Here is a 71833-nt window from a genome sequence, read left to right on the forward strand (position 1 = left end):
GTTCCAGTTTTTCTCTGGAGAGGAGAGATCTTCATCTGAACAGGCTTATTTAAACACTTGCTAGATTACATAGCAGGATTTCCCTTCCCCTCCTCATGAATGAAGACCTGTGCTTCTGCAGGTTCACTCAAGGAGCGCTCCTCCTCGGAGCACTACAGAACTTAAGATCTGGATTGGTTTCAGATCCCCATCATTTCCCTGTGTGTAGAAGAGTACTCTTGTGTTCCGTGTTTGTTTAGTTTCTCATGAATGAAATTTAAATTCTTAAAGATTCCCTAGCAGTTCTCAGAGAGGTGTGGGTGAGTGGAGGTTCTGCTCTCTAGTGCACGTGTAATTTGTACTGGGAGCAAAGTAGTTCATTTTGAAGGACTGCAAATCAGGTAATTTAGATTTCTGCTAATGGTTTTACCTTCTCTGGGAGACCTTGCCACTCTGTGCTTCAGCTTCTTTCTTCCACGGATGAAGAAACAACGCCTGCCTGCCTCCTGTCAGATGCTTTGAAGTCTGTAGATGAAAGATACCATATGAATGCAAAGTACTTGCCAGTTAATGTCAGCAAGTCATTTTGCTTGTACCTTGATGGAAAAAGCTTTATTGTCAGCTTACAATGAATGGATCTGCATATGCACCAGTAGTTCTTTCCTTTTTACTTAAGTCTTTTGGAGAATTATACTGACTACCCCTCAGAGATACAGGCAAGTTAAATAACAAGTGATAAAAGATTATCAGAGGAAATTTCTTGTCATGCAACACCCACCTTATAGATAATACTTTAATATTTTGAAAAGAAAGAAAATAACTACTATGCACCCAGTCACAAGGAGTTCCTGCTAAATACTATCTCATCCTCTGTCTTTCAGGGATTATTTTCTGATGCAGAGCTAAGCCTAGTTCCATCAATGCATAGAGAAATTCTATTATTATGCACTGATTTGATAAGATAACATAATTAGTGTATTGGTCCATTGATGCAGACCTCTACTGTCCAAAACTAACATTAGGTTATTAAATCAATTCTCATATTTGTTACAGTAATAAGTTAAATAGCATTATTTAGATATCGCTTGTCTAAACTGAGATAAGTCATTCAACTGTATCTGTGTTTGCTTATCCACATTCTTCTTCTGCTTTTAAAAAAACAGCGCAAATTCGCTAGGTAGGTGTAGGCTTTGGATTTCCTGGCTTTTATTGTTTGGTGTGGCTACATCTTCCCTGTCAGTTATTTGTGTCTTGTCTGTGGGACTCTGCCTCCCCTGCAGCAGATGGGCAGTAAGGAAATGAGGGCTCCGCTGGATAAACGCAGCAGCAGCAGCAGCAGCAGCTGCTTTCAAGAAGGGTATCTATGAAGTGGGTCACAAGTGAGATAGTGTCTGGGCAGCTAATCTGGGCAGATATCTACAAGCAATTTCTGCTGACACACAGATTGGGAGACCTGGAATTGAAGGCTAAACTGGCACAGAGCCAACGTCAACAGAGAGAAGAATTTTTAGGTAGAAAGGCAGGTCTAAGTTTCCCTAGATTACAGTTTTCTTGGGGAGCTTGGGAGCCTTCTGGCTCCAGAGAAGGAAGAAAGAGGCTGCCAAATGCACATTTCAAGTAGGAATGCTATCCCAAGCCCCTGGTTCACAGGCTGATACAGGTGTTTACTATTCTGCTGCAAGTGGGTTGACTTACTCAAAGGTTGCAGGGAATTGGTTTTGTAGGTAAACTTTGTTATGTTTTGTCTTTTTTAGCTCTAGCGGCACAGATCCTATAGGACAATGGATGATTTAGCTTGATGCTGAGGGACCTCTGTGTCTTGTGAGAGCTGTTTTGATTGATTGATTGATTGATTGATTGATTAATGCTGCATTTTGTATGAACCTGGGCTGCTCTGTGCCCCAGTTTTGTAACATGCTTGCATGGGAACATCACGCTTCTTGCATATGAGGACTTCCAGGGTCAGAGCTAAGCCCTGCTTTGCTTTGTTCCCAAATTCTGCATTGTAACCCAGAACTCTTTGAGAATGCGAAGGGCCAAACTGTGCTGCTCTGTGCTCCTGGCGTGCTGCTGGCATGACTGTGCAGGGCCAGATGGAGAGAGAAGGCTATTTAATGGGGCCGTGTGTTATTGGAACTTGCCATCTAACATTCCTTGCTTTCCCCAGTGTGTTCTCCCCCTTCCAGGGAGGAATGCAGTAATTGCCATACCAGAAAGAAGCCATGATCTGTCTTTCTAGTCTGGCATCCTTTCTCCAAGAGAGGCAAACACCAGATGCTTGAGGGAAAGGTACAAGAACTCCTAAAACAAACAACTATGGAGTAACTTGCCCATAGAGGAAGTTAGTGGTTGGCTTATGCCCTAAGCTGAGAGTTTCTGGCCTTCACATGAGTGTTCTGTGTAGCTGAATATTCTCAATCATATACAACATACTTGAACTTAAACTGTTCTTGCTGACTCTTTGCCTCCTGAACTGGGGACCAAGGAACTCCACCACTGTGCACTGTATTGCAGTGGTCCCCAGTCTTGATCTTTTGGAGGGACAGGGATAACAAGGTGTGATACTGCTCCATAGCGTATCACTGATATCTTTGCCTGTAGACCATCAATCACTCTGGGCAGCTGTCATTCACATCTCTTGCTTATTTTATTTGCTAGTTTTGACTGCCTGCTGGCTTTTCTCGGTTGCCTGTTGTCAGAGCAGCCCCCGTGTCTTGTGTTAAAGGCATAAACTGTGTTTGCCTATGTGCTTTTTCTGTAGGGCTGCATTTTGCATACCTCTGTCCTCTGCTGTTAGTCCCTTCTATCTCTACCTGTACAGAAGTCTGTGCTGTACATGGCTTCATGCTGTATCTCATGTCCTCCCTGTGTTTTAGGCCTGATCAATATACAAGATGTTCCTGGTCTTTCAGTAGCTCTGCCTGGAGAAGATCCTGACAGACTGTGTTCCAGGTAGTATTACCAAATCACCGGATCTGTTACTCTGTTCAGTAAAGTGTGATGTGAGCTCTTCGCTATTCCTCCCTTCTGCACACAAGAGCAGGCGGGCTGGCTCCATTGGTGCTCAATCAAGGTCACCAGTAAGGGACCACTGAACATCTATTACAAGGCAAGATAACAACTACTATCTAGTTCCCTCCCTCCTGGTGTTCTCCAGCGGCTAAATCTTTCATCACAAGCTGCACATATGAACAGCATGTCCTGCTGCATAGGAACATTGATGGTAACTGGTGTGAAATAGCCTCCAGCAACTGAAAGCAAGAGGGAGAGAGGCCTGGCTATAAGTGAGAAAGACCTCAAGCGATATTGTCTCATTCTCTGGTGCTGATGTAGAAGTCAGTATTATGCAGGACCTGTGTTCACCTCAGGGAAAAGGAAGGGGAGAGTGCTTTTTTTTTTTAATTATGTATTGCTAATTCTTTCCCAACCAGCCAGCCTGGGATTTCCTTACATTCTGAGGCAATGCTTTCATCTGTCTCCTGTTTGACAATCTTGACTTGCTTGTGAAGTTGGTTTTCCTTCTTGTGGAAGATTGCATTGGAGACAGAGTGTTGTTTACTTAATATCTATGATAAAAATTCTGTAGTCTTTTTTCCTTCCTCTCCTACTCAGAAGGGGGTGGCATGGAGAGTAGCATGTATTCTGGGGGGTGCGTGTGTGATCTTTTGGGTTCAGCCTGTTAAGTAACTACAGCTACCAGAGCCCTCTCACTTCAAGCAGTTGTCAGTCTCGCTTGTGCTAGCTGGACGTGGGTGGTCTGTGGTTCTGATTTGCCACAGGTTCTCCCAGCAATCCTAGGTAAACTGAAGCAGAGAGGTTAAGTCTTTTTTCCTAAACAGCAGCTAGAAATGTCCCATTACTTGCCATTTCTCCTCTGTGAAATAATTTTTGCTGAGCCCTTTTGATGAAAAAATGTTGTGTCCGTGCAACTAGATGAGTTGTGGTGTTGTATGGCCCTTGATGAAGCTGTAAGAGGTCTGTACTGCATAGGTAAGCTGGAAACATAACTAGTCACTTACAAACAGCTCTACAATCTCGCTTCTAAACCTTGAGATCTATCCTCTCTGTTGAGTGGTCAGAGTAGTAGCTCATGGAAATGGTGGAGGCCAGATTTAGATCCAGGTCCATAAGCAGACTGTTGCACAGATGTGGCTGGGGTCTAGTGTCTGTCTTTTCTGTAGGTGAAGTAATGCCATGAATGTTTCTTAGGTGCTGTTGTCTTTTCCCGTTTTTTATGATATCCATGTCCTTTTTCCTTCTGATTTTTAAACAACACATATGTTCTGGTAGATTGAAACAAAAGGCAAATGCAGACCCAGAGGTAGATTTTTTAATGCAGCTTGAGATTTGTAGGCATGGATAATTAGAAAAAAAAATTGAATTTATAATTTTATTTATCTTATTTTTAAGGGGGGGGTGGGGTGTGGGGGTGGAGAATGAATGTTCTTTATCATAGAAGTGGGGAGACTTCCTATACCACATTCGACTCCAGCCCGGCATGTAACTTCATCCTTTGTTCAACCCACTAATCCCTGCATGGGCATTCTTAGAATTAAAATGCTCTTAATTCAGTAAAAGATAAACCAAATTAAAGTTCCTTTGAATACTGAATGAATGTGTCTGCACAGAGATATAATGTGGTTTAGCTAAATTACTTTAAATTCACAACTTTAGCTAATCTGAATTAAGTTTCCCAAGTCCTGCGTGTAAAGACCTCTTTATTTAGAAAGAGCTGCTGTTGTGGAAGGAGCAGTGGACTCAGCCCTGTCCTGAGGCATTCTGGCATGCAGCTAGCTTTTTCAGAGAGAGTTTCTGGCCATTAGCAAATTGTCTACCACATCCTTTTCTTCTCCTCTCAGAACGCCTCTGTGCCACCTCCTAATATTGAGGTTTCTGAGCCATTAGTCTGAGTAACTTGCTCTGTTTTTATTTGCTGTGCAGCTGAGGAAACAATATTTCAGCAACTTGAGTCATTTCAGAGCAGGGAATGTTAAACCCATCCTAAAACCAGCCATGAACATACCCTTTCATTTGAAAGGCCTGTCCAGTGGATGTTTACTGCCCAGGCCAGGTATAGACCAGGAAGCAGAAAGGGGGATCTGCAAAGGTTTGTGCGGTAAACCCTGACTTGTATGCATATAGATGGGAAAGTCAAACCAACTTTTAGGGTTGGAACTTCATCTCAGAGGTTCACTCCTGGAAATATGTGCTTTTCTGCTTGGAAATGATCTTGTGGTCATGTTATACTTTTCTTATGAAAGCAGAAACTGGTCAAGTATACGCATTTAGGACAAACACGGCATAATGAAACTTGCTGCTTGCCAGATGCAGGGAGTGCTGGACCATGTGAATTTTGACTCTAGTTTCACCCAGTTCAGTTCATTGGACTGTTTTCCAACTCTTGCCCTAGTGGGAAATTGTTCATAGGATCATTGCATTGTCTCATGGGCTGCTGGTTTTGCTACAAGATAGCTGGGGGGATCAGTTGGCTTCCTCCAAAATTTTTCAGTTGGAATTTCCAGTAGGTTGATCATGGATATTATGAATAATAGGTAGAAGATAACAGAGCAAAAATTAGCTTATTTCACTCCAACTTTGAGTTTGGAATACAGAGGGTAGGTGTTTTTCTGTGGGTCAGCTGCTGAATTAATGTTCCTTTCACCTGGCAAAGTCATGCCTGACACGCTGAAGTCTCCAGAAGCCCTGAAAGCATCATGCGCTGTGCGTGTGTATTATAAATAAACTTTGAAAAACATAATTTAAAATCACCTCTGGCAAAGCACATGCTTAACTGAAACTTGCCTGGTGAAGGTTGACTCAGGGGTGTAGGAAGGAGATGGGGAAAGAGCAAGTGGGAGGAAATAAATGGAACCTGCTGTCAGAGAAAAGCTATTTGTTTGTAATTTTCAGGCTGTCCAAGCCCTTGGCATGTCAGCTTTGGGAGATCCCTAGTGACTTTCTGGATATTTGCCCTTGGCATACATGTTTGTGTGTGAACTGAGAATTCAAGTATTAACAAAGCTGCATGAACAGGTTTAGTTAAGCTGCTAGAAAAGGATCATATGTGTTGGAATGATGGTTGATCCTCCAGTTCTAGGTATCCAAATAGCTCCTACTGACAGTCTCCAATCAATCAGACAGAATAATTTCAACAAGTCCGCTTAATGAATTTTCATATGTTCAACCCACGATTTAGATTGCTGCATGCCTTTATTTCAAATAATACTTTTGAGCAGCACAGAACCAGAGGCTGTGTGGGGAGATGGAACTCTCTTAGGGTAAATTCCCGTGACAGTGTCTGTGTAGGTATATAATCTGCGCTGCTGCTGTCTCAAAGCAGGGCTGGCTTACTTGCTTGTTTTTCAAAGGTATATGAAAACACGATGCATCTTTGAGCAGGAAAAGGAAGTCTTCTACACCAAGGCCTATTTAGATTGGCCACTAAGGAGTTAAATGCATTGCCCAGTTCTGAGGAAGCCTGTTCCAAGGAAGGCATGGACTGGAATAAGGTTTTGCTGCACACACATGCTGATGTGCTTGCAGCAAAGATTGCAGGCTTATCAGTAAAGATAAACATGCAAAGGCTTCCAAAACTGTGTGTCCCTGCCACTTGTTTGGGATCCTTTTCCAGAGATCAAGAGAAAATACAAGATCTTCTCCAAGATAGATGCTACTTCCAGGGGGGCTGCCAGCAGACTTTGTAGAAACAGAGACCATGTATTGCTGCGTGGTTTGGTACAGGTACAGGAGGTATTAGTTTACTTAATTCACAATAGTACTTGAGACCTTGCAGTATCATGGGAGGTTGGCTCTCTCCACTCAATCATCAGTCTTCTGCTGTGTGTCCAAATGCTGGACAATGCTGGGTTTTGTTGCCCTCGCTTAGTTACTTGCCACAGCTAATTTCTGCCTGTGGCTTTCTGCTGCCAAGCAATCTCCAGGCTTTACTATCCATTTGTTTGCCATTTCCCACAAATATTTTGAATGTTATTTTATTTTAATGCTGGTGCTGAGAGGAGGAGAATGGAGATAATTTTTCTTTAAATGAATGGAATAAAAATGTACCAGATCAGCTACAGAATTTCTAGGCACAGAACAGACCTCTTGAGTTGCCTGCAAAAACAATCACAATGGTAACATTAGGTATAATTATGGTGTAGCCTTGTAAATAATACATTTTTCTTTATTTCCCTCTCTTCCTGTTTCTGTCACCAAACACTGCAAAGCAGGAGATGCAGAAATCAAGCACCTGGCTTCTTGAGGTCAAATTCCAAAAGCCTGCATTGAAAAATACAGAAATCATTCCAGATGGGTGAAGACTGGCACTTTCTTTCTGTCCAGGAAAGTCTGTGCCATTCTAAAATCTCAGCCTGGGTCCCTCTGTTTTGCCACCGAGCCTGATTGACACCTACATGTGTGTGGCCCTTTTACGCAGGGGGCCACAGGGGTGGACTTAAGTTTGAAAATCCGGACATTTCTGGACTGTGACAACAGTTGGTATGGTGTTTCAATCTGTATTCTAGGTTTTTTTTAATTATATATATTATTTTAAATGGCAGTGTGGCAACAAGAATCAGAGAGGAGAACAGTTTATAAAAACAGTTTAAAAGTTTCTCTCAGTGGAGTGAGTTTTTGAATGTGAAAAGAGGGACTTGTACCATTTCAAAAATTCTCTTAAACTTGCAGAGTGATAGATAAAGCTAGTTCTGAGAATGTGAAAATGTGGGCTCCATGTGCTAAAGCTATTTGAAAAGAGGTGTGAGTGAAGGGGCTGAGGTTGGTGTGAACGTCAGACTTCCTGCCTTCTGCACTTTCTGTGTCGCAGCTGTAGCACGTTCGTAGTGTGGCACTTCTTTTAAAAGGGACTCTGAACTAACCCAGCCTTTCAGGAAAAGACTAGCTGCAGCCAGAAATTCTGGCCCATTGCAGGATGACAAGAGGAAGAGCTTTGTTACTAGCTTGTGTTTGATCTTAGCTGCTTTTTTTTTCTGCTCTCAGTAGCATGCTAATGATACCTGTGGGAAGTGAAAAATGGGTGAATTCCTGCTAGGGTGCGGACAAGTTCGCAGTTTAGTTCTTGTCCTCTTCTTCCCCTCTGGTAAAAATTTTGGGGGCTGTCCCAGATACATAAAAAGGAACTTTTTCATAGAATAATTTTCTGTCTTACATCTGCTGAGGACTCTGAATCAGAAAGGCAGTAAGCAGTTGACTCAGTTTGTTTTGTCTCCTCTCCCCCTTTCTTTATTTAAAATTATGAGTATTTATGAGAAATGACTGGCTTGAAAGTCTAGGACAAGTCTGAGCTGCCCATAAGCCATTCCTTCACTACAGTTCAGTTTTGCCTCATTTATTTTGAAGTTTAAAGCTGAAATGCCAAGTGCATCCTGAATTCCCATTCTGTTTCAAATGCCAGAGTTGCCGGTTTCACATTGCTTACATGTGATTCTCTACATATCACCGCACTCTTGCTATCAAAGAATCCAGCTGGGTGGGTAAGCTGCACTCTGGGTCAGAAGCACAGGGTGATGTTGAAACAGAAAGGTGCCAAATGTCGAGGCAAATATGCCCCAGTTTCTGCTGCTGCCCACGGAGAGGGTCTGCAGGTCTGTGATAAGGAATAGAAAGAGACCAAAAGGGATGGGTGGGCCCCCAAAGGCGGCGATCTGGATGCCAAAATATCTTGCTCCAGCCTTGCAAGGAGCAGCATGCACGTGCTTCAGAGGGAGGGCTAGCTGTGGTTTGTGGTTTAGGGAGTTGACACAAATAGGCTCAGGACCCTTTTCTATGGTCCTGGAAAGCAGTATTCTGTCTGGGGAACCAGGGCCTGGCCTCCTTGGTGTAAACCCTTCTTTCTCAGCAGGTGTGAGGCAGTGTTCAGCGCAAGCAGTTATGACTGTCTGTCAGAAAGGCTCCTAGGTTAAGAAGCAGGGTTTAGCATCCTACATAGCTTGTGCTGTGTTAAGAGTTAGATGAGGATGGACATATCTGTAATTAAATACTTGGGTTTGGTTTCTGTTTTGAAACTACTGTTTTATGTAAGTACTGTGGCAAGCAACCTGTGAGAATGATTCTGTGCCCAAGAACTTCATGGGCTTGGCTATTTTTTCCTTCTTTCAGTAAATGAACTGTGTAACTTTTTTGTGGACAAAAAATACAGACCAGCATGTTGACCTTCATTGCTGATCAAACTTCAGTTGCACCAAGATATAACTGATAGCAGGTCTTACCTGGATTTACTTTCTCCCAGCGCACGCAGCTGGTCACATGGAGGGGAAGTGAAATACTTCAGTATATATAGCACAAATGCCTGGATGGAACAAGACGAAACAAAGTGTGTCAGAGGGGAAAATGCACTGCAAATCTTTCAAATTCAATAAGATAACATTTCCATAGGTTAAACATTTCATTCTGCATGACAGGCTGATGCTGAACCTGATGAAAGTCACCCAGATGGAGAGAGATTGCTAGCTAATACTAAAACACCAGCATGCCTATTGACCTGTACTGTGCTCCTGGTACCTGCCAAAGCACTGGTTACGCTAATCTCCTGGTCTGCTTCTCTTCCAATTGAGAGTTCTTCTACAGGGATGGCCAGAGGGAATCTTAGTGATACTACAAAGAAGCCTGTTTGCTTAAGACGGCATATGTACATCTTTTAACAATCCGGTTGTGTACCTCCTTTGTGGGAGGATCCCTGACCTTATACAGAGAGGGATAAGTGCTAATTAACTTAATTCTGGGAACAGGAGGTGGTATGACCTTTTCCAAAGTGATTCGTTTGGGCTGCAGTTTACAGAGAGGTATTTGCTAGGACTGGTGCCTGGCTTTGCTATCAAAACATTATTCATAGAAAGAGGTAAAATTCCCTGGTGTGGCTGGGGGAAGAAATTCACCTCCCATCCCTCTGGTTTGGGTTCATGGTTCCTTGCGTAAAAATTGTTGGCACTGTGGCCACATTTATTTTATTTAGTATCAAAACACAGTTATGTTTTCTGTCTTCATCTTTTAGCATTGAAACCAGCAAGTAGAGCCAAGTTAATTAGACCATTGTTTTGGCCACAACTCATATGTTGCGAACATTCCATCTTTCATTGGCACCCCAGGAGCAGATTAATTTCTGGGGCTTTTTTTTTTTTTTCCTAGCTGTCAAGATGCTGTCTGTCCTGAGCATCTTCCAAATTCCTCCCTCTTTTGCCAAAGAAGTCATAAGGATTCTTAATGCCATCTCTTTGCCGTACTCCCTCCGTACAGCTCAGGGACACAATTACAACCACCCCGAGTGCGCCTATGCCATCTGAGTTTTGTTCTTGCTGCCAGCACTAAGCAATCAGCCCCAGTTGCCCCAGTGTAGGCAAAACCAGAGGCAGCTCCAGCACTGTCTTAGCAGCGACTGCAGAAAGCAGAGCTTATGGAGACGTGCCTGAGGTGAGCAGGACAGAGGGCCATCAGTGCAACTGTTGAGGAAATGAAGCACAGCCCCCATGAAGGAAGCGAGTCACTGAAAATGGCCTGGCTGGCCACGTGTCAGGCTCACAAAGCATCTAGAAAGCCCTGTCCCCTGAGAAGTGGGCAGAAATCTGGCCACGGGGTCTTACAGCTTGAGAGAGGTAAGAAGGCAGGTGATGAGACTGAATTTTCCTCAGGGAAAGAAAGACCTTTGGTCCCTGCTCCCTGTTGTCTTCTCATGTTTTGGGTTTTTCAAAAAACAACAAAGCAACTCTTCCTCATTCCCCGCTACCACCCCCAACAACAAAAAAGCACAGGTTTGCTGGACCCTTAGAGAAACAAATGTAAGCACCTCCTTGGAAAACACTCCTGAGGCCTGCGGCCATCCCACATTCCAGAGGAGGCTGCAAGCCTGCTCCCCAGCGTGCCTGCCCAGCAGGGCAGCCGGCTCCACACTGCAATGCCGCCCAGCCCACCACACCAACACACCCACCCAGAGCCCAGGCAGGGGCTCGGAGCACTCCCGAGGCTGTCCTTAGCCATGTTTTGTGCTGCTCATGCTCAGGAGGTGACTGCTCAGGAGAGCAGAAGCAGCATCTTTGCCATGTGGCATTTTCTGCCATATTCATTCCAAGGACAGCTCCATGTCTGAAGTGTTGCCAGACTGATCTATGAACACTGTGAAGTAAACAGCTGCCACGTCCTCATCCTGCTGCTTGTCACGGCATCGCCAGCAGAGCAGGAAGTTTTTCAGTAATGTAACTAGGTAAGGGGTATTTATTTAGACGAAAATGAAGGTAAAATCCCTATTTCCCAGTTGGTTCGACCCCTGTTTACAAAGCTCTAGTAAAGCATGTATGTAGAAGAAATATCTACATGAGTGAAAATGTGCCCTGCTAATATTAAAAGGTACACTGTGGAATTTTGCCTAAGGAGAAAATGTAATTTTAATTGAAAGCTGCTGTAACTTGATAGGGAATATCCACAACAGTCTTGAGGATCTACTTTAAACTATAGTTAAACACAGAGCCAACTCCCACCTCTCTGTCTCTTAGAGCTACATGTCCTCTTTGATCCATCCATGGTGCTTACGATTCCTAAGAGACAGTAGTCAGCTCATTAATATTTATATGATACCTTCCATCTGAAGACGTGTGCTTTGCAATTATTAATTAAAGCAATTCACAAAACCCTAAAATTTAGCTCCATTTCATAGCTTACATAACAGACCCAGAAAGTTTGTGTGTCCTTGCGTGAGGCAGAATGAGATCAGGAAAGTGGAAGCTTGCCTGCATGGACTCCTATTATACTGTATTTCTTTATCTTTCCTTCACCAGCAACTTTTGAAAAGGGGGCACAGGTTTCCTTTGGCAATGAGATGCACTATGAGCCTATGCGGTATTGAGAAGGTGAGTGAAGGGAACCTTCTCTTTCACTGTGGCTCTTCACACAGCATTTGCTTGCTTTTTAGAAAGCCTCTTTAAAAATACAACCTGGAAACAGCTTGTCAGCCCTGCAGAAAAGATCCTGAACAAACCTTTACGTGAATGTGTTAAACCCTTCCCTAGCAGGCTGTATTTTAGTTCCTGTGTAAGAGCAGGCACAAGGGATGGTGAGTTATAATCCATGCCAGACGTGGGCTCTCTCCTCTCAGTCCTTCCTGGTGCATATGGAATGAAGGAGCTTGGCTCGGTGTGAGGCTGATAACAGGAGGGAGGGCTTGCTGTTCGATTAGCCCAGTTCACTGTAAACACCTAAGTTGCACAAGTGGCTCAAACTTTGATCTTTTTGTTGTGGAAAAGAAATCTGAGACACTGAAACCTGCCCTCAGTCACAAACAAGGAGGTGAACATTACTCAAACCCAACTGTGGGAATCTAAATAGAGTTAAATGTGATCAAAATGGAAAAAAAGCACTTTTTTCCTCCCCATCCCTTGTTCCCTGGCATACACAGAGTCTTCTTTTACCAGGGGCTCCTATTCTGGAGCCCCTGGTAAAAGCCTAACTCTGTGAGCACAGGCCCCAGTCCCACACCTGAAACACCCAAATCCAAATGTTCCCCAGTGCTGTCTGGGATAAGGTTTAAGCCACAGGTGCAATTAAGCTTTTAAGTGGTAAGCCTATTTAGTTAGGGGCACACCTAGAGCCTGCAACAAGCTGAAAGAAAAATGATCAGTCTTTCAAACTGACAGGCGGTTCTTGAAATACTGCTGGAAGGGTTAAGAAGAAGCTACAACATTTGTAATTCTCCTCGTATATATTGTAACAACCCTCTGAATAAGTTCTCTGTGGATGCATCTGGCTGCCCTAGTGAGGTGGGACTCGATTTTAATTACAAATCTGGTAATGGATTATCAAAATGATGGTGTTGCTAAGGCCCTGAGCACACTTTTCCTAGTCCTCTCTTCTTTTCCCCTTATCCCCTCCTTCCCAAATCTGCCTGAGCAAACACTGGAGCAAAAGGAGAAGTTTCACAAGAGCGTAGGCTGTTAGCCTGTGGTCTCTTTGCCTATTGGCATTTGAAGCTTTGATTAGATTTTTAGAGGAAAAATGCCATAGCAGGTTGTTCAGTAAGATGTTGGTGAATATTTTAAGATGCAAATGTTCATAAGCATTCAATGAACGTATGAAAAATGCTGGAGGTGAGACTTGAGTGATTCCTCGACACTCTGATTTCTTTGCACTGTGTCATAGCTTTGCTTTTATAATCATTAGGACAGCATCAGAGACCTTTGCTTTGCATAGCATTGAGTTCTTGGGCAAGGATTTAAAAGTGGAGCATTAAGATGTGTTAGTGAACATGTCCTAATTAGTCTTTACCTTGGCTACCACATGCTCAGAAGCCGTGAGCCTTACCTACGCTATGCCTCTAGAACACCTTCAACAATATAGCATTTTATCCTAGTCTAGACAAAGTCTTAAGGGTTACGTTGTCTAGTCAACTAATCACTCCTTTTAGTGGGAAAACTGCTTTCCTTTAGGTTTGTTTCTCTGCCTTTTTCCTCCTTTCTTTTCTCCTCCTTCCCTCTGCATACCTTCCCTGCAGCAACTTCTGTTCCATCTGCTGTAATGTAAGCATTAACTATTTAATTGCTGATTAGGAAAATCTCATCATATGGGGTTTGGAACAATATGGGAATGGTAATAGAGGAGTGGGAGGCAGAGGAAGGAGATGTGCAAGTTCCCAGTTCTCTATCACAGGCTGGAGAGCATTAGTCATTCTTGACGCCATGAGGGTGTTTAACGTCTCTCCAATCTAATGGGTAGAATGGTTGAATGGGATTTGGATGTAACTGAGTCCTAGGCATCTTTTGCTGCTGAACTTGCTATTTGACCTTGAGGGAGCTGGATCTGGCCTTTCATCCCTTAAGTGGATAGAGGGCAAGTACTGCAGCTAAATGCTTTGAGATTTTTGAATGCAGAAAACATACGCATGCAAAGGACTAGTTGCTTTTCCTGTATAATAAAATACTGTGGTCTTTTGGAATTCTTCTTCATGTTTCTGCACTAAGTTGCAGAGAGTGAGATCAGCAGCTGGACGAGATCTGCAGTTCTCCAAGCAGTGAAAGCCCTTTTAGCTCTATGTTCCCAAGAAGCCATATGGGGGCTTTTACCCAACTGACTTATTTCCTTGTGTGATGCGAATTCAGCTGGTGGCCCCCTTCTCTCCCCGTGGCATCAGCTATTCTAAGCATTCTCGTGTTATCAGCATTTCAGCTCCTCTTTGCACTTGCAGCACCTAGTTGCCACAGTCATACATAGCCTGTAGTATAATACTTGTAAATCTGGAAGACTACCAGGGGACTGTGGGCGATATGGGGAGAGAAGGTATGCAGGAGGACTCTGCAACCCACATAGTCTCTGCCCCAAGGACTTTTCATGGCTACTTATAATTGGCAGTTTCTCAGTTGGTTTTGCAGTACCCTGACAGCAGAGTTGGAGATGGGAATTGGAGCTTTTCCTTTCTTCACAAAAGACAAAGGACTGAAATATTTTGATAATTGCAGAACTAATGAAATTGCCGTTGTAAAAGACAAGAAAATGGTTTTTTTAGCAATTAGGAAGGGAAAGCATTGTAGTCAGACTGAAACTATCTTCTCATTTGTATGGGGAGTTTATTGGTAGCAGATGTTTAATTTCTGTAAGCAATTAATAGCTGGAAGGCTTACAAATTATTTATGTACATATTTAAAAAATGTATTTTATTTCAGTCAGAGAGTAAGCACTCACACAATGTCTCCTCAAAGACCCCACCAAAGACTGGAGCTGGCATTCTTGGTACTTCCAAAGAACAGATGGGTCAGATGGGTCTATGTGTAGGAGAGCACAGGGGAGAGGGAAAGTGTATATGTGGGCAGGGAATAGAAATAAAAGAAAAGATACCTTTGAGGAAAGGGACAAAAAATGACAGTATACTTATGCTGTCTGCCTTCATCACAAACAACTCCCACCTCAAAAAATAACCCAATTCCATTTAGAATTCATCCTTGCAGATCACGTGGCAGCTGGCAAAGGCTGCTAACCCTTCTGCCAAAGGCAGCTTAGACTCTTGAAACAAAGCAAACTGGGTTGAAATTCTAGGCATTAAAATACTAAAGCAGCTGCCTCCCTCACATCCTGGGTTGGACTCTGATTTCAGTTTCGCTTCTGCTACATCTTAGGTAATGTCATTGGTACAGTGTAACTGAAATGAGAACTGGGTCTGCTAATCTTTGACATTGGGTCACCCATCGGTAATCCATTCGTGATCTCTGTTACATTTGTGGGAGCACACCCACCCACTCCCTTTAGACTGCAGTAATTTATTTGGCCTATTTTATGTCTGATGGTCACTTGAAACTGTACCTCTTGCCTGTCAGCAGCTGTAGTTGTTTTGCTAAGTGACTATCTGAAGTGGGACTTCCTTGTGCAAATGTGTATTTTAGACACTGTCACCAGAAATCCAGTGGTTCCCCTTTCTCCCTACCCTTCCTGTCCCCTTCAGCTGTTTAGATTTCAGGACACATGGCTTAAATGGATGTATGCTTGGAGTTTGCAAAAATGGCTTGGATGACAGGAGAAATCGGATCACACAATGAGAGTTCAGAACCCAGCCACCAATTGGTACAACAGGAGTCTGCAACTCCCTTATGCTTGTCGTTGTCTCGGCATAACATCTAGCACTGTGTTTCTCACGTCCCCCTCTGAAAATGGTAATGCAATTGAAATGAGCAGGCGGAGGAATGTCACCACCTCCCTTTGAGTGGCTGGGCTGTCAGCCTCTGCTCCCTGTGGTACCCCCAAGGGCTGTGGGTATCGGGGTGGAGAAGGGCCTGCACACCTTATTGTGCCTTCTTGCTTACGCTGGAGAATCTCCAGCTTATCCTGCCAGTGCAGTGACTGCTTGTGGAGGAGGGGGAGAGGTTGTGTTGCAACCTCTGAGAAAATTAGTTGTCTCTATTTTATCTTTTGCAGCTGCAGCACTTTTTTTTCCCCCTCATCACACACAACCTCTCCCCCCCCCTCAATGTGAGTGGTATGTCTGAACCATATCCTTCAAAAACCAGTTTTCTAAGCAGATTAGATGGGGAGCAGAAACAGCTATGCAATCGGGCAAAAATGTGCACTCAAGCCTTCATTTCATGCAGTGGCCGGAGCAGTAAGTGTCTACCACCTGGTTGGGTTGGTTTTTTTCTTCATTCTCTCCCTTTCCTGTTATTCTGCAATGCTGTGGTCTGTTGCTGTTATAGACTGAAACAAAATGCTCATTCTAGTGCTTAATTATATCAAAAATACGGAGAGGAAGGAAGTTGGGTTCCTAATACTCATTAACATGAAATATAAAGCATGCTCCCTGGCTGGCATGCTTCACCATGCAAAGTGACATTTGCTCCATGTGAGTGTGTTGAAGGGTAGTCTGGGGATTACCCTTAGGTCCTCTAACACCAATCCTCCCTGACTGGTCTGGAAAACCAGTGTAGAAGCTTGCGGCTCCTCTGAATTCAGTGTACCCTCCTGGCCTGCCCCTGCATGTGAATTTGGTCTCTTGCTGTCCCATATCTTTCAGTGCTCCCCATCAGCCTTGTTGCATGCTAGGAATCTGACAATAATGGTCTTCACCTGCTTTGAGATATCATGAGAACTCTTACGCATTGGTATTGGTTTCATGTCTGGTCTCTTATAGGACAACGAGCTGAATTTAGGATTAAGCTCTCCAGACAAGTTTGGAAACCTTGTGGCTTGTTCAGTGTGGGTGGAAAAAGGGGCTCAGTTAGTGGGCTGACTGGCAGACCTGAAGAAAAGAGTTAAGTAAGCTTTGGCTTCCTTCCAAGAGAGGAAACGGAGTGAAGTGTCCTAGGAGCCATTTGTTGCTCCTCTGGAGGAGAGGAAGGAACCCAGAGCAAGGCGATCCAGAAATGCTTCTTAAGTGAGTCTGGAGAAACATGATGGATAAGAGAAGGAGGGAAAGAACTTGCATGATAAAATGAGAAAAGAGAAGTTGGGCATTGAGATTTAGGGGAAGAAGAGAGAAGGAGAGAAAATAAACCTTTATTTCCCGTGTAAGGCATAGAGAAGGAAAGAAAAGAGAAACTAACCTGAAGACTTCTGTGTGTTTTGTGGGGTAAGAAAGACACTACTAGAAGTCCAGACAAATAAAATTATGTTTGAAGTATTGATATAAAATTGTGCTTTAACATGTTGGCACAATGCACTTGATTATCTTTTGCTGATCCCTTAAAAGTAAAGAATTACTTTGAGAAGAAAATTGCAAACAAAAGAAAGACTCAATGTTGCTGGCATAAAGGGAGTGAAAAAGTGGGTGGAAAGCTGGTTGGATGTGTCAATCACAAAACCGGTGAGATACTATCACAGAGAATCCAGGGTTTAAAACACAGGGAAATCATGCAGAGATACTTTTCACGCTGACTCGTAAATAGCGTCTTTGGGTGTGCAGCACTGCCAAATTTACCCTTGTTACAGGGGCAACTTACAGTAAGTTCCTACCAAAGCCATACGCCATGTGTTTGAATCACTTAGAAGAAAGGTTCGTCTCCTTATTCCCCTTCTATTAGATGTGACAGATTAATGTCTTTGAGGGCAGATCACTGTTAGCCTAAATCTCTCTCTGGTTATGATTCCTTATAACTATAAAACAGTCACAAGGTTATGGGGTTTAAAAAGAGAGGTTTATTGCAGTTTCCAGCACTGGAACTACAGGCTAAGTGTCTCTCCTTTTTCTTTTTTTTCTAAAGTAAATCAAAACCATACATGCACTCTTACCTTCTCTCAGATACACAGAGCTAGGGGTAAGAACACACATTACAAGAGAACAGTCTACAGGAAAACTACTAAAATAGTGTTCTGTGAATACATACTAATCCTCACACTGAGTCCTCTACACTTGTCTAAGAGCTGCTTGTTAAGCACGAGTTGGTGGCATCCCTAACATGTGGGGCAGAGCTCAGTGCCTTCAGCAGCTCCACCAACACTTGTTTCTACCCAACTACCGTAAAAACTGTGTCCGTATCTCAGCTAGAAGCAGCAAGGGATCGAGCGTTCAGACATCTGTTGCAGAATCTCTAGTTCAATACTTGTCAGGCTCTCCCTATGCTAGTTGTTATACTCAGTTGATGAACTCAATCCTACAGTTCTTCGGTCACACCAGGAGGCAGAGGGGTGCTGATGTTGCTGGATTTCCCTGTTAGGGAAATTTCTGCAAGAATGAGCTTTGTTCACTGTATTATTTCTAAGACAGTTTGTAAGAAAGAGTGCTGCTGTGGTCAGTAGGAGACTGATGTGAGTTTTTCTTTGGAGAAGCTTTTTCAGGGAAAAATTGAGTTTCTTTAAAATAGAAACTTTTTTTTTTTTTTAAAGCAAATCCCAATGCTAGATTTCTGATCACCTGTAAAATTAATAAAGTAGCTTTTTACCAGAAATACTACATTGACCTGTCTGTACTAACTGGGAATACCTCTTTGCTTTGCTTTGCTTTACTTGGCTTCACTTGGAATTGGTTCAGAACGCTGTGTTGGATTCCAGATAGTCCTCAGCTGCTCAGAGAGCTGTTGTTTGATGTACCCATCCTCTTCTGCTGGACTCCAAGGGCCTTGCCTTCCCATATGGTGTAACAGCTCTCCTCGAGACTGTGCTGTGCCATGGGACACCCTGGTGTGTGCTATGGCAACTGCTTCCCAGCCAGGGAGTCTGACCCAGGAGGGAGCCCAGGGTTATCAGGCTGCAAGGCTGCAGAGTCTGAGGCAGTGCAAGGTTGTGGGAATAATGCAGTTCAAGAGTGTACTGACTCAGAACAAAATTTCTCAGGTCAGGTCACCAAACCAAAATGAGCCAACCTTGGTTTCAGTGATGTGAAAATACTCCACTTCAAATGACACAATATGCACTGGTGTGCGTAAATAGCTGTTGGTTGTTGGGTTGTTTGGTTTTTTTTGAACTTGTGAACTTCTGCAGAGAGGCTCTAATCCCAGGGTTTTTTTCCTCAAATTGGGATGAGAACAGATGTTGAAATAGTGGAATTTCTTCCTTTCTGGGGAGGAGGCAGCTGATGAGTATGAGCAACCAGTTTTGGGGTTAGGACAGCTGCCTCTGAAGACCTGTACAGTGGAGCAGAGCAGGCGATGGTGGGGCAGATAGGTGATGGAGGGAAGGGGAACACACAGGCAGAAGGAGGGGAAGTAGGAGACTGGAATGAGAAGCAGTGATGGGGGCTGGAACAGAGGAGTAAGGGGAGCAGTGTCTACTTGGCTCCCTGAGCCGTAGGAACTGCCGCATTTTTGTGCTGTGTGCTGTATTTTGTGCTGTTGGCTGTGCCTAGCTCAGCACCTTCTGCTTTGCTGAGTGACCGGCAGCCATGTGAGCTGGTGCTGCACTGAGAGCTCCTGTCAGAGTGAGCTTGGAGCACTTCACAGGGACGGCAAGAGCTGCATGAGGTGGAGCTGGAGGTTCACACCAGTGCACAACCAGGCAGGGCTGCGTGGTTTCGCTTCTGCTCACTGAGCAGTTGAGTCCTTCCGTGCTAATTGAGCAGCTGGTGAATGCAGGACCTTTTGGTCCTCTTTTGAGCATGTCTCAGTTCTCACCTGGGTGCTGAGCAGGGCACTGCAGCCTTTGCAAGCCAGAGAATCTCTCTGCCACTAAGTCTTTTTCTGCAAAGCAGAAAGAACAAGAACACTCTTTTCTGGTGTGGCTGGGAAGGGGCACTAGTGACTGTTCCAACACACTGCAGAGTGTTTATTATGCTGATGCTTTTATTATTTAACAAGTTTCTTAACTTTTTAAATATACCAAATTGATACACTCCATCCATCAGCAATGCCCTCCAGGAATAAGTAGCTAATTAGAGAGCAGGACTTGTGAAAAGACAAACCCGGGTTATGCACAGAACAGGTTTCTCCAGTATTTATTGCCTACGTTACTGGCCAAGCTTCCTTGTAAGTAATAGTCAAATAATCGGCCTGGGTCCTTTTGTGAACGGTTTGAGTCTGTGTGGTCCTCCTTTGTTAGAGCAGCTCATGGCTTCTGAAAGCTCCTGCACCCCCTGTTCTGAGCAGCAGAGCCTGGTGGCACCAGCTGCTTCTGCTGGGAACAAACATTTGCATGTGACATTAAAGAAAAAAAAAAGAGCCAATTTCAAAATGTATTTGTTTTTCCCTATCCTTTCACTTTTCAGCTCTTCTTAGCACTCAGGAAATATTTGGAAGATTAATATATTTAGCTTTTGCTACAAGCATCTTTTGAACAAGTAAAGCTTGAAGAGGAAAGAGAAATCTTTCCTTTAGAAATAAAACAGCAGCCAGTGTTTGGAAATATTTTAACAATAGACCATATGGGAGTCCCAAACTATTAAGCTTTATTATTCAGAAGGCGGAAAATGTGGTTTGATATTCAATTGATATACAGCATAAATGAGAGCCGCAAACTCGGCTCCCTTGAGCTGGGATTCAGATGTTCTCTTGAATATAATAACTAACACTTTGGCCTAGTTCCACAGAACGCATCCAGCCTGCTGATCACAAGCCAAGAAAATGTAGGCTTTTTTTTTGCCTTCCCCTCTCTTCTCCAAAGTACTTTCCTGCCAGCGTGAGCTTTTGGCCTGAATGTAAATCTCCTGATATTAGATGCATATAGAAGATGAGGAGGATGCTAATAGCATGCAGCAGGAGAGCTCTGTGTGTGTGCATGTGTGTTTGTTTTTCTTCTGCTTTAATGGTAAGGTTTTCCCTTCGTGATGTGCTATCAGGGGATTACGTTGGTCATCCTAGGTGGGAGGGAGCTGCTTTGTTCCTGTTTCCCTGTTTGTTTCTTGGTGCTGTGGGAGCAGGTGAACATCATTTGGGGTTACTGTGAAGTGGTGCCAGAGACAATGAGTGTGTGGAATTTGGAGAGAGAGACTGGAAGTGGTTTCAGTTTCTTTTTTTCCTTTGCCTGACTTGACTTGCGTATATTTAGAATTGCCCTTTCCCCTTTCTATCATGTCTCTATTAACTTCCTCTCCTATGGGGAAAAGAACCCATAAAAGTTGCTTATAAAATACTACATACATGGACTAAGACTGCCTGTATGCAAAGGAGACTGATAGTTACACAGATACTGCAATCAAGTAATGGCAGGCTGGATCACCTGCTATTTTTGATACAAGATCCCTGATTCATTCTGTGTACAGGATGGACCAGCTTTGTCAGTGTGAATGTGGGAGGTGTGGTATGAACAAGGAGTTGCAGGGACACCAGAAATGATCTTGTGGGTCTGGCAGTTGAATGCTGCCCTGAAATCCTGAGCTCCGCGCTTTGTCAGAGCTGCTTTGAGATGCCAGCATCGTCCTTGGAAATGACTGGACGATGTCCACTAAAAACCCTTTGCCCTGAGCCCCTCAGCAGAACCCAACTACCTGGGCACAGACCTCAGGCATGGAAAATCATGCAGATGGTGATGTTTAACACTCAGGCATACCAAACCAAGTCCTACTCTAACAGTCTAGAAGAAACCTTAAATAGAGTGTGTTATCCTGTAACACATGCAACATGAGATGGTTTTGTATTTTACGTTGTAGGTATTCAATATTCTTCTCAGATATCTGTGCTGCAGGACTTGACAACTGTCTATAAGTAACTCTCCTGGTTTAGTGACGCACATCTTCAGCTGTGTTGGGTCCTACCTCTTTTACCCTCTTAAAACTTTCTCTCTGGTTTGTGATTTCCCCTCAGGAGGCTATGAGACTCTGGCATTTTTCTCTAGAAGTGTGATGAGCCCAAGACAGACTTTCACTTTACGTGTAAGTCCAGGAATGCCGGTAATACAGAACACTGTAGAGGGTATAAATTATGCATTCTGAATGTGAAGTTCAGTTTTGGCTTCTGTCTTTCCTCCACTTCTCTTTTCAGTTGTTCACGATAGCTGAAATTTTCCAGGTTTTTTGTCTCAACCCACACACAAATTTTTTCCTTTGGGGAAAACTGGAGCAAAATCAATTTTAGTGCAATTTTTCAAGTCTCTTTGACTTGCACCTACATCTGTTTGGTGTGGGGGAGTGGAATTTTATCATAAAACGTTTGATTTATTTAATGTATTCAGTAAGCATCCAAGATGTGCCAGGTACTTTCTCAGCCCTTTTTGGATGAGAAATCTTGCAAGCTAAGAACTTAATAAACAAAGAAGCTACAGAACTCAAAATTTCCCTGCTGTTAAGGTCTCCATATATCTAAGGAATAAACCAAGTTTGAACAATGCAGATGCAGGGACTTGTAAAATACAAAATGTCACATGCAGTACTAATGAAATCTAACATAGGAATAACTATTTTTTACCTATTTCTTGATCCTGTTATCTGCCCAGCATACAACTAACTTGGCTGCATCCATGCAGCAGCTCTACTTCCATTGCAACTGTGAGTCTGTTTTTATTGGTGAAACCATTGCTGTGATTTTATGACTCTGTACTAACAGTTCATCTAAACAGGGTCATTGATTCAGACCAAGGTAAGTTACAAATCTGAGCGGAAGAGCTATTCCCAATTAACTTCATCATCCTAACAAAGAGGTGATTAGGAGTAGTTAATAAGGAATAGCTGTTCTGGAATAATCCCTTTTTAAGACAAACCCCTTACTCTTTCTATAATTGCATTTTAGGAAGCTATTCTGTACTGAATCAGCATGGGATAGAGTGCCTAGAAGACGTTCAGACCAAGCACAGCTAGCGGTGAGTGGGGCAATATACACTGGGATGCCCTATTGCGACTATAATGAGTGAGCAGAATAGCAGAACTGGTTGCCTGTGCATCTCTCTAGAAGGCAACAGAAAGTATTCTATCAAAATCACTGTACAAAGGCCCCTCTCTCAGCAGGGATGAAGTATGAGCTGCCTGTTACTGTCTGAGCATTAACCTCATGTTACGGACAGAATACATGTTTCAGCTCGTAACTGATTGCAAGTTGATTAAATGTTGGGGTTTGGAAAGGATCTGTGTACTTTTTCCAATGTGTATTTACATTATTATGTGGGAGCAATCAATTTATCAAACTCATCTGATTATTCAATACTGGGAAAGACAACTGGTTAGAAGAAAACTTGTCTCGTTTTTAAGGTGGACAGAAGAATAGTTTAAAAGAAATTTGCACGCTCTTTTTTTTTTTTTGAGGAGATCCTACACTAACAAACTAACCAAATAAAGGAAAAGGCAATAATTTATAATGCCATGGAAGTTCTCCTGCAGCATAAAATTTTGTGCTTGACCTTGCCAATGAGGATGGACTGGAGTAGAGATGGTGCTCTTGTGCTTTAATGCATTGTAGTTGTGATCCAGTTACTGTGAATTCATAGTTCTCTAGATTTTTGGAATTCATCCCTTCCCTTAAAAGGGAGGGTGGCAGCCTGGAGTGGAGAAGCTCCAAATGCAGCCCTTTGGATGTTAATCCACACTGACTTTCTTAAGCCTCCTACTTAAATCATTATCTTAATGAATCACCATTGCTGCTATCTTCAGTGCTACATAGGAACATGCAAATTTTAAACAGCCTGGGGGAAAGACCTTTTTGTCTGTAAAGTGCTCTGATACTTGCATTTAGATGTTGCCATGATAGGTACCTTGGATACTGTTTTCCACCTAACCCTGTGGATAGATCCTGGGTATAGTGCATCCCCAGTGCATGCCTGCTGGGCGGCTCTGGGGCTTGCCCCTGAGAGGAGATGGATGTGATTCTGCTACTGAGTGCAAGAAGCAGCTCAAGTGGTTGAAGCCAGATGCTGTGCAGGTTTGTCATTCCTCTGTCTGCCTGTTGGCTATGCTTTTCTTCAGGTGTGAAATGGCAAGGAGTTAAGGGAGTGAGGATGGGGGACCCCCCTCAGCTCTGCAGCCATCGTTTTGACTCTGGGGCAAGTTTCTTCACCTCTTCACTTGACTCTTTTTCACAGCACAAAGAAATATGACATACAAATGTTAATGGATCAACTAAATTTTCTCCCAAGTAAATTTGATACAGCAGGAAACTGAGCCGCTTGCTAGAAAATCTGAAGAACGTTTGTTTGAGGAAAAACTGAACATAGTGAGGCCACTGCAAAGTATCTCCAAAATTTTCAGCACTGTGTTGTCCAAATATTTCCTTGAAGAATCAACTTGGCTTGGCAGTGAGCTCTGCCCATTTCCAGCTCTCCCAGATTATCACTTAAATGTTTATTCATAGATGGTGGGTATGGGGAGAGCCATGCATAGCTGTTTCAGATGGCAAATCTTTGTGGTTATTTGCAATATGCATTGAAAGATTTGATTCCTTTATTCATTAAACCAAGAGCTGAGGGAGCTGTTTTATGCAAATGTCCTAGATGATAAGAACTACTCTTAAATTGCAAAGTAAATTCACCCATTGTCCCCTTTCTGTGGCTTAGAAGAAGAGCCCATTCCCCTACTATGGGTAACTTTTCCTCACCAATAATAGGTCTGCTTCTGGCACAATGGCAGGATAAATGCAGAAGATACCAGGTGAACAGGAGATACTTCACTCTCAAGTGGGAAAGGAACATATTAACAGGACTGAACTTAAATGCATTTTCTGCAGCAACATTACTAATTGTCAAGTTCTGCTGGGAGAGTTATGCCCACAGGAGGCCAGAACATCTATCTCAAGGAGGGTATCCTTGTTCTTCCCAGCTAAATCTTTTCTGAAACCAGTTAAGCTGGATAGTTTTAGACTAAGAAATGCATTTTCTTGTGAGCAAATGGTACGTGCTGACTTTTTGCAGCTCGTGACCTGGACAGACCCAGTGTGAGTCAGGAGATACTAACTGCTTCCTCACCCCTTGATGTGCACCTTCAGAGACAGCAGCAAGTAACTAGTCCTGTGACTCAGACTGTTTTCCCTGCCCGGTATAGCTCTGATCAGATTGTCACTTTTTTGTAATGGCATTTAAGACACTTCTTGTAAACCTCTTTACAACAGTACCTTTTCTGCTGCTTGTAAGCACATTGTGGTGGTTTCTGTATTCAAGCTCTCAGCTGGTTCTGCTCCCTTGTTGGATGGCAGTGTTTTGTAATAAAGGGGGTAAATTAACTGGGGAAGCATCTATTAGATTCAGCACTTGAAGAACAGTCAGAGTAGGCATTTCAGAAGAAACACCAGAAGTGATTTATGTGTGTGTATGAATACATGGGGGGTGTGTGTATATATATTGTGTGTATATTTCAGAAGACAAAATTGGGGTGACTAACATTCGAGGCTGAGTGCAAAACTTAAACACAACTTTTTTTCATTCCACTCTTGGAAAGTAATGGTGTGATGGGTGTGGGCAGGTCTCTGCTGACTTTCTGAGATGCCTGTATGTCAGAGCTCCAGCAAGGGATTTGGTGGAATTTCTCAATGTATTGAGAAAAAGGGATGTTCTATCCCACATTTGTTTCCTTAGGAAACTGAAGGAAAGAGACTCTTCTCCCCAGCACTTAACGCACCCAGTGTTGTTTTTGCAGGTACTGCGTGCAAAGTGTTCAGAAAATGAGATACCCAGAAGGACAGTTCGTATTTCAATACACTGAACTGGCTTACATTATTCAGCTAGCTTTTGCATGCTACAGAATCATAGAACAGTTAGGGTTGGAAAGGACTTTAAGATCATCTAGTTCCAACCCCCCTGCCATAGGCAGGGACACCTTGCACTAAACCATGTCGCCCAAGGCTCTATCCAACCTGGCCTTGAACACCGCCAGGGATGGAGCATTCACAACTTCCTTGGGCACCCCATTCCAGTGCCTCACCACCCTCACTGTAAAGAACTCCTTACTTTATATATAATCTAAACTTCCCTTGTTTAAGTTTGAAGCCATTACCCCTTGTCCTACCACTACAATCCCTAATGAAGAGTCTCTCCCCAGCATCCTTATAGGCCCCCTTCAGATACTGGAAGACTGCTCTGAGGTCTCCACGCAGCCTTCTCTTCTCCAGGCTGAACAGCCCCAGCTTTCTCAGCCTGTCTTCATACGGGAGGTGCTCCAGCCCTCTTATCATCCTCATGGCCCTCCTCTGGACTTGCTCCAACAGCTCCATGACCTTTTTATGTTGAGGAACCAGAACTGTACACAGTACTCCAAGTGAGGTCTCACGAGAGCAGAGTAGAGGGGCAGGATCACCTCCTTCCGCCTGCTGGTCACGCTTCTTTTGGTGCAGCCCGGGATACGGTTGGCTTTCTGGGCTGCAAGCACACACTGCAGCCAGCTCATGTTAACATTCCTCATGCTTGTAGGTAGTAGTAGAGTTTTGTTGATGTACAAAGGTTATTATTTCTATAGTTTGCTCATTCAAATGGAGAGGTTTCTAACTACAGAAGTACAATGTGTCTGTGCTGTTATTTTGTTAAGCTATCTTGAGCTACTTTTGTTAACTGCGTGTTCACAGGAGTCTGTTTGCCCAAGTTACCTGCTCAGTGTTCTGGTCAGGTGTGCTGAGATGCGGTGTTTCAGCTCATAACTTTGTTTTGGGTTGTCTTTCTCATGGTGTGTTACAACTGCCTCCTAGAAATTCTGGAATTGGGGTCAAACCAGCTACTCTTTCTCCCAGCATTCACTACTAAGAAGCACAAAGAAACTGCAGCTGAGCACTGTGACCGTCAGTGCTGTTATGAACAAGAGATGCACATAGTACTAACAGGCAGATGGATTTTAATCTACAAGCATATCTACCATTAATTTTAAGGGCTTTTGGAACCATAGCAGCTCAGCTAAGAGAGGGGAGATAAGCCAAGCAATTATATGGAGCAGCTATATCTGGTGAAGTACGTCTCTTTGGATTAGGAGGGGCTCACAAGGCTGGGTAGTGAATTGTGCATCACAGTGCCAAGTCTGATCCTTCAGGACAGTGACCCATTACATGGGAATGCCTGAGAAATTTCTTAAGACTGGAATATTTGCTGGGATAAGCTTAAGAAAGTTTCCTTGGTTAGTCGGTATAGATTTTAATTTTTAACAGTGCTTTCCCCTGATTTTTGGGAGAACCACGTACTTTCTGCTTCTCTGGCTTGTGGCACGTCTCACTGGGTGCACAGGTGAAAGAAAGTGGTGATGAGCTTTGAGCGGCTGCAAACTTCCATGCTTTTGGGAAGACTTTGTAAGGGGAGGAAGTGGCAGGGATTTGAAAGCTGCGAGTCTGGCTGGCTTGAATTGGGTAAAACAACCAGAGAGATCTGTGGCAGCATTTGTTAGGAAATGAAAAATTTAACCTGTCACCTCAACAGATGACTTGAGAGCATTACCTGAAGTGAGTCCCCAGAAAGTTCTTGCAGAGACTAATGGCCAACTAGGAGGAAATGCCGTACTCCCTGAAGAATCAACAAGCTCTCTGGGTGTTTACCCAAACTGGTAAACCAAACAGAAACCATCAGTATGCTGCTATGTAAATTCATCGTGTGCCAGTATCTTCAACAACATACAGTTGTGATTACCGCCTCTGGAAGGTACTGGAGGGCTTGGGAAGGTCCAGAGAAGACCATCAAAGATGGGTCTCAAGTCATGTTGACTCTCTTCTCTTTGCCATAGAGAAGAGTTGACCTATTACAGGAACTGCAGATGTTTTATACTGTCATGAATGGGGTGGGGAAGAGGAGTGGGGAGTGATTCTTCACAGTTCTGGTGTTAACTAAATTGATTCAAAGCAGGCAAAGAGGAGGCACTCTGTCAAGAAGCAGTTACCACGTAAAACTCATTGCCAAAGGGTGTTATGGATAGCAGAAGTCTAAACAGATTGAAAAATCGATGAAGGACAGATAAGTTCTTATTAAAACTGATAGCCTGGATGCAACCTCTGGATCAGGAGATCTTTAACAGTTGCACAAGGGATAAGAAGGGAATAGACTGCCTGTACACTATTTTACTGCTTTTTCTCCCTTGCCTCTCCCCTTCTACCCCCCTCTTTTTTTTAAATTGGCCCTATTCTGGCTGTTCCTGAAGAACAGAGACCTAGACCTTTGCTCTTGTAATATGGCTATTTTTATAGTTCAAAACTAGAAAGGAAATGCTCCACTGCAGTGCAGGGAACTAGTTTTGCCTTGCAGCCCACAGTAATGTAAATGATGTAATGATCATCCTCTATGATTCTAAAGCACTCTGAAATGAAGAGAATTACGAGCCAAATGCTTCCTGATACCTTAAAAATGTGTGTTATGAAATGCTTCTGTAGCTGGTTTTCTTCATTAAAATTCTGTCTTATTAATAGGCTCAGATTCCTGTTGAAGCTGAGAGTCACTACAATGTTTTTAGTTATTTTTCTGACTGTGTTTGGTGCTACAGTCAGGCTGGATGCCTGATAATGCACCTCCTGACCTGGCTTGGGCATTTTACCTTGAGTAGTAGGGACACCTTGGGCTGGATGTTGAGGATGTCTGCCCTCCACAGAAAGGACTGTGGAGCACGACAGGGAGGGAAGCAGCAGCAAGTTGGGAAGGAGGCTAAAGAGGAGGGAAGGTATTAATATCTCTTGTATACGCACAAAAGCAGGAAAGTCTAATACAGGGCAGGGCTTATAGCTGTGACTGCAGTGGCAGCAGTCAGTTGGTATTTGGGAGGTGAAAAAATCAGTTTTACATTTTGCTAGATGATTGTACTGTAATACAGCAGTGCCTCCTGGCAGGGAAAGCAATGTAATGTAAAGCAATACAGCATGGAAGAGCAGTTGGAGAGCTGTCAGAAGCTGAGTAGCTTGGAATGCTTCCATGTGAACCTGGGAGCAAGTGAGCTCGCTGCAGTGTGGCATTCCCCTGCCCTGAGGAGGAGTATGGACTGCAGCACAAGTGTGAACAGCACACCTGACAAACCATGCAGCTTTGGAGGAGGTCTATGAGAGGCTTTTCTAGGCAAAATAGGGAGAGTTTCTTCCTTCTCTTCCAGCTCACAGAGCTCTTCTGAGTTCATGTGCCAGGCAGCCCTGGGGCAGATGAGTTTGTACCTGTGAGCTGTCATTGCCTGGCACACCTGAGTACTCAAGGGCATAAGGCTGCCAAAGGGCTAGCGAAAGGCTGCAGGAAAGCTGCTGGGTCTGATCTGACTGAGCAAACAAGGAAGTAATGACTTGCTTACATAGATATTTTTTATATATATATAAAAACAATTTGTATTTCCAGAGGGCTTTGGTGCATGGCATTGGCTTTTATTCCTGTTTTTAGATGTTGAATATACTTAGCAATTTTGCTGGTGATTTTTAACCTTCCTCTTTTCCCTGCCCCCAGCATTTTCCTTCCCTTCAAATCCTCTGCCTCACTCTATGTATTGCTACTATAAATTGCTGGGGATGATGGGCCCTGCTTCTTACTTGGAGCCTCTGGATGCTATTAACAAGTAATTGCTGGAAAAGCTTGTTTAAACATCAACCCCCTACGTTATTTTTTAAATTGCCCTTTGAGGTGGCTGAAGTACTACTGAAAGATTACTTTAATACTGGACAGGGAACTTTATTAGGTAAGGGAAATAGTGTTCTTACTAGACTATTTCTGAGGTACCAAGCCATCTTCCTTTTACAGAAGAGATGTGTAGTTTTACTCCCCATGCTTGCTTCTCCACCCACACCAGCAAAACTGGTATTTTAGCAAGGAGCAAAGAGGTTTTATTGGCCTTATCCCTTTCAATGCATCAACTTCGTTTTTTCAGAAACCTGTAAGAATGGAATGATTCATTCTGCACATTTCCTATCTAGCCACAACTTGAAATCCAGCTATACTGGTAAATTATCCAGGGACATTCTCTCAAAGTCCAGGCTACATTTATCAGGGTTGTCCAGCATGATGTGGGACCAGGACACAGTATCTAATACACTGCTTCTCCTGTTGTAATCACATCATTCAGGCTACTGAATGGTTACCCTGCAGTCATGGATGAGTTTGAAGAACCCTCCACCATTCAGAAAACAGCAGTTACACACATGATGCACCTCTCCAGGTTAAGACTGCTGTAAGACTGTCTGAAGTGCAACAGATCTTGCTCAAAATGTAAGTGGGGTGTGGTCTGCCAGTGATGATATGAGTCACCATTAGCCTACCAGCAACTACTGGATAACCAGGTGGAATTGGCAGTTATTTCCCATATTGAAAACTGTTGGGTGACGTCCTTGCAGGATGAGTGTCTCCTGGCTTGAAGAACAAATAGTACATGCAGCCAGAGGGGTGCAGTAAATGTATTGCCTTTTTATTCCCGTCCACTCTTTCATGTGAGTGTACACACGTTATTACAAGAATATAGCAAATGAGCTCATAGTTGTGCCTCATCACCTAATGAAGCTTTTGATTTAAAGAAATGACATGGACATTCAGGGGAGGCTGTAGAAGCAGTATCTAGGCTGCCCAGGCCTCAGCCCCAGCAGGCCAAAGGGAAGATCTCATTTCAGGTCTCCTGAGCTTGCCAGGCAGCCAGGTCTGTGCTAGCAATCAAGGTGTGAATTTTATAAATGGAAGTGTCACCTTGGGAAGGAATAAACAAATAAGGGACTTAGTGCAGAAATGGTTTGAGAAATGTCATGGGTTATGAAGACATACATGAATTTGGAACAGCATGGGAAGGTTTCATGAATACCTGTTTCTTTTGCACTTTTCACATAACATTGACTCTGATCAGGTGAAGGTCTGTCTTCTGATCCTCTGCCATTTTCCTGATAGCAAATTAAGCTTTATCTTTTTACATCTGGCAGGAGTATTAAGAGATTTTAGGAAAAGATTTCTTTCTAATATAAACTGCTAAACAGAATGTAGGCAGTCACAATCACAGCGTCTCAGTATGCTTGCCATAGAAAGGGAAGCAGAACACATACTGTAAGAAAATGATAGGTACTTCTGCTTTCATGGTGTGCAAGTGCTGCTCTTTCCCCATTGTTATTTATTTCTATTTGTGTTTAGTAGTCTTTAGGAATTTGTTGGATATTCAGCAAAATTCAAGTGCATCATGGGCGTAATGGCTAACAGCTACTGAATTGAAGTCTTTTTAATACCTAGGAAAAACGACTTGCTTGAAATAGCAATAACTGTCTTAAATTTCATAGCGAGTTTAGGTCTGTCCTTATTCAGGCACTACTTATCTTCTGCCAAAGGTTTAAGGAAAGAGAATGCTCAACTGCAGAAAATCTGTCCCTAAGCACAAGGAACAAGAGGGTGGAAGAAAGTCCCGTGCTTTTGATAGATGTAGCTGCTTTTGCAGGGAGACCTTGAGGCCGTTTTTGCCAAAATTTTATTTTTTCCCATCTGACTTTGTTTAATGCAGTAAAGGATTTCAGTTGAGAAAACAGTGAAAGCTTAAAAAACTTAGGATGCTTGTTTTCCTTTTCTAAGCTGGTGAATAAGAACTAATTTAATCGGAGGCAAATATCTGGTAGCTCTAGATTTTGAAGGACAAGGCAATGAGAATTCAGTTCTGAATCATCAGCTACAGTTCACTTTAATAAAGAGTTTGCTTTAAATGTTAAACATGTTTGGACTTCAATGTTTCACAGGCTTCATATGAAAATGAAGCCAGAAAATTCTCAATGGATGGTTACTTCTTGAATTTTCAGGCAGTATGAGTCAAATGAGAAAAATAAAATGTCTAATAAAAGTCATTGGCTGTTTATTGAAAAAATAAAAGGAGGAAACATGTCAGCTGGATAAATACCTGTAAAATAGAATAAATGTTCAACTGGAGATAGCGTAGCTCTGGTTAGTAAAAAATAACACCAAATTGAGAGCGGACTATATTTAGTTGCAAATCAATATGACTTAGTAGTTACTAGCCGCTGTTCGTGCTTTATGAAAATAACTAGAGTGTAAACGTAAAACAAGATTAAAATTGGTAGCTTTAAATTACTTCGATTTAAATCCACCCTTTCTCTACTACTGGATGCTATCTGCATAAATAAATAAGTAAAAGCACATTTAGCTGCTGGCACAGCACTGGCATGGCTTTTCTAGTATTTGCTGTGATACACAGATAAAGACAACAAGTTCATATATTAAGTAACTAATGTAACACTTGGTCCCTTTTTTCCCCTCTCCTTCCTCTGTGTCTCATCTCCATTACTTTCCCCCCAAATTTAAATTGGCAAGTGGATTTTGAATTTGCCGTGTTTTACATGCTTCTCAAAGTGTGTGAGCTGCCTCTGGAGAGGAGTGCACCTGGCCTCCTCTTTCCCTGTCTTCTGTGTATTTGCTACATACTGCAAGAGAGCCCTGAAGAGGTTTTTCTTATTTTACTCCTGGTCATATGTTTGGTACTGGAACTTCCGAAACTTAAAATTAATTATGACCTTAGAGGCAGACAGTCCAGCAGTGAAACAGCTTGTAACTCATTTGAACTCAGAAATCCACTGATTAAAATTGTGTAAAACTTGCCAATAATTTGTTTATATATTATTTTAAGAAAGAAAAAAACCCTCCTTAATGATGAGTTTGGCTCCTCAATAAAAAAAGGTAGCTATCTGCCTAATCACTGCTATGCACTAGGTTACTAATTTTCCTCTTAATGACAGTAGAATTTTTGCCATTTTCCCTCATAAACCTTCTTCAATTATACAACGAATGCGTTTTTACAGCACACTCTCTAGGATTTTATGCCCCAAGACAGGCACGTCATGAAATAGGTGGAGGTTGGTGGAGAACCTCAGCTGGATTAAATGCCTGCAAGTCCTGACAGGAGTGGGAGTTGAGCATTTGGATGGAGGCCTGTACAGAGCCTCATGGACAGCTCTGTTCTCAGCAGCTCCTACTTGAAATGAGTTACTTTGTTTTGCTCTTAACTAGAAATCCAGTCTTCAAAGAAGATGTGTGTGCTGCTGTCTCCCTGTGGGAGCACCCAGCTCTGCCTGGCTATACAGACAGGTTGCTCCTAACAAAGCCTGGTTTTCCCAAATTCTGTTTGTGGAAAAATGAAGTGAATGACTGCATTCCTGTACTAAATGTGGGGATTTTCTTTAAGTGGCTTCTTAAATCATTGTTCCTGCTTTAGATGTGTCAGTAAATACCAAGATTTCTGGAAGTGTACATCCTGTATACTGCACAGTTATGAAATACAGCTAGACTTCCACTGCTCTTCTGGGGACACAGACCTGCTCTTGGATTTGGTTTGAAGTTGCTTGAGGAAGATGCATCAGGTTGTATTCTTAGATCTTGTGACAAACATGTGAGGTTCAGTGCTCTTACCAGGCTGGCTGCTAACTGGCCAGGACATCATCACACTGTGCCTGGCAAAGAATAAAGAAAATGCTAAATCTTGGTTATGTGAGACCATTCAACATTTAAACTCCTGATGTCTGAGAACATGGGGTTGCATTTGCAACAGATGTTTGCCTGGTAATCAAAGACCCAGTGTAAGAAATAGTTGGTTTAAGAGTTGACCTGGCAGTTGATGTGGATTTTTATGGCTATGGACCTCTTGAAAATGAGAAATGCCAGTAGTAAGAAGTGTACATGTTTCTAGGGGTAGATGGATTTGGGGGTCCTGCTCATTTGTTTGAGAATGAAGTAGCATAAACTGGCCTTATTCTGGATTCATTTGAACAGAGTTGGCCAGCGAGATGAACAGATGACTGGGATGTAAGGTATGTGAGAATTTCCCTTTGCTTCTGACCTGCACTGAACTGATGAGTTGGGTTTATTGAACCCACTGTATCACCCAGCCCTGGAGGGATTATAAAGCAGAGGTGGACTGAAAAAGTCTTACCTATGCCACTTCAGAAGAACACCTAGCTTGGCGCTGCCTCCATCCCTGATGGCTGCTTGTTATGCCTGGAGCTGTTTACTGTAGGGATGAGCAGACAAACCTGATGTGTGCTCAAACCTGGAAATCTGAATTAATTAACCAGTGGAATAACTTATGGATGTGGTCGATTCCTCATAAATTACTTTTCATAAGATTGGTGCGTGCATCCTCACTCATGTTCTCTCTCCCCTAAAAGCTGTTGCAAGAATCATTCACTGGAAAACGAAGGCACTTGTGTGCTATTAAAGAGGAGTAAGACAAGAGGATTCTTACAGGGCTCTGTGGTCCTCCACCTCTGAGTGGCTGGTCATCAGCTTCTCACATCATCACTGCTCTGGCTCCCTGTTAAGTACTACAAGAAGCCTTTCATGAGATGGGTGGCATGCGGGCAGGTCTTCATGCTGAATAATGCTTTTGTATTGAAATGCAGTGCTATAGCTCAACCAAGTAGCTCTTCTCTTTTTATTATCTGTGCCAGCCATGAAAATATGACACAAAAAAAAACCCCATTAATGCATTTGCTGTCCTGAAAATTTTCTTCTTGGCTCTTTCAGCTGCTTAGGCCAGCAGCTAGTATCCTCCAAGGCTTAGTGAAGAATTAGGTTGAAATTGCCAAGGGGTGTCTCCTACTGCACTGACTTAGAGAGATGTATAAGGCTCACTCTCCTTTGTCCTTCCTTCATCCTGCACTAGCCATATCTGCTTGTGCCATGTCAGCATTTTCTGCTTGGGAATGGCTGAGTGGACTTTGCTGTGTTAGCCGTGCATCTTTTTTTTTTATTTAAAGGAGATCTCCAGAGTGCCTATTTGGCATAAATCAGATGAGAATTTGCAGGTAGTAAGTGCAGAAGAGGGAAAGAAAAGTATACTTGGGAGCCCTCCATTCCCTTTCTCTTGGCAGTGTCTCATTCCTGCTCTTGGAGGAGGTCTTTTTGCTTGTCCCTGAATTGGTTTAACCCCCAGAGCACAAATGCTCTGAAGCTGCAGTCTCAGGGTCGCTGTCTGTCTCCAGAAAGCCATGTGGCAAGGGGCTGTGAATGCTATGGAGAGCAGCTCCCCCGTGTTTGGAGTTACAGGATACCGCTGGGGGTAGCTACAGCTGGTATGCACTGGTACTAATATAATCCCGCCGACTGTATCCATGAGACACAAGTGTGACATGTGAGGTATTTAGGGAGACACACCTGTTCTAGGCACAGGCCTTGGCACCGCATGCCTTGGAAATGGAAGGGTTTGGTGGAACAGGAAAGACTCTCATTTCAGTCACAGGAGGGCTTTGCTTGCTTCTTTTTCCTCAGTTTCATGTTATTGTATAATTCCCTAACATTAGGCAATCCTGTGGCCTGTTAGCACGGGGCTGTTTCAAAGGCCAGGCTGGTGTTTGCATTTGGACTTTTTTTTACCTTTAGTGTGTGATTCCAGAGTGATTAGCAGGAGAGAACAGCTTCTGGGCTGAGTGATGGTTTGGGTGTAACTGCTCCCAAGAAAGGGCAGAGAATTCAGAGAATGTCATCTATGTGCAGGGCTGGGTTTTTCAGTCTTTTAGATAATTTAGATTTTATGTTGTGTTTACCTGTGTTGCTGTTATAAGGCCTCTGTCTTGCAATTTGGAGCAGTAAATCACATAAAAGTGATACCATCTTAGCAAATTTTGTACAAAAATACTGTGTGCCTTTGGTTTGAAATCTCTGAGTGCTCTCTTCTTCTCTTCTTCTCATCTGCCCCCCATTCCCAAAAGTGTTGTGAAATGGCTACTTTCCATACCAAAGAAAAAGCAAGCAAAAGCAAAATAAATCTTATTGTTGTGTAGTATAAGGAAATGAATTTGCTTAGATTTTTATCTCTCTTTTTTTAAGTTAATCTGACACTTGTTTGGCAGAAGATAACCTCCTTTTTTTGCCATTGAAAAGGGGATGTATTAAGATGGAGGAAAAAGATCGCAGGGTCTATCATATGACTTGATTGCATCTGTCTGTCTTGTCTTTCAGGTATAATGGAATTTTTCTCTCAAACTTCATGTTTTAACAGCCTTTATTTGCTGTTAATGTGAAATCTCCTAGTTTGCCTTGGTCTCACTCCACATGCTCCTTCTTTCCATGGATTCCTGCTCTTGGTGAGGTTTTAAGTGCTTGTTGGTTTGGGACAGCTTTCAGGACTGGGCCCAAGATTTCTTCTGTACCTGATGGATTGTTGTGTGAACATAGTAGCAACTGGACAGTCTTTCCCTCCCATCTTTATTTTAAATAGAATTTGCCATTAAATATCCAGTATGCCAATTGCTTGTAGAACTAATAATGGCTGGTGGAAATAAGGAAGGGAGGGTGAGAGGCATGTTTTACCCTAGGACCTGATTTGTTTGGGCAGTAAGTTATTTAGGGGAAAGGAAGATATTATTCCCTTCTATAAGAGCTCTGCATTCTCAGTGGGGTGGACTGGAATAACCAGACCCTGAAGGGACAACAGATTCTCCTCAGAAATGAAATGCTGTTGGCAGGGGGGAAGGTCCTGAGGATGGAGACTCCTCAGCTCCAGCCTGACCTGGCCTCTGACTGTGATAAGGTCATTGACCCTTATGGCAAGGGGATAAATCTGAATCTGGTTAATCCTAAACTGAAAGATGGCTGCACTGAGGCAAAAGCCTCCTCACCTGAATGTGTAGCAGAGGTGCTGACCAAAACCCATGGTCCTCTTTAGTCCCTGTGCTGGCATTTGCAGTCTGACCAGCCCCAAAGCCTCAGATCTTTTTCCTTCCTTGTGAGCAGACACATTTTTGTACATATGAATGTGAAAATACTTCTGATGGTGGTACTAAGAAGCAGAATATCTCATTTTAAGGGAAGCATCATCCTCATCTAGCTGTGGTGCTTCCCAGGCTACCTTTGTATCTCTGCACATCGCTGCATTTTGCTGCAGACACAGCCTAAGGTAGACATGGCCTCGCTATCCCTGCTAGCTGGTAATGGTGGGCTCTTTCTCATCCCTGTCCTTACTGGGTTCTCCCAGTTAACTGATTTCCAACCAAAAATGAGATTCATTCTGTGGTTTTGGGGGTTTTAGTTGGTTTTTAGTTATGTTTTTTTGGGGGGTGGTGGTTGGGTTTAGTGGGGTTTTTTGTTCCTTAACTGCAACCCTGCAAAACGTCCTGGCTGAGTTGTTTCCAAATACTGGCATCTCTAGGGAAGGGGTTATAAATTGCTAATTTAAAGCCTGCAACAGGATAATTAACTAACCAGTTTGATGTAAATGGCTTAATGGGGCTTTACTAGCCCCTTTGAACTTAAAGTAGCACTAAAAAGTAAACTGTAAATACCTTCAAGGAAAGTACTGGCATGCTTGAATGTGGGGCTGCTTGGTTGTAAGGAGCAAGCCTGCCCCACTTGCCAGGAATTCAGTGGCCTGTGTGACAGCAAACATGTCAAGGGGGTGAGGGAGCCAACCAGGCACCCTTTGGGGAAGGTTCTGCAACTACCCTTGTTCTTCAAGAAGCACATACACCCTGATGTATCAGGCTTTCAAACCTGCCCTGCCTGCTTTGGCAAATTTAAATCACAACCTCAGTGTAAATGCAACTGTAATGAATTTCATCAGGATTGAAGGGAAAAAAAAAAAAGAACCAAACCCCTGAGGGGGAGGCAGCCACTAGAGTCCACCCTAATTTTCCTGGAGTTATATTTGCATTAAGGTCTTTTGGCAAGTCCAGGCAGAAACACTTATTACATTGTGTTTCAGAAGACCTTGTTACCCAGTGAATCTGCTGAGACAACGTACTGCAGCCCTGCAGCAGATTCCAGTTTCTGATGCGTTTCGGGGACTTTTGGGAGAACTTTCATTTTTGCTGGGCTGTTACAAAATTCCAAGGGAGGAAGTGAACAACTACCAAGCATCTAGAAATGAAGATCATGGCAAAGAGGAAGCATCTCATGTAGTTAGGCATTGATCTCACTCCTGGCTATGCAAACCGGGGTGTTAGAGAGGAAAATTTCAGGCCCAAAGGCAGGCAGGAGTATTTCCTTCTGTTCCTGCCCCTATGCAAGAGAAGCTCCTCCTGGTCCGAGTGCTGCTCTGCTCCATCCTCTCATCATACATGCACTATGCAGTATCAGCAATAATTCACAAGAACTTTCTTTTCTTCATTGTTTCTCTGTCTCACCACCATCTTTCACCTATTGCCAGCAGCCTTCTAGGTACTGGAGGATGTTTTGGAGTCTGAAGCACAGCCCTCAATTACTGTTGTGACCTCTGACACATGGGATTTGGCTTTACAGCCAGCTTTGCTGGTCCTTGGCTGGGCTCTCCTGCCTGCTCTGCTGCGCTACCCCTGAGGACCATGAGGCTGTAAGGCTGAGCCAGACCAGGGCTGACGCAGGTAAAGGGCAAGACCTAACATTTTCAGTGGTGGCCCTGACTTGCATGGGCTAAAACAGATCATGATGCCTCATCATCTGTAATAATGGATCTATTTCTCTGTGGTGCTAGTTTATTTGGTTGGTTTTGTTTGGTTTTATTCTCCTCAGCTGGGAAAATAATGTACCATTGGCAGTGTTAATGCTGGCTTAAAAAAACCCAACCAACCAACCAACAAACCCAAACCCCATAAAAGCACTGAAGTCTGTTGTAGAGGGCAGTGATGCAGAACTGCTACATGTCATTTTAAGAACCATGTCTGACAGAGGAGTCAGTCCTGCACTCTAATTGTTCAGGTGTCCATGGGCCTATTGTATGCAAAGATCAAAATGCTCTCCTGTGGCCTTCAGAAGAGGTAATAACATGGCACTTCTCTGCTCCTACACGTTGACTGAAGAAGGTGGCACCACGGCACTCACCTGCTTGCTGCGTGTGGGTGGGAGCAGTGCAGGATTAATTTGGGGTTGATTGCGTTGGCAGGGATCTGCCAGCAGAGCTGGCCCAGCTGCCTGTGCTACACTTGTAGCTGTTAATCCTTTACTTTTATGAGCACTAACCTAGATCACATAGTTAAAATTAAAAATGCAGGTGCTATTAGACAGAGACACTTGCAAGGGAAGAGCTCTGTACACATGCCATGTTGATGGCTGGAGACTTCCTTCAGGGAACGCCAGAACACCGTAGCATGCCAGCTTTGATATCTTGGCATCTGACAGGGAAATGCAAATACTCAGTCTTAATCCATCATTCCCACATGCTGACATGTATCCAAGGGGAACTTCTGTGAATGTTGTTGTTATTCCCATATAGTTTCAGCTGCTTCTTTGCTTCCCAGTACTACCTCATCATATGTCCAACTGAGTACAGTGTTTTTCAGGCCTTTTATGCCAGATCTCTTGGATTTCTCATGGGGAGGCAAAGGGGCATCAGTGTGCATGTCTTTATCAGTGATCTGGATGAGGGGATCAAGCACACCCTCAGTGAGTTTACAGAGGACACCAAGTTGGGTGGGAGTGTTGATCTGCTGGAGGGCAGGAAGGCTCTGCAGAGGGATCTGGACAGGCTGGATCAATGGGCTGAGGCCAGGTGCGTGAGGTTCAACAAGGCTCAGTGCCAGGTCCTGTGCTGGCCTCGAACAACCCCATGCAATGCTACAGGCTTGGGGAAGAGCGGCTGGAAAGCTGCTCAGTGGAAAAGGACCTGGGGGTGTAAGCTGACGTCTGGCGTGTGCCCGGCTGGACAAGGCGGCCAATGGCAGTGTGGCTTGTCTCAGCAATAGTGTGGCCAGCAGGGCCCCCCATGCTCAGCACTGGTGAGGCTGCACCTTGAACGCTGTGTTCAGTTCTTGGGCCCTCACTACAAGACAGACATTGAGGTGCTGGAGTGTGTCCAAAGAAGGGCAACAAAGCTGGTGAAGGGTCTAGAGAACAAGACCTGTGAGGAGCAGCTGAGGGAATTGGGGTTGTTTAGCCTGGAGAAAAGGAGGCTCAGGGAGACCTTATCGCTCTCTACCACTATCTGAAAGGAGGCTGTAGCAAGGTGGGTGTTGGTCTCTTCTCCCAAGTAACAAGTGATAGGACAAGAGGAAATGGCCTCAAGTTGTGCCAGAGGAGGTTTAGATTGGATATTCAAAAAAAATTCTTCACCAGAAGGGTTGTCAAGCGTTGGAACAGGCTGCCCAGGGAAGCGGTTGAGTCACCATCCGTGGAGGTATTTAAAAGATGTGTGGATGTAGTACTTAGGGACATAGTTTATTGGTGGACTTGGCAGTGCTGGGTTAACAGCTGGACTCGATGATCTTAAAGGTCTTTTCCAACCTAAGTGGTTCTGTGATCCTATGTGCAGCAGAGGAACAAACCCCGTGTTTGGAGGGCATGGGGTTGGTTTTATGAGGCTTTTCTCTTTCTAATCCCTCCCTCAACAAATCCTTCTGCAGATTTTTAGATTCTCCAGTAAGTCCTTTAAATAATAAGGTCAGTTAAAAACCAAATGAGGAAAAAAGCTTTTTCACGCTTCCCAGGAAAATAAAAATGAAGTTAAAGAGAAAACTGGGTTGTAACAATCATCCTTTCTTTCACATGAGAGATGGTCAAAGTTGGGACTCTGTTCTGGAGTTCTGGTGTAATTTACATTATCTTCTAGCAACCATACTTTTGTCTTTTATAATGAAAGTTTTATACAAATAATAAAAAATACATATGAAGACTGCTAGCATGACTAAGAATTTCTACTATGCCATTCATCCCATTGAAAGACCCAAACCCATCGCTCATTTGGGGCACCTCAGTAAATTTTAGCACAGTTGTTAGTCCTGTCTGAAGCTTTGCATGTCTTCCAGTGACCCAGTTCCTTCTGGGGGGAAGAAGTAATAGCTGCAAGATGGCAAAGCAGTATTTATTTTCTCAGTAATTTCACTGTTTGTTATGAATAAATGTCTTTAAAAAACCGAATACAATAACTCCCTTCCAACACACCTTTTGTTTTGAAACACACCGAACCTGACACCAATTTTTGATTTGTTGGTTCAAGAATAACAGGGAAAATATGAGCAGTAAACCCTGGCCCAGCACTCTCAAAGGCTAGTGCTAGAGAAGGAGCAGATTACATGTAGCAGTGTGTCCTGACCTTTCCTCTGCTTTTAGAAACATGAAAAATTTCATCATCACTTTTTCTGGCTATTGCAAATAATAGAAAGTTGTGTGAAAATTAGAACATAATGAAGACAAATTTTGGAGTGGTGTCTGCTGCAGGTCTTGGGTGTGTTTGCTGAATTGCCTCCTGCTTAGGGAGCAGCTGGAAAATCCAAGTCCTTTCCCAACTTGTCAAAACCAACTTTTTCAAAAGATGCAGTAGCTGTGCCAAAGCCCCTTGCCTATTTGTAAGCAAACACATACTACTGGGCTATCTCTGCCTGGGCCAGCACTCTCGCATGCAGCTGGCTGTATTAAATCAATTTGATGAATTACTAGATACTTCTAAATTTTTCTACAGGCAGGTCCCTGCTATTTCTTGCCTGCACAAGATTAAATGGGTTTTTACATTACATACCATGTTGTAAGACTTTAATTGCCTGGAATGGATCTGTGTGTGCAATGACTGGTTCTGGAAGGGTCTGGGGATTTGGGATTATTGTCAGGCTTCTTACACTGAGGTAGCAGAGAAAAGAGGTGTATGAAAGCTGTATTAGCATCCACAGTGGATGCTTATACCTTATGATAAGAAGGATGCCACCTATGCCACTTATTCAGATTATTTATTTACTGTTGTTTGATGTTTGGATTTTGGGATTGTTTTCCTGCTGTTAAAACGTATTATTTAAGTGATGTGCCTGCCAAGAAAATGCCTGGAGAAGGGAAAAGACTAACCCTAAACAGACCGACTGGGTGGGTCAGAGAAGGCTGGATGGCATCAGAACATTCCTATGGCTGATGAGGTTGGGTTCGTGAGCCTCAGGATGTGTGTATTTTGGAGCACCTTCACTGTGGCATAACAGAGCTACAATTTATTCAAGCCCTTCTCCGTGACAGAATTGCGTATGTCTAAATAATGCACGGCCAAGGGCCAGGTTCTGAAAGCAGCTTGATACCAGCTACAGGTATTTGGGAATGCACAATGCCAAAAGAGAGGTTTTAGTCCAAACATATTCTCACTAAACACACTTTTGCATCCTCTGAGAGTCTCCTGGTGCTGTTACATTAGTGGGTGGTATATATTTATATTATATATTAACTGCTGGAAATGGTAAGGATGTTTTCCTTCCAGTCCAAGGTGTAGTATCAATGTTTGTTGTGGTTGCTAGCAGTAGTTTGTACATTTATTACTCCTTTGGCCAGATTCTGATCCTATTTATGTAGTTATAAAACGACTGAGTTGTCTCCTCTGTGTAAGGGAGGTGTCAGTCTCTCTGGCTGTTTTGGGTTTTCTGTTTTGGTTCCGTTTGGGTTTGGTTTTGATTTAACCGCCCTTCTTGCCAAGAGGGGAGAGCTCTGTGGGAAGTGGTCCAGCAAACTTTTAAATAGCTTCTTAGTGTGTGTGGGGAGTTAACTCTTGCTCAAGCTTTTAAATATGTGAATTGTCTCTGTGAATTCTCATCTAAGCCTATGTAACCTGCCAGCCAAGCCTAAATCTTGCAGGAGGTGCAGCCACATTAGTGTTCTTGCAGCTCTCTGGCACAGACACCTGGTACACCTGTGTCTCCTGCTAGTTTCAGTGCTGTCACAACTTCACCCCTCATGCCTGTTTCTCTGGTAACTCCAGTTTTTCCCAGGGTTATCTTCTATAAATAGAATCTGCTCCAGCTTTTCACTCCCCCACACCCATCTTGAGAAGAGTAATTACCAATGAGATGGTTTTAATAGTGCTGAAAGGAGGGTGATCCATTCTGCTGTGCTCTTTGAGGCTTTTTTCTGACAGGAACTAAATGCTCAAACTGCTTTAGCAATTTCCTTAGGTGACAAATGTAAAGTGTGTAGCTTCTGAAATACTTAAGCTTGGGTATTTAAACACTTGATAAGCCATGGGTTATCTGAAGAATAAAATTGTAATTGTTCTGGCATGCAAAGGTCTCAATTTAGTCATTTCCTTAATCATTGTTAGGTTGGTGGAGGTAACTGTGGTATCTACTGTTCACCTGTCCAGAAACCCAACCTGTGCTCAACCCAGGCTAGCAGAGATGCTTTGGATGATGAACTATCTGCCAGCACATAATACAGCAGCCAGAAGACGCAAACATTTAGAGCATTCATAAACCAGAAACATTTCTCAAAAAATGAAAAAAATAAAAACAAAGTGAGAGCATGTAAGGGTTTGAGAGGATGATGTTGACTTTACTGTCCTTTAAACTATGCCTGCAGCAGCCAAGAGCTTAATGTCATATAAACCAAGAGAAATGAAAGAGAAGCTATATCTACAGGCTACATGATGCAACTGGTGAGCAACTACTCAGATAGCAGGGTGCTCTGTGTGCAGTAAGTGCCTACAGATAGAAGTGCTGTGTAAAGGAATCATTGCTGGCACGCTGACGTGCTGGCAAATTAGACTGTACTTGGTGGAAGGATAAGAATCTACTACAGCTCTTTACTACAGCTCTTTTCACCCTTGTCATGATCACCTCATGACAAAAATATTAGTTTCTCCAGTGTAAATAAAATTTCCCAAAGAATTTCTTGAAGTAAAACCAGATTGGTGTGTAAGAGTAAACCAAGTGGGAACAACCTGTCAAGCTACAGTGTTACCAGACAGAGTTCAGAATGAAACAGCAATGGCAGCACCTTTTCAGGTTTTACAGCCACCTCTTTGCTCAACTTTTGACAATTATTTATTACTGCTAATATTGTGCTTCATAAACTCATACAGTGCTTTATGAAGTAAGGCATGTTTCCTATTTTAAAGATCTTATAATCTCATGAGCTGATAAGGGGTGCAGATTATCCCTTGGATGTTCATAAATAGCATTAGCACTGAGTTTTATTAGTGCTAGGTCCTTTCAAGCCTGTGGCTCTTTCTCTTTCTTAACGACACTTTCCTAGTCAAGTACCCAAATCAGGATTTCAACACCTTGATCTTCCAGGCTGGAAAAGTCTGGGCATTCTTTTGTTCTGCTTGTAGGGAAAGAGCAAAACCCAAGCAGAGTCTGAGTGCGGTGACTGTTGCTCTGCATGGATTTAATGCACTGCCTTTGCTTGCCTCTCTCTGAGACTACAAATCTGGGTTTTGGGTGATGGCAGCAGAGAGCAAGCTTGGGAGGTGTGTGTGTTTTAAATAAACAAACAATGGAACAGCAACTTCAACAAATTGTGAGTGGTGCTAATTTGTTATAGGGCTGTCTTGCCTTCTGGCAGTGTTGATTTAGGAGAGGCTGAGCAGACTGGAACGGATGCAGGGAGCTGCTGGTTCTTTTGCTCTGGGGTGTGTATATAGTTTAGTATAAAATGCTTCGAGGGGTCCTGTCCTGAGGAGCTTTCAGATTACAGAGTAAAGCACATGCATAGGCTGCCAATCTCCTTTTCAAAACCAAATCTTGGGCAGAAGTTCCTTCCCTACTGCCTTGCTCTTCCTTGTCTGCTTTTTTTAAATGGAGAGATGTTTTAAGTCTTGATTCATGACAAGAACCTGTAATTTGTGTGTTTTGAGGACTGCCAGAAAATCCTTGACCTTGACAATGATGGTGTTTAGGGAAGGAAAGGAGGAAGATCCTGTGCTTTGGATTATAGCAAAGTTTTCAACACCCCATGACCTTGGTGGGCTGCAATCCCCAAAGCTGAGAACGTGACAGAGAAGGCTGGCCGAATGCACAAGGTATCTGCAGCCCTGGACCACTCTTGTGCAGTGCTGCAGGATATAGATGGCAGGATGGGAGCCTTGCTGGGAAGAGGTAGATTTTGGAAGTGTAGAGTGACCTCCTTGCAGCCTGTGAGCTGAGTTTAAAGAAAGTCTGAATTCTCAAGTGAAGACGACAGAGGAATAAAAGAGTCAAAATGAGAAGTCGTGGCTGAGGAGAGGCAGCCAAGGAAACGAAGAACTTTGAAACTTAGTATACCCTGTTTTCCCCTTAGGTTATCTTCAATTCAGATAGATGTGGATGCAACGCCCAGCACAGTTTGCAAAACTTCGAGTCTGTTAGGCATTGTGCTTCATCAGGCAATAGTGGCTTTCTGGCATCCTTTCATTTGCCAGGCTCAAAGCTGCAGAAACACTTTTTGGTGGTTGCAAAGAACCAAATCTATGAAGGTTGAGTGATCAGTTATGCATCTGATTTGGAGGGATGTTTGGCAGGCAGTACACTCTTGATACTGCCAGGACCAACTCTTAAACAGGGGCTTGCTTGAAAGACTTCACCGAAGTGAAGCTTAGACAACAAAGATTTCTCTGAGAAGTAGAGGGCTGAGTACAGGGTCGGGGGTGTGTGTGTGTGTGTGTGTGGAGAAAAAGTGGATAAAGTGCAAAAGGTGCTGTATTTAAGGCATTGTTTATTTATATTAAGGAGAACTGTTTCTGCTGCATCCGTAGGTACAGATGAGATAAAGGCGCGAGACTTAGTCTTGTAGAAGAAAATGAGACAGCAAAGTTTGTTTCTGTGCTTACTGGTATCTGGCATGTGGTGACAGAGATGACATTTTTGTCCAAGGCTGTTACTACCCATGTCCTTCCTATACACCTCAGCATGGAGCTCAGTGTTAGCTACTGCAACTAGTTCATGACATCGTATGCAGATGCTCCTGTGCAGACTGCTTCTCCCTGCAGAAAAGTTTGCTGAGTCTGCACAAGAAATAAAAATATGCAGGCCGATTGGGAGTATCTTTATCAAACCCTCTCCCATTTCTCCCAGTGCTCCGAGGCCTTGTTTGCTCTAACAAACCCTGTAACTAAGGGGTCTGAGTCACATTTGCTAGTGGATTTAACACTCCCAGCTGCCTGCCTCATCCCCGTCCTGGAGATCCTTCTCCAGCTGCAGGAACATTTGAAAGGGTCATGCTGCATTTCACAACCTTGGCTATCAGCTTGTACCTGTGGTGACCCAGACCCCTAAAGCAGTCCTGCAACTGCGAGGGTGCTGTAAGACAGTCTCGGCTGGAAAAGGGTCAGAACGTTCCTTTTTCTCTGCATGCCATGTGCTCTTGCCCTAGAGCAATGCTCAGCATGAAGCTTCCATCCTGTGCCCCCGCTACCAACTGTGCCTACCATACTGAAAAGCTGGCCCAAGCTTTTAGGACCAGAAGCATCTTGTCACTCCATGTAATTCATAGAGTTGTTGATTCTGCCTAACACTCTCTAGGATTAGCTGGGAGGTAGCAACAGTTCTTTAGTCATGTCCTAAATTCTTCCATTGTAAAGGGAGAATTCTGTACATCAAGGTTCAAAGGTACCTGGGAAAATGAGGAATTTTGCATACCAAAGGAGCCTTAACTGGTGGATGGGTGGAGGGTATCCTTCCTCCTGTGTGGGCTGAGATACTCCACTGAATATGTGTGTATTTTAGTGCAATAAGGAGTCATTAGATTAGCATGGGACATCAGAGCTGCTTTTCCTATTTGCAACGCAGGTACAGTTGGAACTGAGCCTGCTCAGCTGTTTCAGGGCTGCAGAAGAGCCCAACATCTATTGCTGCTCATTAGCTTCTGAGGCTTTATTTGTTTTGTGCCACTGCTGTGTTCCTGAGATCAGCTGTGCTCTGCCGATATGCAGGAATTTCTAGTGCCTGGCTCTGCCTGACAAGATCTGCAATGTCCATGTCTCTCCTCTTCTCCTCCCACTGAAAGGTTTGGGTAGTCTTAGGCTCCTTCATGTCAGCAGTGAAAATAAATGTATAATATACAAGGGCTCTGTTTAGGAACTGGCAGGAAGCTTCATTTCTCACTGCAGTGTGGTGTTCTAACAGTAGGAAGCACCTTTGTTTTAAGCAGTTCTCTGCTAATCTCTGCCCTAGAGGGGAAATAAAACTATGGAGAAGAGCTTCTTACTTCACAGTAGCAAGAAGCGAATTGCTGTAATCTGGGTGTAAATCTGCATTTGAGCTGCTGTCCAAGAAATACCTTTATGTAGCATTCAGCCTTTCCTAAACTGAGCATTGCTGGTATTGCTGAGTGTTTTACAGTCCTGATGCTGGCTTGTATGCATTCTAGAGTGTGTGATCTCTTGGAGAGGGGGGAGCTCCAAATCCCTGGGGCTCTGGCCCCTTATGCTTAAAGCTGCATGCTATCTGAACATGGTTGGCCTGTTCATGCTGGCAGTGGTCCGTTCAGACTGGTTCAGCAAATGCTATTGGCTCAGCACAGCCCAGGTCAGTAAGCAAACGCTTACATTTCACTTCTTCATTGTATTGGCAAGATTTAAAAATCTTCAGTCTATAGCAGTCAAAACAGGGCGATCTGAATACAAAAGACCTATTAGTTCAGTGTGGAAGAGATTTAGTTACAGAATTGTGGGGATAAGAATGCAGGTGGAAATGATGGGAACACTGTCCTGGGCTTGAGCCCAGCAAATGTCCAGGACGAGTGAAGAACTATCTCCTTAGATTCAGTGTCCTTTTCACAAAGACACTTTCTATTTCCCAGGCTAGTGTCCTCCTGTATGTTCTCTCTTGTCCAACTACATTAATTATTGTAAGTCTTTTTCATTTGGCCTCTTACCTTTTAAGGTTGAAATAATAATCAATATTCTTTTAACTTTTTAAATGTAAGATTTCTATCTCTAATAGCACAGCTAGAGACATGCAGCCATCAATGTGACAAGAGCTATGCTCAAGTTTCACTTCACCATGAAGGTCTAAAACCCTATTTTAAATCCCTGCGAGGCTGCAGGCTTATTTCTGTTCTGCTTTTTGTGTTGTGGGTTTGTTGTCTTATTTCTTTTTCCCTATTGGGGCAGCATCACCACCTGTAGAGAGGGACCTGTCCTTAGCATCTACCCTGAGACTGTCTGGAGCTGATTACAGGAACTCTGGGGGAAGGAGGATAGGCACTGCAGAGGATACACTCAGCTTGTCAAGCCTAGGGTATCTGTAGGGTGTGCCTTTCCCTGACATGGAAAAGATGTTGTTGCTTCTTCCTTTGGGCAGGGAAGGGTGAAATTTTAGATCTTAAGTTTTGCGACTCTCGTACCACCTGCAGTTCCCCATGAATCAACTTGATCTCCAAGAACCTACATTAAATTAGCAGTGAAGCATCATTATAAATTGAAGATACACACTATTTTCTTTTCTTGTCTTGCACCACAGATGTAACAAAAGCCTGGCTCAATGCCATAACACCACTAGAAGAACAGGATTCCGAAGGCTTGGGAAGGGGTACTGGGAAATTAGGACAACACAGATGATCAGTATTAAAGTGTTCCTTCCATTGCCTTTACTGTGTGGGGAATGAGACCATGAAGCTCTGGCACCAGGGCTTTCTTGTAGAGGCATTTCTTCTAAACGGTGATATTTAGTTGCCTGAATTTCCAGGCAGAAGGAAGCTGGTGCAGACATCCTGGGGTCTGCTGTTCTTGGATACATATGGACTGCTCCCCCTGAAGCTCAGTGCCGTTGGGAGCCCTGACTGGAGGTGGCCAGAGTCATCAAGAAACTTGCAGAGGCCTTCTGCTGTGTTTCTGTCACAGTTCAGCAGTTCTGGGGAGCTGGGTGGAGGGGAGGTTGTTCTGGTAGTTACATATATAAGGCAGGTGGCCGTTTTAAAATGTACCTTTCAATTTTGATTGCAGTTTTTTAATTGCATTTAACAGCGTCCCTGCTGATTCTCCATTCTGCATCCGTGCAGCCACGTTCTATTGATGGCCTGTTGTGATTTCAATGGAACATCATGGGATGTACCTGGCACGTCGGGCAGCACTGGATGGAGGTGCCTTTAGCCCAATGTACCTGGCATGGTAAGCGGCAACCAAGTGGTTAATCTGCATTCTACTGCTCATAGTCTCAGCTTGTATAGCAAGGTGTTCCTGCTTTGCTGCAGCCTTGCACTGACTAGAAATCACTTGCTCTCCTGATGTTAGTGCTTTCATGCACACAGGGCCCTTACCCTTTTCACCCATGGAGATTCCCCTTCTCTGGGCAGTTTGCCATGCAGTAGAGAGCCTAGCCATGTGGGGCTCTCCTTGTTATTCTAGAACAGGAAAGAGAAGGGACTGGGAAATCATCTGACTCTTTTTCTTCTCTCCTTTTTGGGCCAGGAGCTGGTAGCAGTTGAGCATGTATTGCCCACGTACCTAATGTCCAAACACTACTGCACAGAGGTACCCAAGGCTTGTGTCCATACTGTTTCTGCAGGAGTCCTGCAAGAGCTGCTTCAGGGAGCTGGGAGGGCAGTTCTGCCTGGCACTAACTGGAATGTAACAAACTAAACAAGGGCCCCTTTAAGTTTGCTGATGTGGTATCCTCTGTGAAAAGATCCTCCATTCTCCTTCTTTCCACGTCCACACCTGCAACATCAGCTGCACATCCTGCTCTGTCCTGCATGTCGCTTCCACTCCCTTCCCCAGCTCCGCAGACCTCTCCCCGAGTAACTTGACATGTTGGTCTTACCTATTTTGAAGTGAGTTATTCCTGTGAGAAAAACAAGGGTTCTGCATCCTGTTTTCTGCTTGAGCCCATGCCACAGAGCTTTTGCTACTCCACTGCCAATGATGAAAATGCATGTTCTTGCCTCTGTTTCCGAGTTCTGCTGTCTGCCTGCTCAGAGGGGCTGGGGATAGGGAACCATTTGGGCTAACACAGTCCCTGCATTCCTCCCCATGCCTCTGCTGCTCTGGAATGTGAATACCTTTAAAAGGCATGGGCTAATGACTGGACAACTGCAGCTCCTGGGGGGAAGCCCACTTCACTGGTACCTTGCAGAGTCCTGAAAATAAGTTCTGTTGGGATGTGGGGAGAGAGAGATGAGCCAGTGAGCAACAGGAAAGCTCTCTTCCCAGTGGGGTCCTCAAGTGCAGTGAAGAAGTTAGCTCATCTGAAACTGAAGAGTGCAGAAGTCATCTGTTTCAGTTTCACCCTGGTCCCATAGCAACTGGACACAGCATTTTTAATGTCAGAAGTAAGTTGGTGGGAAAGAGCAATGTAGGAAACAACTGATTTTATTTTGTCTTGTTTTTCCCCACCCTCACTGCTGCAGTGTCTGCTCAGCACAGCACAACTGCTTGGGAAGGTGGAGAAATAAGTAAGCAGGCCACTATCTTGTCCTAGGTATATTATAACATGCACAGTAGGCTAATGCTTTAACAGCATCTAATGTGATACATCACATCTAATCTGTTTGTTGGTTTTTATCTGCAGTACTGTTAGTTCACTGTTCAGGTGCTCGGTGTCTAACCTTCTCATCCATCCACAAATCCTCTACGTGAAATGAGTGATTCCTTAGATCTGTTTTTGATTGATTCTTTGCTTCACTGGTGTTGCTTCTTAAAAGGTAAACAATATTCATATGCTGCAATCTATAACTCAGAGATGAAATCAAATAGCATCTCCTGCCAGAGGTTGCTAATATAACACATTTAGCATTCACTCAACAATTCCTTTTAGGAGAAGATTTAGTGATATTAAAGAGAATCAGATCTGTCGTGAATATGTAGATTTTTACTATTTAAAAGGGGGAAGGGATTCCTCTCTCCTGTACTTTGGCAATCTAATATTCTGTGATGTCCAGATCGTTGTGGAAATTGAGAGAAAATGAAGTTTTTCCTGCTTTGTAGTGAGAGCAGCTCAGCTCCTGGCGCAGTCTGTGTGTTCTGCACATCTTCATGCCCACAGGGTCACAGTGTGCCCCAGGCTGGGCACAGCAGCTCGCAGTAACCCACCTCCTTGGGCAATAAGCTTATGAAGATGCTGTCAGCTCTTAGCTTGCAAAGCTTTGTTTGATGTGTGGCATCTGCTTGCAGCATTACTGTATTCTGTGATTTGTGCCCTGTATTTTTCATGTCTTTGCATGTGCTGTGTGTCTCAGTGTCATGGATATGGTGGAGGTAGTGGAAGCCTCAGTCTTGCTTCATTCCCTACTTGCACAAGAATACTTGAGCAGGTTCATTGCTCTGAAATCTGTTTTGAATGCCTAGGAAGCAATCTGAATCTGAAAACAGGCCATGTCTAATGCTATTTGTCCAGAGCCTTCTGTGATCCTGTTTTAAACGCCAAGGAGTGAAATTCTGGACACCAAATTCAATGATAAAAAGACTTGGCCCCAGTATGACATCTACATACTTTTGGGCTTTGGGTTTTTTACTAGAAATACATCTGAGCCTTTCCTGAGGCAGGGCTCCCCTGAAGCAGGAGTATGGTTTTTTCTATCTTTTTGCAGAGAACAGAAAAGGAAGGGTTCTTACAAATGACACTGAGATACAAGAAATATAAGCCACTGTGATTTTTCAGGGCTTTGGGGGGCTTTTATTGGCAATATTGGTGGTGGTGATGTTATCCAAATGCTCAGGGTTTGTTAGGAGCTAGTCTCTGCAAACTGATGGATAGCAAGGCCTTTGCAAGGCAGTACCTGCCATTTGTTTGGGAAGATCTGCTAACTTTTATACTGGACTTAACCTTGTAGTTGTGTCTGGTCCCATGCTTCCAGCTAGAAGTGAGGTTTTAGGAATGCCACAGATTAAGGAATAATGCCTGCTTCTCTTTTGCTAACAAGTTTTCCAACAACCCTCTTCCCCCACCTCTGAAATGCACTAAAGAAGGGTTTGTAACTGGTCAGCTCTGGAAAATATTTGGAATGAATTTAGTTTTGTTCAGGACTGCACAAGACACACAAGCCAGCTGATACTACAAAGCTTTTGTCAACAGAGGTCAGTCAGTCAGAGGTGTGTTCTCTGACCACGCTGCTGCCCTGGGCAAAGCCCTCGATGGGCAATTCTGGCAAAATTTTAAACATGGGGCTCTAAACTTGGCTGAAGGTTTTGCTGCCTTTTTCCATCACATTCATTTTGTTGGGATTGCTAAATCCATGTTAGACTTCAGTTAGCAAATGCAAATTTGATAGGCAGTGTTACAGTTACAGCTTAAACCTGACCACTGCTTTTAAAACCTACTAAAGATAATAACCTACCTCATACTTATGTGCTACTGAATATGAATACTTCTGTAAAATTTGACATATGAGATAAATAGAGGTAATTTAAACAACATGTACTATGCTAATTTTTATGCTGCAGAACGTACTGAGGTTTAATAATATTATCTTCCTCATGAAGGTCACTAAAAAGCAGACTTATAATTCTACCCCTGTTTCCAGAGCTTTCCCTGCAGGCTTATTACCTGATCTCAATATCATTTAAGGCAGAAAGAGAGAAAAAAGAAATAAAAATCTAACCATATTTTCTATTAGGAGCTGCAGCAAGTCTTTACTCTTTGCAAAGGCTTAGACAAGCACATAACACAGAGATTTCTAGACCTCTGCTTCAAGTACCACATGAATGGGAAATAAGCTGGCTTTTACTTCAGTAACACACTTTTCTTTTTTTATTAGTCTGTTTAGGAAAAAATGTTGGCTGTGCTGTTTCCTTTCCTTTACCATATTTGTACTTTATGGAACACATAAAAATCATATCCAGGGATTTTGTGTGTTATATGCATGGAAAAGCACCATTATGTTTGTAGTGAAAATAGTGTAGGAGTAGGCTGTCTCATGCTATTCTCAAGCAGGATGCAGTTGTGTATATATAGATGCTGTGTTATGTTACAGGCCATGTTTTGTCCTTCCCTATCCATGTATCTCGGTGACCCAGAAGTAAGTGCTTTTACTGGCCTGGCTAGATAAAAGTGCGTATTTGGTGCCTCTGTGCTGTTGCTCCTTCCTCTTAATCAGCAATTCTGGAAGCAAGCCACTACAACCAGACACATTGCCTGCGTGCTGCAACTCTGATGTAACTCATTACAGCAAAACTTGTTTTTAAAGTGCTCGACACTGTTCACTGGTGGTAATCCCTGTCTCTATCATGTTTTTGTGATGCTGCAGGATGAGTTTCTATGACAGAAACACTATAGATGGAAGAAATAGCTCGCGGCACCATGGCAAGCCTGCAGTTCCTCCTTTTGGCTGCTACCCTTTCTAAAGCCAACCATCTCTGGGAACAACATTAATGCGCACAAAGGCACAGTGGTGAATCCACCATCTTCTTGGGTTCCCATCCATTGCTGAAACAATGCAGAACACAAAAGCAGAGCAGCCATTTCAGCTGTGGATGAGCCACTGAGATCTGTGTGGATGCTGAATTAGGTGCTGGTGCACTGAACAGGGGCTACCAAATTCTACCAAGTATAACCAAGTAGCAGGCTGATCATAGGACAAAGCGAAGGAATGTGTCCTGTGGAAGAAGGGAGGCACGTGCTTGGCAGATCTGCTGGCAGAAGTATAAGTACCAGGCTCGTCAGGCAGCAACACTGGAGGAAAAATTGTATTCCTTTACCTTTCAGTAGCTTTTTTCAGAAAGCAAAATCTTTTTGTTGTGCAGAAATGGATGATGTAAATTTACCACCTTTCTGCCAAATTAAATCTATTTATCACCAGTTAGTAAGAATCAGGTGTGAGGGAGGTTATTTTTAATACTGATAGTATCACTCCTTATTTCTTTTTCTTGTGTACATACTTGACACTGAGGGAAGATAATTTGGTCTAATGCTTCATCATTTGGAATCTGATGGGACAGAATGGGGTAATGGGACTCACAAGCAATAAAGACATTAACTGATTATGATTTTAAGAGAAAATTTAAGCTCTTCATGTCTATGGACTTATGGGCTGCTCCTCCTTCAGTAAGAGAAATCTGTTTCAATAATATGATAAAGTAGGGAAAGAAGGAGGTGGAAGGCTAAGTGTGGCTGATGTATGTTTGGTATTTAATTCCTATATTTGAATTCCAGAGACTATTTTAAATCAATCTTAACAGATAAATGCCCATTACAAGTAGTAGTTGGCACTTTTAAACAAAAACAAAAAACAAACAAACAAAAACCCAACCAAAACCAAACAAAACACCCCACCCCCCCCCAAAAAAAAATAATCTTGGATTCCTGACTGCAGCCCCAGATTTAAATTCTGGTTTTTATGTGCTGTAGTATCTACCAAACATGCAATTGCAATTTTGCAATTAGTTCTGATATGCCTCAAACTAGGTATTTCCTACAGTCCATGCTACTGAGAAAGCCAATATCTAAAATACACTGTGAATACTGGTTGTGATATACATGAACTACGCAGAGGTAACCACAATTTTCCCCTCTTCCCAGCACTTCAGGGTAGAGAGACTGTGACTTGAGTTAGGTTACTTGACTCTTATCAGTTTGAACAAAATTCCTTCAAACCTAAAGGCAGGGCAGAATTAACTTCAGAAATCAGTTTCAGATTGTTTAAGACATTTGGTGGCATTTAGCTAGCTCAGCATCCTGAATTGCAGCCAGTTCAGGGTTGGTTCTAGCCCTTCATGTCAATGGATTGGGATATGGACATTGCCAGGGGGGTGGTTTTTAAAAGAGCCTTTCATACTCTTAAGGAGATTCCCCATTCACACCTCAGTGTGATTAATTCCATCTTCAATGGATTTAGTTGCAACATGTTATTTTCTCAACTCCAGAGCAGCTGGGTGTTGTAGGATTTCAACATGTAAGAGCCAAGAATCGAACTACATGTTAAAGCAGGGAAGCTGCAGCTTATGCGAATTATTTTACATGTTCAGATATGCAAATGGAAGTGAAGTAGATGCTGCTTTTTTCTTCCTTTTTTTTCTTGCTCCTCATCCTCCCTTCAGATTTGTGTCAAGAGAGGGAAACAGCTTTCCCCTGTACCTAACTATTGTGTCCCTGATGGTATCTTTTGAATAGTAATTCCAGCCAATGACGGCTGCTTTTGTAAAGGGATATTTACAAATCTGATTTTTGAAAGACTTGAGTCAAAGTTTAATGTGAGAAGTAATTCTCTCTGTACTCCAAGCAGGATCACAGCTTGCAGGGCTGAATGTACCCAGAGCTCCTTAGTCAGTGTCAAGCCTAACATAGACTGCACTGTGTTAAGCCAGTCTATTAAATGTAGAATTGTTGGAGTGGAAACAGCAGGTTCACACCCTCTCATACTCCTGTTTTGCAGGTGGTAAGGTGAAGGTGAAAGGAAGAGAAGGTGGAGATGGAACTGCCAAATCATGCCAAACAACTGCTATTGCAGCTGAACCAGCAACGAGCCAAAGGTTTCCTCTGTGATGTGATCATTGTAGTAGAAAATGCCCTGTTTCGTGCCCATAAGAACATCCTGGCAGCCAGCAGCATGTATTTCAAATCCCTTGTCCTGCATGACAACCTGATTAACTTAGACACGGACATGGTGAACCCCACCGTGTTCCGGCAGATCTTGGACTTTATTTATACTGGTAAGCTCTTAACGACTGACCAGCCCGGTGAACAGAACTTTAATGCTCTCCTCACCGCAGCAAGCTACCTCCAACTGCACGACCTGGCAGCTCTCTGCAGAAAGAAGCTGAAGCGGAACGGCAAGTCCTTTGCTGGCAAGGCCGGTGGCCTTGGTGTCGGGAGATCTGCCAGGAGTCAGAGACTTTCCACTGCTTCGGTCATCCAAGCTCGCTATTCAGGGTCAAATGAGGGGTTGAAGGGCTCGCACTCAAAAGAGCTGTCAAAGGGAAAGCTCTCCGATGACGAGGTCTTCATCAGCAGCTCCAACCAAGAGAACTGTCACTCCTTAAGCAGGGGAGCCAGTAAGAACGGTGGTGGGAGCGGCAGTGCGAATGGGAGCACTGGGGACCAGGAGCTAGGCCTCGATCTGTCCAAAAAAAGCCCGTCGCTCCCTGTTGCAGCCTCCCATGACGACACGCAGCACAGCGAAAGCCAGCACGGCTCTCCCCAATCTGCCTCAGCCCCTGCAGCCAACAGTGCCTCATCATTCGACGAGTCTGGAGTAGGAGCCCCTCACAGCATGGCGGACAGCAGCGACCCCATGGAGATGGATCTGAGCGAAGAGTGCCACCACTCGCTGACAGAGAGCAGCCAGCGCAAGGGCCTCCGGCACTCGTCCCGCAAGAAGGAGTGGATCAAGAAAGACAATGCCTTCGACCGAAAGGAGGGGAGCAAAGACAGGGACGAGGGTGAAGGGCTGCCCAATGGTATCCTGCTGGGATCCTTGTCCAAGTCTGTGGAGAGGAGTCTGGCTGGGGCGTACGGCGCAGACCTACCCTACCCGTGTAAGGAGGAGGTGGAAAATGGCAAGGAGAACAGTGACGACAGTGGCCAGAGCGAGAGCGAGAGCGGCGGGCATACTAGTGCCAACTACGTCTACCGGCAGGAGGGGTTTGAGCCAGTGGCCTACGGTGACAACCTGTATGTCTGTATTCCCTGTGGCAAAGGCTTCCCGAGCTCTGAGCAACTCAACGCCCATGTGGAGACACACACCGAGGAAGACCTTTACATCAAGGAGGAAGGCACATACGGCGGCAAGGATGAAGCCGAGGATTTGTCCAACCCCAACCAGTCCTACGCCGCAGAATCCCGACCCTTCAAGTGTTCAGTGTGTGAGAAGAGCTACAAGGATCCAGCCACGCTGCGGCAGCATGAGAAGACTCACTGGCTGACACGGCCCTTCCCTTGCAACATCTGCGGCAAGATGTTCACGCAGCGGGGCACCATGACACGGCACATGCGCAGCCACTTAGGGCTCAAGCCCTTTGCTTGCGAGGAATGCGGGATGCGCTTTACCCGGCAGTACCGACTGACAGAGCATATGCGTGTCCACTCAGGAGAAAAACCTTACGAATGTCAACTGTGTGGTGGGAAATTTACCCAGCAGCGCAATCTGATCAGCCACCTGCGAATGCATACCTCTCCCACATAAGCCAAAGACTCCAGAATGAGCTTCGAGCCCATCCGCAGTGATTTACCTTTCTGTAGACTTGCTGCTTAAAAAAAAAAAATAAGAAAAAAGAAAAAAAACAAAAAAGGGGGCAAGTCCCCAAACTCTGTTCAGTCATGGGAGGCCTAAACAAATGTAGCTTTAACATTTAAAAAAAAAAAAAGTTCCTTTTTTCCCTTTTTTTAAAAAAAAGAAAGGTCCACAGCCAAGCTGATGCATTTAGTCCAACTCTCCCTCCAAATCGTGGTGATCCGGCAAGAAATGCCACTTCTTTTTGCACACATTGACTTCATTGTCATACTGATTATCTGGAGCAGGTAGGAGGGGGACCATGGGGAACTTTCAGCCTCTGCTGGCTCCCCACTCCCTGCCTCTTTCCTTCCTGTTACTGTCACCCTACTCGCCTCCTTTCTTAAACCCAAACTTAGTAGGGGCATTTCTTGCCATCAAAAAGAAAATAAAATACACCTTTCCAGTGGCCTAAGTAGCTGTGAAACAACACAGCCTTGCATTCACAAGTGCAGAAGCTGTGTCTGTGGACCATCTCACAGAGTTGGCAGCCCCTTCAGATACTGTGGGAAAGCCACAGCAGTGGTGGAACCCACCAAACTTCCCCTGGCCTGGCGGTGGCGGGGAGTGCACCAGCCCGAGTGATGCCTTCCTCACCATGCCTTCCTCTTTTGGTTTTGATCTTTATCCTTGGCACACGTAACCACACACCACCTCCTTCCCACAAAACACACAAACCTCTTCTGCCTTACCCATGACTGAACAGGGCCTGGATGCCCTGGGAATTTCTTTCAGTGAGCAGGGGGTCGTCTTTACTTTTCTAGTAGTTTCGTATGAATATTCTTTGCTTAGAGGTACTTGTTTTATTAAAGGAAAAACCATTGTAACGTTTATGTGAATGTTTGAACTGGAAGGTCTGAGGTTAATTCTAGGGTGGGTGGGTGGGGAGGGGGTTTGATGTAGGCTGGACTTGCTACAAGTTCTTTAGGTACTTTTTTATTGTTTTTTATTTTATTTTTTGTGTGTGTGTATGTTTTTAGCTTTCCTCCCTCACTAAAGAGCGAGTCTGTGTGGACAGGCTTGTCACCTTTGCTACCTCTTGAATTCATGAGAACAATAAGATGGTTAGTGAAAGATTAGGCTTTTTTTTTTTTTTCTTTTATTGTAAGTAATTAAATGTATAAAAGTAGAAGCTAAATTAAAGTTAAGGGATTTTTACCACCCTGTCCTTCCATCAAAAGTCAGCTAGAGAAATGTTAAGCAAAGCTTGGCCAAAGACGAAGCGAAAAAAATAGGTTGAGCCAGGGGCTGTGCTGGCTGCTTGGACTGGCTCTGTGGCTCACTTGCAGTCTCTTGGCTGGTTATAGTCACTTTTAGATAAAAGAAGAAAACTTCTCTGAGCTTTTTGGGCCCTTTCCAGCTTTGTTTATTGAATCTGGATCCCATGGGGAGGGGAAAATGTCCCTCTCATCTTCCACTCCCCCAGCACATCTGGGTCAGTCTGTAAACACCTGGCAGGACAGAGGGTGAGGGCATAGCAGCCTATAATTTACTAGAATCCAGAGTGCAATAAGGTGGGGGAGAGGAGGAAAAAGCAAACCAAAGTGTTTCATATCCTCCCTTTTAGACAATTTAACACACGCACACAAAAAAAAAAAAAAAGGAAAAAAGGAAAAAAAAAAAGAAAAATGAAAAGAAAAAGAAACAAAATGTTCTTGCAACATCTGCATAAGACATCACAGCCAACAGCTGCTATTGGTTTAGGAGAGAAGACAGAGAACTCAGCCCACCAATTCTTGGCCCCCTTGACTTTGTTGGCGTGACCTTGTGGAAAGCTATGGCTTATTTCAAGCCTCCCGTGACTGTGGTGGTAAAAATTCACAGCCAGTAGAATCATCCCTTCTGAATTGAGTCAGGTTTACACTTGTGTTTTCTCAGTTGTTTGTTTTGTTTGGGTTTTTCCCCCATTCAAACCAATTTAGTCTCTGCGGAAGGTTCACCAGACCTCACGCTTTGTCTTTTTAAAAAAAAAAAACAAAACCATTTTTTTTAAAGTTTTGACCAAAAAAAGGAAAAAAAAAAAAGAAAAAAGTGAGCATGTTTGACTAAAACAAAGGAATATAAGCTTCATTTTCTATTGGTTTTTTTTTTTGTTTTGTTTGTTTGTTTGTTTTTTTGTTTGTTTGTTAAGGTAGACTAGTCCATAAGAAGTTTTTGGGTCAATTGAATGAACTAAGGAAACTGGAACCCAGGCTCCAAGCAATAGAGATCCCAAAGGCTGAGCCTTGGCCTGGTGTTATGTTACAGGGAACACACTGGCCCCTCTCCCGCCATGCTCCAGGGTGCTGCTACCAGTGCCATTGTCTGCCTGTCCTGGACCCTGCGAGAGGGGAGCATGGACTTGTGTTTTTTCCTAACTGTGCTGAGATGCGCTGTTTTCTTCTGGGGGGTTAGGTGGGATTTTAGTGTCTTTAGCACTTCCACATTTTGAATATATATTGAATTCTTTTTTCCTTGATTCCTTGCCAAAACCCCCTGAGAATGTCCCCAAAATAGCCTTTGGGGAGGACAGGGAAGGCCCTGCCATCTACCTTTTTCTCAGAGCAAGTCTCAGCAGGGCTGAGGGACAGCAGTGCAACGTTAGTTCCTAGGCACTTTCACCCTGCCTTTACCTGCCCTCCAACCACCCTAAAGCTGAGTTGAATCCCACCCTGGCTCAGGCTGCAGCTCCCTTGTGGGTTTGGGACGCTGGTCCCCCCATTCCCTTGTGGCCCTGCAGTTTGCCCAGCAGTGATGGGGATGGCAGGAGGGTGTCTGCAGAAGCCAGCTCTGGGACAGCAGCTCAAGCTGTGACCCACTGAGCCAAGCCATGGAGCAGCCCAAGGCATGAGGAAGCAGTGAGCTCCTCAGCAGGCAGATAACCTGCTCCCCCTCTCTTAACTCCATTTCTACAAGCATGTGTGTGGGTGATGTAGCCTCTCCCCTCGCAGGCCCTCTCGTCATTTGTTTCTTAAGCCTTTAAGAATCATGTTGAAGTTTCAGGACCCAATGCTATGTTTTAAAACCATTTTTCAGAGCAACTTTCTTTTTTAACTTTATCCCCTCCCCAGCACTTAAACAATACGACATAAAGTCTGTGTACAGCAAGAGTATTGTACAAAAGGAGATTTTTGTTCTTTTTCTTTCAAGTAGCTGTGTAAAGTTGTGTTCCATAGATTGAGTATAAACAACATTTTCCAAATTGTGACAGTAATAATGAATAATTAATAATACTCAAAGCTTCAGGGACTGTTTCAGGCCTGCTTGGGGCCTAAATACTCAACTGCATTTGTACGACATAGTATTGTATCAAACATTTTTCTGTATTTTAATGAGAAAGCAAAACACTAGTTTCATATTTAAGATTTTAAGAGTTTTAGGGTGGGGGGGAGGGAGTTGCATTTTTTGGTTTGGTTTTTTTTTTTTTGGTTGGTTTTTTTTTAATTTTATTTTTTTTTTTTAATACACAAAGAGCCTCAAGAGGAATAAAACAATTTAAAAACAAACAAAAAAACAAAAATTAAAAAAAAAAAAAGAGGCCAGGCAGCTTAAGTATATGCTTTAGTCACTTAGTTCCAGAATGTTTTCGGAATAACAGGAAAAAAAAAAAAAAGATAAAATAGCAAAAGTTGTATAAAAGAATAAAGAAGCTCATACCCAAATTCACAAAACTATTTTTTAAACCAAAGCACATTTGAATGAGTATGGAACCTCACTTGGCTCAGAAAAGTACTAATATATTTATCTCATTGTTTACATAAACTTTTACAGTTTCAGACCTCAACAGATCTAGGGGCCAGTCAAAATTAATCTTTGCTTTTTCCATTGGTTTGTCTGTGAAGGCTATGCAGCGCTCCCCAGCTTGGGAGGGAGACCTGTGTCCCAGCCTGCATTCCAGCGCTGCTCGGGAGGGCAGGGAGAGGGAGGGTAATGACAAATATGGCACGTAGATACCATTTTCTTTGTCTTCAACCCATAAGAGATGTTGCTGGGAGTGAGACCCAGGCACTGTTGTGGAGGCATTCCAGCCTAGCTCTTCCTCAGAGGAGTCTGAGGGTATCAAGAGGGCAAAGAGAGATGCAAGATGCTCTAGAGAGAGAGAAGGATGTTGTCAGAAGATGGTGGGAGCTGCTGTACCCAGCACATCTCCTTAATGTTAGCCATGGGGAGCTGGGCTGAGCCGTTTTCCAATCCTTTACTGAAAAACCCCCAGAACCAAATTCCTGGCAAAAAAAAAAAAAAAAAAAAAAAGCCCCCAAAGCCCAGCTCTGTGCATGTCGGGGAGTTAGCAAGAGCCACAAAGATCACAGAAGACACCAAAGAGCTATTGACATGCAGCTTCTGTGAAGCTTTGTGGCTGCTGACATGGAAGAGTACGCACAACTCAGAAGGGCCCCTCTGCGCCGGGCAGGGCTGTGGCAGAGGTGGCTGCTCTCCCTGCGCTGACTTGGGTAGCTTTAATGGTCTGGTGTGAGGGCAAGAGCACGGCCCCTACCTGCCTCCTCCTGTTCAGAGCTGTGCTGGGGCCTGAGCTATGTTGTTGGGACCATCTGAGCCACCTCTTAATTTAACAGCTGGATTGATTCACTCCAGACCTCATAGTCATGTGCAAAGAGCCCAACCAAAACTCGTAAGGCATTCTAGGTGGGAACCTAAGCTTGATTTGCGTGTTAGGACAGTTTAAAGATGACCAATGAAGGTGGTTTGCTAAAATACTGCTGAAGCCAAATAAAAAAAAAAAAAAAAAATTAAGGCTCCCCATCATTAGTCTTGACCCTTTGTAGCTTTTACCTTCTACACCAAAGCCACCTCAAAGATTTGAGGGGGGGCTGATGGAAAATGAAATATTAATTTTGCCTGGTCTTAATATCTAACAAAGATGGTGCAAACACTATTTGACAGTGTTGTTTTTGTATCAATATGTATGTGCAGTAATGAATGTATTTATTTCTCAGATTCTGTATGCACAGTTTTGCAATGTAATTCAGAAAGTTGCAAACACAAAGATGTGTCCGCAGGGTCTTCTCTACAGGATTTCAAAAAAAAAAAGAAAAAATTATTAAAAAAAAAAAGAAAAAAAAAAAAGAATCTCAGAGACTCTCAGCATAGCCATAAACCATAACCTGTGAAGACAATACAAAGACTGGACTTTTGTAGCTTTGCATAGAAGAGGAATTTATGTTTTGCTGTATTTAAATGTTTCAATTTACAGTGTCACTCTTTTAAGATTCCTGTTCTGGTTTTTTGTTTTTATTTCCTCTCTCTCGTGTGTGTGGAAAGCATTGTTTTCAAGCAGTGCAGGTTCAAAGTCTGGGTTAGCAGTATTTTACCGTGTTGCTTCAGTTCTGAAAAGCAGGAGTGTGGGTCTTCACCAGGGAAACATCCAGCGCACTCAGTGACACAAAACCAATTCTGAGGTGAGTGCTGGCAAAATCCAGGGAAGGTAAAAGTCATCAGAGGAACAGCTGTGTGCTTCCGATTGCAGCTTGTGACTGAGACCAGCCTCTTGTCCTGCCTGAAGGACAGGATGTAGCTCCTTTACTCTCCCTCATCCCTCACTCACTGTTTACTGTGGTAGCAATAAGGATCTCAGAATTGGGGAGTTGATGCCTTAGATACCTAGAAGTAGTTTTGTGCCAAACCCAACAGCCTCTGTGCCATCTTCTGATGGGCCTTGCAAACTATACTGAAGCATCAGATTCCCTGTAGCGTAACGTGCTTAGAGTCCCAGGGTCAAGCTGTACTTCACAAAGCCTCTTGTTCCAGCAGTATTGGTGGAGTCAGCAGTTATGGACCTCCTACAGCCTTAAAAATTAGCATGAAGAAAGGATGTTTGTTGATTTATGGATATTTGACAAATTCACAAACCTTTCCAATCAGCTGTGCTGGAGTTAAGGGAAAAGCAAATAGAAAACAGAGACAAAACCTCCCTACATTTTTAAATGGGTTTGGGAAGCTCTAGATAGCAAACATCTTGCTCTCCCCAGACAGCAGAAATGCTCCTTGAGATGGCATGTTTGAATTGAATTGTATTTGTTTAAGCAAGAGTTTAAAATCTAAAGGAACTCTGAGCTGTAATTCTGTAATAATTCAACAGACTTCTAGCATTTTTTTTCTTAGTTTTTGTTTGAACTTAATGATTTGCTGAACATCAGCAAAGCCGCTCCATTTCTTGTAAAACCCCCTTTTTCCATCAGCTTACCCTTGCACTCCAGAACTGACCATGTTTTTGAAAATTTGGTGGTTACTTTCAATGGCTGAAAGTAGCTTGTTGCAATGTTTGAAGTCCCATGGTATTTTATTGTCCTGATTTTAGTGCAGGGGACAAGCAGGCAAGCAGTAGCTGATTCTCAGCCTCTTTCCACTCCTCGTATTTTGCATTTTTCAGAGTAGGAAATCTCACTTTTGATGATTTCCCATTAAACTCGCTTAATTTGCTGCTTTCCTTGTAAAAGGAGAAGACCTGGAATCCCTTGTGAGGCAGTTCCAGCTCTGCTGGAAGAAGGCTCTGAGCTGGACCTCCTGGTCAGGAAGGATTCTTCCTTTCAGCCCTAGTTAATTTCTGTGCCACAACAGAACTACTATTTATTCTGCTTTCCTTGTTTTAACCAACTGGGCTCAGAAACATTGAAATATAAGTTTAGAGCTAGAAATGCATCTTTTGTTCAGCTGTCTCCTATCACCATCCTATTCTTTCCTTCCTTCCCCAATTTTAGTAAGTATTTTGAAGCTCAGTGTTGAACACATGGGGATCAATGGATCAGTGTTTTTGAACAGAGCACCCCTGTGCGATGCAGTAGGGAAGGTCTACACCAGAATACTTCATGCCTCATTTCTTGGCAGTTAGGGGACACAATTCCTAGCGCTCGTTTTCCCTGAGGAGTGGGATGATTTTAAACATTCTCATTCACAAGTTATCAATCGAAGCACCTCGCACAACTGTTCTCTAACTTTCACAGGAGTTTGGCTGGCTGGGGATAACTTCTATGAGGAGAGGATCTTGTTCTGGCTGGCTGGATATTTTTTCCCCATTTTATTTGAATACTTTAAGTACAACTGAAAAAGGGATGTTGCATCTCTCTTTGTTTTATTTTAATTTTAAGCCTTAACTAGCAGTCAGTCGAGGAGCCCTGGATGTTTCCTGGGGAGGGGAAAGGAGGGAACGGCAAGGGAAAGGCCGACATTCCTGCTGCAATGTTCTGTTCATTTCCTTCAAGAGCTTGAATTCAGGTCAGAGCCACACATAGTTTGTGGCTTCAACTCAAGTGTCATATAAAAAGATACAGAAATTATAATATGATCTCAGCATTCAGAAATTTGCAGTCTTAATGTACAGTGATGAGAAACTGTTATTTTATGATCTTTTCATTAAAAGCTTGATTGAAAAATTACATCTTTTTCTCTAGAGTTCACCTTGTTTCTATAGCTGACTGTCTCCATGTCTTCTCCTCATTTATTCTTGCCCAGGGATTTGAACCAGCTACTTCACAACACAGACACCCACTATATACACAGAGCCAAAAGAGCCACACACAACTTCTCATTTTAAGCCTCTATGCAATCTGCTCATAAGCCAAAATCCGATGCTCATTAGAATATATAGAAAGGATGAACTGCTCATTAGAATATGTAGAAAGGTGCACAGTAAATGTGCAGGCAATGAATAATGGAGAAATCATAATTTCACCTTTTTTGTTGTGACCCTGAGCAAGTTGAGGCTGGTTTTGAATAGTTACCTCTGCCTTGTCCACAGTTTGAAAACAGTGTTTTGCAGAGACAGTAGATGGTAGATGGACCTGCCAATCCATAAATCCCTTCAGTCCATTTGGACTGTAAGTCTGACTCCCTGAGCACGCCTCTAAGGAGCAGAGAAGCAGCTGAGCCAGAAAAGTTTCCTAAAAATAATTACAGTTCTCCATCCACCTGTGGTGCAGGTAAAAAGGGGAAATGCTTCTGGGGAGATGGCTATAAGTAGTGCCAAAAGCACCCACTGCAGATCTCAGCCTCTCAAATGTTAAGATCCAGATATCTTTCCTTAGGCAGATTAAGTGTCTCTAGTAAAATTAATGAACATTTCCTTGGCCTGGGTTCTTAGTGTTGTTTTCTGGTTCCCAAGCCAGCTTGTTGGACTTAAGGATTCTTCAATAAAATACCTATTTAATGGAGACAAATTAAGCATCTTCACCATAATGCAAGAGCCAAGCCTAGTATTTTTCAACACTTCCCTTTGTCACACTACTCATCACCACAGTTTTGTTGTTTTCTCCCAGAGCCTGTTGGAATGCCTTAATATGCATCAAAATAACCCTGGTGTTGAATTCATATATTTCTTTTTGATTCTTCTTCCTTTTTTTTATAAACGCAATGCTGACTATATTTTAAAGTGACTGACTGAAGGAGCTTCAAGTTTAGTCAGTTTTCTGACAGGTTGCAAAGTCAGCAGCACTGGTAAGAAAATCATTTTTATTTGTCCTTGGAGATGTGTTTTACCCAGCAAGGTTAAAGAGAAGGACAAAAATGAACAGGCAAACAGATGAAGAGCTACAGAAAACCAGAGGCTGTTTTTCAACAGCTCAGATGTGGTAATGAGCCTGTTCTCTTTCCCCAGCTACCAGCAACTTGTCTTTACCTTTTTCTTTCCTTTATTTCTAATTTCTTCTGGAAGTTTTTGCTTCCTGGCACCCATTTCTCTGTGGCATAAGTGGTTTCCAGCATAGTTAATAGATTGCATGTTCTATTTTACTTTATTTGCTGTGGTCAGCTCCTTTTCACCTCAAAAGATCCTGTGACAGCTATACAAAACTCTTCATATAATAATTCACAACTGAAACGCAGCTGCCTCTGCGGTGGAACACTGAAATATGTACAACTGAAGCACAGAACACAGGATGTAAAGGATACCAGATATGTCTGGAATGCCTGGGAATTTGTACTTTCTTCCCTCTGCTTTCATTGCCCCATTTATTGGTAGGACTTCTTTCCTCCCAAACCCACACTTACTTTCTCTCCACTACCCTTCTCTCTCTTCAAGAGCAGACAGACATCGGGTCAAACCTTTGAATGATAGGTTTGGGTTTTAGCTTTTCTGCAGGAAATATAATTTCATCAAAACTGGGGCTTTTCTATTAGAACAAAACTTGTAATTTTTTTTTAATGAAATTTTGTTTCAGGCACTGTTGAGGTCTCATTTGCTGAGTAGATAGAGATGCAGAATGTTTGTTTCATGAGAACTCTGATGACTGATATCACATTAAGAAGTTACAAGGGAAGGACAGGTTTTTTAAAGAAGAATAATTTCAGCTCAGTAAAAGCCAAAAGACGAGCACCTCACTTTGCAAGCTACTTCTAAAATATGCCTTCATCCAGTTTTGTATTGAAAATAAACTTTGAAGGACTGGAGGTTTTATCTGCAAGTAATGCTGAAGTTTCAACAGCCCTAAGAATGCAGAAGCTGTTACCAACTATCAATTTTGTGTATCTATCTGGGTTTTGTTTGTCTGGATGCACTACAAAGTTGCCCAGGTTTAAACACATTGCCTTTGTGTGCACTTGTGCAAAGCCTACTGTGTACCAAGTTTAGTGTGCCCTGGCTTAAACTGTTAATAGCTAAAGCTGGTGCCTTTACCTCAGCAAAACTCATTGTTCTTTGTCTTGTTCTTTTCTTGTGCAGTGGCAGCCTCGCATAAGCTGTACATTGAGAATCCAGCTGTTTCTCAGTGTTCATCTCATTAAGACTGTGTTCTTCCAGCATCCAAAGCCAACACCCATCCTGCCCCTCACCTTGAGGTACCTAGATTACGAAACTTGGCATATAGGGCCAGAAATACTCCAAAGTTTGCTATTTGGACCAAAATTGCCTCCCTCTACAACCGCTGTGGGCACTGCTCTTGCCTCAGTTCTGCAGTTCCCTCCTATCCTAGAGGTCACCACACCACATCTTCCTTCTTTCATGGGCTCTGTAGCAGCAGTCAGTTTGGTTTGGGTTTTTGTTGGGTTTTTTTCTTCTGCAGTTTTGTGCTGTCTTAGTGATAAACACTATTGGGAGCCGCTGCAGAGCAAGCTCTGAATCCATATGTTTCAGCTCGTAGGTTGAGCCAGCTGTAGGAAAGCACGATCTCCCTGCAATTGCAGTGCATCCATAGCTCCAATACTATAGAGTGAAAAACATTCATCGTATTGTCTTCTTCTGTTCCAGGTGCTAAGAAGAGAGGCCAGTGTAGCTGGTATGTATCAGCCTAGGAGGTGACTGATGGCCCTGCCTACTTGCTTTGCCTTCTGCTTTCTCACCGTTTTGCTCCTTACCTTAGTTTCTTGCTCAGTTACAGAGAGCAGTAAGAGAGATGTTGCAGGGCTCTCTCAGCAGGACAGAGTCATTTTTTTGATAACTGGGCTCTGAAGCAAAGGCCTAATTCTTCATCTCTGTTCTTGTTCATCCTCTCCTTCTTCTACACAATAATTAATGTTTTAAAATCAGACAGAATCCTGCAGCCTCTGGATTCAGACTCAGCCTGTTCAGTTACTATTGGTTAGAGATTTTTAATTTGATAAAAATCAAGAACAATTCCAGAAGCATGACTTGAAACAAGCAGCACTAGTAAAGACATGACACGGCCTTTCCTTGATTCCAGAGGACAGTGGTGGCAGAGCAGATGCTAGGTCTAAGGTTTTCTGGTCAGCCTCCCTGCACAGCATGTGTGTGCATTGTCTAGTTGTTTGGTGTGCACCTACTGAGGGTTCAGAGGCAGGAACCTGGTCAGACTACACAACCACATCCCCTGGCTGTGGCTGCACAGTGAGCACTTTACGAGCACTAGGCAGGAACTGAGCTCCACAGCTGGGCAGATGCTGCTTCTCTGTAGCCCTACAGATCTGTGTGCCTTTACACTAACAGGCCTGGCCATTCAAACACCACCTGGGACTGGCCAGACAGATCTGATCGCAGGACAGAGGAGAGGGCAGCATCACCAGATGGCCCTTATCAGCCTCCCAGGCATCTGTAAAACGTGCAGAACTAAGCTCTGGGTTTCTAGCCTTGCCACCAGAGGCTCTTGCTACCCCCATTGCCTGGCAGCAGCCTCCTGCCAACTCCAGCTGGTCCCCTTGCCACAATAGCAGCCAAAGGCCAGCCAGGGAAGATTGCACAACCAGGCCTTGATCTGTATTTTCCACTGCTCAGCCAGCAAACCCCTCCTTTTTTCCAGCACAGCTGTTTTCCATCTCTGCTCAGGAAACATGCCCTGCTTTTGATTCCTGGGTCTTGCTTTATGAAGCAATCATGGGCAGGCTGTCTGGGTGGAACAGGTCACAAAGTGGCTGTGGGATAACTCCGGATTCTGAACGCCAACACAGAACAAAGGGGAGCTTTGCCAAGGCTCAGGTGAGCCTGGGGTCAGCACACAGACAGGCTACTGACGCAAGCACGAACGCAGGGTTTTCTTTCTCTGGGCTGTGGTGGCTGAACCCCCCTCCCTTTTCCTCTCCTGTCCACTTGCCACAGCCTTTTCCTGGTTAGATCCACATTTCAGTAACGATGGCGGGTGCAAGGGTGATGGTCTCACACTTTTGCTACATCTCACACAAAACTCCCAGCCCAAGGTGGCTGCGCCTTCCTAGGCCACCAGCCTTGCATGGCTAGGGTAATAAGCTGCCAGTTTGACCCTTTCTAGGCATTCTGGTTGACGGTATGGTTGACATACATCTGCTTGACACACAACTGCAGCTTGGTAACTTGTAGCCCTGCCATTAAAGACACCTAGCCCACGGCGCAAGCAGCACATGGTGGGGTGGCAGACAGTGGGTGGAAGCCCAGGATGAAGCACAGACCCGGATGTACTCCACTCAGGAATACCAGCAGCCAGAAATACACTGGCATTGCACTTCTTGGCTTTCTCCCCAAAACACTGGAAATTAGCCAGCTCCCTGGTCATGTCGACCTGGAAATTAGCTAGCTTCCTCAAGGGTTAAGGCATTAATGTTAACACCATCTATATTAACTGAAAATAATATGTGTGCAAAAAGGTCTGACTTACAGCTGTTTTACAGGAGTCATATCTTGGCTCTTCTGAGTCCTTTACATGCAAAGTGTGGTCCTTTACAGCAAAGTGTCTTTTAGACTAGAATGGGTAGAAGGGGCAGTTACAATAAACAGCCTTGGAGCTCACAGAGATGTGCTCTGGAGCAGGCTCCGAGTTCACCAAGAGCAGAACAAGTGGTGGAGGAGACTGATCCCAGAGGGGCAGAGCTAAAGACTAGCTGGGCAGCATCATTGAACTGCCTGGCTGTGCTTCTAGATAGAGGCAACAGACAAAAAAAAGAGAAAGGAAGCAGAATTCTGCCTCCTTTCCTTTTGCAAGTTTACACATGATCGGTTCCTGGCCACTCTAACTGGTTTAAGAGTGTCCACACAAAGGACTTACTGCCATAAGAGGAAGTATTAAAAAATCATTTAATTGAATCATTGCTGTCATCACAAAAGCCACAGCCTGCAGCAGCAGCAGTTGACATGTGGGCAGCAACTAGGGAATCTTCTGCTATAGCCACTTCTTTGCTTTTAGTGGGAGCCTTTGTTTCAGGGCTGGGGGTGCAGGTGCGAACTGGAGGAGGGAAAGGAACACAAGCAGCTCTGGTGTCTCTGACAGTGCATCGCGGTCCTGCCCAACAGACAGATGGAGCCTGCTCTTCCAGTCTCGGGGCTCTGGCGAGCAGAGCGTGCCACTCACACCAGATTGTGTAATAGCAGCTGAGGATGTGTTCAAACACTGGCAGGAGGGAGAAATGTCAGTCCTTGGTGTAAACTCTGACCTAGCCTGGCTTCAAGCCACTGATGGCGGTGGTGAGGTGTATAGATGCCAGGGCTTGTCACGCACTCACAGTGTGCTCTACCTTCCTGACAACGTCTGTCAGGCTCTCCTGTGCTTTGCTTTATATGTGTACACACAACACAGTCTATGAGCCCTTTGTCCTGACTCTTTTCTTTGAAGACAGCAAAGGTGAGAGGGATTTGCATTATTTTACAGAGCATCTAGCTTAATGTCCTGAACTCCTTACAAGATGGGTATCTTCCAAGCCTCCTGACCGCTGTGAATATTTTCTACAGATGCATATTAACTTCCCTTGATTTGGTTGGAATGCTCTCTCATTACCCTTTTGCCACACAGTAGTGTTCTGCAAGCTGTCATACTACAGAAGACTTCTGACCACAAAGTCCAGACCAGTTCCTGGTCCATAGCAAAACCGTAATACAAGTAAAACAACAATTTTCAGATGGAAAGGTAGCCCAACAGTGGCTCGTGCATGGTCTGTGGGGCACATCCTCCCAGCTGCATGGCCTTTTCACACCCTAGGAACCAGTGAAGCAACATTCTTGAGCAACAAACGGAAGCATGACACAGTGGCACATAAAATGAACTTGTTAAACTTCTACTGCCATGTTCTTTCTGCTGGGTTTGGATTTAACCTCATCTCCAACGTCAGTACCTTGCCTTTACCTTCATCCCCATTTTGTTAAGTCATTTTTACAGTGTCATTTTCTTTTGAACAAGGATAAAGAAGTTTAGGGAAAAGAAACACTTGATTTGGTTTGATGTCAAAGGTAAATTTTAAATTTCTTTTTTCCCTTCATTTTCAGTTTTTTTCAATCTAAACAAGAGATGACATACATACCTTTTAAAAAGCAGCTTTCCTGGGGCTGCTGGTGTCCTGAAAACATGGACCCTGGAAATGCCAGTGCTTGAGAAGAGCTGTAGAAGATCAGTCTGTTTTTTCTGCACTTGGGGAACTAGAAGATGGGCTGGATTCCACGCTCAGTGGCTTCAGTCTTCCCTAGAAATGACAATACATGAAAGCATCAGCACTGAAACGTAAGAACAAACTAAAAGATGAGGCTCTTTTCCCTTTAACAAGATCTCTTGAACACCCTTCCTTGACATCTCAGTAGAGTTGACTCCACTGAGATACTGAGAAAGGTGGTGCTTTGGCAAGCTGATCTCAAGTTATGCAGTATACCAGTATAGGTAAGAGATCTCTTAATACTGCAAGAACAACAGGGCCAGAAGCACAAAGCAAAGCTTCTCCAAGTCTCCTTAACGAATAGACCTAATCCTAAAAGTTTCTGTATTGGCTGGTTCTACCTGCCTCATTAAGCCTCGTAAAAGGACAGATTTAAAGTGCATTTCTTTAATATGAAGCAAAGCCTGCCACTGTCTGCTGCTGAAGAGCACTAAGTTCTTCAGACAGCCTTGAGGTGCTTGAAGGGAGGATTTGTGAACACACAAAAATACGTGAAAGCAAACTATGAAGCCTGTTAAAAAAGCCAGAGAGGTTTAAGCTGTGGTGCCCTTCAAAGGAGGACTGTTCTAAGCAGAATTAGCCAACAACCCATCTAAACCACAACTGCCTATGTCACTTAAGCTGATGGAACTGAACATGTATTAACCATGTAGGGGGAGGGAAAATTTCAGAAAGGGGCCTTTCCAAGCCTTTGATCATCCATTTTGCCTTTTGTTCTTTCATACCTGCTACAGCCAAAGCTCTCCATCAGGCAGCTGAGGGGATGGCTGGTTTAGAAGTGTGCATAGCAATAAGGAGAGTTAGCAAAGCTATGCCAGGTTGCTTTAGGCCTTATCCAACTGAGGTCAGAATATCTCCAAAGATGGAGTTTTCATGCACTTTGCTGGGTTACCTGTTCTAGTGCTTGACCCACTCTCACTGTGAAATCTTTTTCCTCATATCCAATGGGATAATTGAGGCAGTAGGCTGAGGGGTTTGCCTAAAATGCCAGCATTATACTTTCCTCCCTAACTTGACGTATGAAGGCTCTAGGCCATCAGGAATATCACAGAGTGACGGCACTACAAAGGGAGCCTGCAATATAATTATGTAAGGGCAGACAGGCCGGAGGGGCCCAGGAGTCTGGAGATGACAAAAGACATGGTAACTGTCTGGGCCTTGTCTTTGTTTCTCAAGGCCTGTGCCAACTGTGCTGCCAACAGTGTGTGCTGCGCACATTAGGTAATGGTCTGGAAAAGCCTTCCTTCCAGAGGTATGATGTTCTGTGTTTGTGGTCTTTGCTGCTATGCAGCCAGCCAGTTCTTCTTCCTCTTCCTTAGCTTTGTGAGCCTGGGACTGCGGAGGAGTTGGCCCACGTAAGGGCTGCAAGGAGCAGTAACCCTCTTGCTCAGCTCTTGAGCTTGTGAAGGAGTGGCACTGTGCAATGCTGAAGGCAGACACAGGACACAGACCCTGAGCAGCAGGTGTGGTATAGCACAGGGCAAGAGAGGGCCTGAGGAGATCCAGAATGCTGAAAGCAACAGATGTCCCTCTTTGCCTCTTCGGCAAGCTGAGCCTAAGCTCAGCTTTCTGTGCTTTTACAATTTAAGATACACGGAAGTCTGTATTTAGAAAGTGGCAATAGGAGGAAGTCAGTTAATGCCACCATATCTGCATCCACTCT

General features: G+C 43.6%; 1 protein-coding gene across 1 annotated transcript; it reads left to right on the top strand.

Annotated features, from left to right (window-relative positions):
• Positions 1-22403: 22403 nt before the first annotated feature.
• On the top strand, positions 22404-59027 carry HIC2 (HIC ZBTB transcriptional repressor 2). The gene is made up of 3 exons (XM_030502436.1): positions 22404-22617; positions 48227-48370; positions 54568-59027. The coding sequence occupies exon 3, from the start codon at positions 54604-54606 to the stop codon at positions 56314-56316; it is 1713 nt and encodes a 570-aa protein (XP_030358296.1). The 5' UTR covers positions 22404-22617; positions 48227-48370; positions 54568-54603; the 3' UTR covers positions 56317-59027.
• The last annotated feature ends 12806 nt before the right edge of the window (positions 59028-71833 follow it).

Source organism: Strigops habroptila, chromosome 11 (genome assembly GCF_004027225.2).
Source record: "Strigops habroptila isolate Jane chromosome 11, bStrHab1.2.pri, whole genome shotgun sequence".
Lineage (NCBI taxonomy): Eukaryota > Metazoa > Chordata > Aves > Psittaciformes > Psittacidae > Strigops > Strigops habroptila.

Coding starts and splice junctions, on each gene's coding strand:
- HIC2 (XM_030502436.1), top strand. CDS start 54,604: ATGGAACTGCCAAATCATGCCAAACAACTGCTATTGCAGCTGAACCAG.